The sequence below is a fragment of the Bos indicus genome, chromosome 17 (genome assembly GCF_029378745.1).
Source record: "Bos indicus isolate NIAB-ARS_2022 breed Sahiwal x Tharparkar chromosome 17, NIAB-ARS_B.indTharparkar_mat_pri_1.0, whole genome shotgun sequence".
Lineage (NCBI taxonomy): Eukaryota > Metazoa > Chordata > Mammalia > Artiodactyla > Bovidae > Bos > Bos indicus.
The window spans coordinates 60,298,738-60,370,305 of NC_091776.1; the positions used below are offsets into that span (position 1 = coordinate 60,298,738).

The 71,568-nt window shown below is 48.1% G+C and overlaps 1 protein-coding gene across 1 annotated transcript; it reads left to right on the forward strand.

Annotated features, from left to right (window-relative positions):
• Nucleotides 1-11,464: 11,464 nt before the first annotated feature.
• Nucleotides 11,465-59,669, forward strand: TBX5 (T-box transcription factor 5). The gene is made up of 8 exons (XM_019977130.2): nucleotides 11,465-11,832; nucleotides 13,515-13,609; nucleotides 15,732-15,851; nucleotides 16,706-16,853; nucleotides 20,825-20,977; nucleotides 29,447-29,538; nucleotides 47,842-48,068; nucleotides 58,965-59,669. Exons 1-8 carry the CDS (start codon nucleotides 11,686-11,688, stop codon nucleotides 59,540-59,542), a joined length of 1,560 nt encoding a protein of 519 aa, XP_019832689.2. The 5' UTR covers nucleotides 11,465-11,685; the 3' UTR covers nucleotides 59,543-59,669.
• Nucleotides 59,670-71,568: the final 11,899 nt, after the last annotated feature.

A 71,568-nucleotide genomic window follows, 5' to 3' on the forward strand; every position in this document is an offset into this window, starting at 1 on the left:
ATATAGACTCCAGTGGCCTGGGCTGCCTGTACACGAACCCTTTGGCCTCCCGGCTGAACGGCCGAGTTGTGACTGCCTTCCAGGAGGCCCAGGCTCACAGACCTCCGCTTGGAGCCGTTGGTAAAAATAATAATCATAAAAGTGGCCCATAAAAAAAGGAGGGTAGCTGAACACTCGGTTATGAGCCCAGGACACCAGTTGCCCCATGATGATGTTTGGGTGGTGACTGCCCTGCAGGCTATACACACACACACACACACACACACAGGGCATTCCACAAGGACACACAGACTCACACCAGCCTGCGCCACACACACTCAGGATCCCAATGCTGGATAGGCGAAAGTGGTTTCACATAAGGAGGTGCACAAAAATATATGTGTGTGTGTGTTTTCAGTGCTCTCTCCAGGAAGGCCACACAACGACACACACACATAGACTAAAACAACAGCAGAGAGGCACACATAGTCCCTCCTCACGAGACACACTGCCATTTAGAGAGATTTAAGGTACTGTCTTCTTCAGCCACACGCAAGTAGACAGACAGCCCACCTCTCCAGGTGGGGAGTAGCAACTCTAGCTTTGTTACAAGATGGAAACTGGGGAGGAAGTTGGGGGATGAGCTAGGACCAGCCCTTGCCTGTGCACAGATTCGGGTGTTGTGGGGTCAGGCACCCACTCCTGGGTCCTGGGCACTCCCTCAGAGGCACCAGGAGCTGGTAACTCTCCTCCTTGGGGCAGCTGTTGTTGGAGAAGAACTGGCATGGGAGAGGTCTGGGAGAAAATGCAAACAACCCAGCTGGTGTCTGGTCCACCACGGTCCTGGAAGTGGGGGTGCATGGGAGTTATCGGGGACCCTGGAGACAGGGCAACCCAACAGAATGAGCATTTTGCATGGAGGTGGGAGGCATCGGCCATGGCGGCCAGGCATGGCGGCTGGCAGCTCCAGAGAGGAATCTGGAAACTGAAGACCACTTGTGCCTCCCTGGGGTACTGTCGTGGGGCTTGGCTCTCATTGGATCTCAGAGTTGCCCCATTTCTGGAGAAGTCCTTCCCTTCCTAACTTGGATTCGTGGCAGCCAGCGCTGCGCCCAGAGCCAGCTTGGGAGAGGTATGCTCTTGGGCAAACAGGCGGCAGGAAGAAGGGTCTAGAAGTGGGAAGGTGAGGCAGGCACGACTGGGGAGGCTGTAGGACCGATGCCAGGCACAGGCTCCTCTGGATCCCAAGTCCGGGGCCCCTAAGAGGTCCAGGACTTCCCTGAGACCCACCACTGGCACACTCCCTCCGTGGAGCGTTTGGGAGACCCCAGGCTGGCTCTACCTTCAGCCGTCTGAGCCTGTACTTCCAAGTACCACCTCGCTGTTCCCTGGAGAAGCGGCTGAGGTCCCTTCTCGGGCTGTACCTAAACGTAGGAAGCCTAGGGATGAGCAGGGAGGGGGCGAATTTCCAGCACAGGCTGTGTGACTCTCCCTACCCTCTCGGAGCTTCATTATGTGTTTCCAAAAACGGAGCCAGGCACGTCTCCTCTCCCCCTCCATCTTAGCCACCCTGTTTCTCTCCTTCCAGGAGACAGAGTGTCCTGGCATGAAACTGTGAGGAATATGGGCCAGGAACAGGACGCTGAGGTTTGCAGAGGCTGCGGCAGTGGAGTCCCATCTTCCTCCCCCAGCTCCCCTCATCCTGCGAAATGCTTGGGGACCTGGGGCTGTGTGCCCAGTCTCTTCTGAGTCCCTCTGCCTCCTCCCTGAGAGTGGGGGAGAGGAGACAGTGACACAAAAGGAGATCTAAGCCTTTCTCCCACACGTCAGGGAGCAACTGCCTTACTCTGCCTTTAGATGCTTACAAAGTGCTCTTTGCACCCCACCTCCCACCATCCGAGAGACCTTTTCCTGTTCCCTCCCTTTCCCTGGCTTGTCGCAAAAGAGGAGCTCCTGGCTTCTGGAGTCTGAGTGCTTGGGTTCAGGTCCCCACAGGAGTGCCACTGGTCAGGAGCCACCGTCTCATGGAGCTATTTAGAAGGAGCTGAACTAGTGAGACCATGTTACAAGAGCCCCTGGCCTGCCATGAACGTTAGCTCTGATGGCACCTCTGGTACTAATGACTTGAATGGCTATTTGAGCCTCTCTCCTGGTGACTGTGTGGACGCAAGCAGGACTCTTCTGAAAATACGAATGGAAAATTCTGGGGAGGAAAGAAGATGGGGTTTCAGGTGTGCTAAGGGAACCCTTGCAGGCTGTATTCCAGACTCAGATGGGGGAAAAGTGGGTATGGACCCTGCAAGGCCAGCCAAGACCTTTTGGGGACAATCTCTGCCCCTCTGGAAATGGAGAGAAGTTTTGGCTTTCCTGAACAGCTAGGAGATGAATGAGGTCCACAGCAGAGAGTGAAACAAGGGAGGGCGAGATGGACCCGGAGCAGAACTGATCTCCTCCAGAGGCCAACCCTTTTCTGGCTCCCTCCATCCCGCCAAGCCCGCTGTCCAAGCTGGTCAGCACCTCAGTTCTTTCTGAGAGCTTGCTGCCTCGGAAAGGAGAACAGAAAAGCCGCCCTGTTATTGTCCATCCGCCACTCCACCAAGAAGGAGGAGCATTTCCCTTGCTAGCAGTTTTGAGAAAGCACTGACTGAAACTTCCAAATATTATTAATGCTCTTCATAGCACATGCTCTTTATAGCACAATAGAATATTTTTCTCTTTTAAAAAGGAGTGTAGTTTATTTATTTTTTTTCTTAAGATCTTGCAAACATTAATTTCCCCACGTCTCTCCTCCTTCTTAGGAGATCTTATTCCAGGCAGGAGAAAGGGTTACCTGGAAAGAACGTGGGGAACCTCGGGTGCTGATGGGGGTGACCAGTGAATGTTAAGAGACCCCGATTCCTCAAAGCCCATCCCCCCTCCCCCGCTGAGATGTTCTGGATGCGGGCTTGGATGGATATATCCAACTCGCTGCGTGGGCGCGCGTCTCGGAAGTCATCTCTCTCAGTTCAAAAGTGGGAGCTTTTGCTGGACACCCCCTCGAACCGACCCTGCAGAGATTCTACGAAATCCTAGATTTTCTCCCTCGTTTAAAAAAGAAGAGGAGTTTTTCAATCCCTGCCGTGTTGAATCCACAGAAGAGCCTCCGGAAAGCCCAGACCAAAGGGCGGAAGCGCCTTGCAGGCCTCAGAGCGCGCGGCCAAAGTGCGCGGCAATTGTCCTCCGGGCGCCCGGTGGTCGAGAGCGTACAAGGGGGGACTCCGGGGTTGCCATGGTGACCAGGAAACCCAGGGCCCTTGCGGAAACAATTGCCGGGAACTTTTCCACTAAGAACCTGTCAGTCGCACCCCACGGCCAGCCTCTGTCGGTTTCACCCCAGTGTTTTCCGGATGTGATTGTGGCTGTGATGGGGGAGTGAGGTGTTCAGGGTCCCTACTTCCGGACCCTTCTGTCGGGGCTGCCCCCAGAAGCCAGAAACCCAGCACCAGGAGGCCAGAGGAGACCCGCAGCGGCCCGAGCTGAAAGGGAAGAAAAATTAGAGGTCTCGACCAAGCAATCCTTTCGGTGACGGATCCTTCCAGTTTGGGGTTTGGCCGCCCTCGTCATCCGCACCCCCCCCCACCCCGCCCCGCCGCCTCCCTTCACCTCCTCAAGGTCATTACTAGAGTTTTCACTCGCAGCTCCAGGCGGGGTGGCCTCCTCCATCCTCCACCCCCTTCTACCCCTGCACAGCTCGTTTTCCGGAAGTTTCTCCCCAAAGAGAAGAGGAGGCTTAAGCTCCGCAAATGAACTTGGCTATTCCCAGTGCATAAAACAGCCTTTAAGTTTCTCTTAAAACAGGTAAGCCCAAGGCTTGATAAGAATTTAGGGATCTCCCATATCACTGGCCTGCCTCACTTTGGCCATAGGGTGACGGTGACCTGAATCACTGGGTTGACTGGGAGATGGCAAGCTGGGCTTTCTTAAAGGAGTTAATTATTCTCACAACAGGCCATCTCTCTTTTTTCTGCTACGTGTTCTGCCTCTATGCAGGTAGACACAGAGAAACCATGTCCCTTCCCCCTTAAATAAAATGCTTTATGAAACATAGGATCGAATTCTCTCTGGTGGGGACGCTGGGCTCCAGGAGGCCGGGGCTGGCTGGAAAGAGGCCCTTCGGGCTGCCAGCACTGGAGGACTCCAGAGTTTTGTCTCTGGTTTTGAATTTGGCCCTTTGAGCAAGCTTAACACGTGTGGATTTAATTTCCCTTTCTTTCTTGCTTTCTTTTCTGCCCCCTCCCTCCTTGTGAGGAAACAAGAAAAATAGTCTGCCTTGTCGACAGCGCGACACCGTTCCTTTTGCCAAAGAAAATTTGTCTTTCCAGAGCCCCGGAGAGCAGAGAGCTCCCAAGTTTCCATTGCACCCTCCAGTTGAGGGAGGGGGGTATCCAGACAGCCCCCCTACCCCACTGCCTGCATCCCAGACCTGGAGGTATTACCCTAAATCTCTATCTTTACAGAGCCAGAGCCCTGGAATGTAGTCTGTTCCCCCCACCACCACTTCTGGGGGCTGTGGGGACATTCTGACTACAGACCTGGTGGCTAAATGCAGAGGCCTTTCTGCACATTCTGGGCTGCAGATACAGTTGAAGTTTTCAGGCTCAGAGCAGCCTACAGAATGGGGCTGGGGAGGGGGGTTGTTCTAGGCTTTCTCAGCTCAAGACCCTGACCCTTCTCTTCCACTGTGGACTTGCCAAATCAGAAGGGGCAAGATCAGGGGCTCCTTTGCATCCTAAGTGTAATACTGCTTTCTCCGATCCCTGGGAGCTTGGGAATCTCCAGCACTGATAGCTCCGCTGAGTCTCTAGAACGATGTTCCCACAGCCATTTCTTATTTCATTAACCTGAAGCGGGTGGTGGTGGTCGTAGGGAGGGGTCTCATCCCCCCAAATTTGAGGGAGTGGGGACAACATCAACATGCCTAATTGATAAAGTAAGTATCAGTGCTAATTCTTGGTGGAAATATTGGAGAATACTGGATATTCTGAAATAAAAAGCGCTAGTGTTCCCGAATACTTCCGGTCAAAAAGCAGGAAACCGAGAAGCGAAGACATTGGGGAGGACGACACTAAAGTCCTAGAAAAAACATAATAAAGCCAGATTTAAGTAGGCAGCAGGCGAAGTGACCCCCTGAGAAAGGAGAGATTTTCCCACCCTCAGTCTGACTTTTTTTTTTTTTTGCAAAACGAGTTGGTCAAAGTTAACTTTTGCCATCATTTCCATTGTTGTTACAATTCTTACTAATTTTCCCAGCCCTATCCGCACTTCTACCTACTTTCTGCCTTCCACAGAGATCCGAGTCAGGCGGGGACACGTCGGGGGAGAAACGGAAACAGTGAATTCTTAAGCGAGTTCTCTTCGGGGAGGAAAGAAATATGGTGGTTTGGGATGCGGCTTTCTTAAAAGTAGAAGGCAAGAGTGAAGGAAAAAGATTCACAGCGGACGCCCTGGTTTTCTTGTTTTCGACTTTTAAACTGGGTAGCTCTGTTCTCCTAGGCATGGCAATATTAAAATCTGGGCAGGAATTTTGCAAAATGAGGAAAACACATTTCGGGAGAAAACCGAGCTGGGGGCGGTTCGGGAAAAGCCTCAGTCCTCCGAAAGAAGGGAGGAAGGTTGTATCATCAAGTCTCTCTTTCCAGTTAACTGTCCAGTGATTGGGGAAAGAATGGAATTTCTCAACTCTAGTTGAGGTCTTCGGTTTATTCTATCCGTGGTGCGGCCTCCGGCCCCTCTGGGACAGCGGGTTTGGAGGGTGAGTCTGCGGAATCTTTCGTGAGTCGGTCCGGGTGATTGCGGGGCCCGCGCTGGGGATGCGAGAGGAAGGAACTAAAAGGAAAAGAGCTGGCTCCGCTCGGAGTTTCGCTTTCCCCTTTGGGGCCCAGGCCTCGGTTTCCGGCTCACCTCGGCCCAGAGGTCAAATGGGAACCCGTTTCCAGGTTTTGGGCGAAGGATTTCGGGTTGCGCTCTTGAGCATCCACAGGCGCAAAGGCTGCACCCAAAGGGCCTTGCATTGGGTAAAAAATAATTATTAATAATTTGGGAAATGAAAGCGATGCTCGGTAAAGTTCTTGAGGCCTGACGGAGAAAAGGCACGCGGGTTCTATTTGCTGGAAGCAGCAGAGCCTGCGGCCAAATTGGCCGGGGCGCCCGCGTCCGGCGCTGGAAACCACTGGTCGCTTTCCCCACGGGCCTGACCTTAGCTTCTGAGGCTGCTCGGTCGACTGCCTTCCTGCACATTTTGCGCCGCTCCAGCCCCAGATGGACGGGGCCTGGAGCCAGGCCATGCTTCGGAAAGCCCTGGGGGCTGGCCGCGCGCGGAAACCCAGTCTCGAACTCCGAAGCCGGGGGGAGAGCCCAGATTCCAAAGTTCGGGCTCCCTGGGAGCCCCTCGGCGGGGAACTTACCCTTTCCGGAAGGTCGGACGCTCGATCGCTCGGAGTCGGGTAGGCCTACCTCTCCTCTCGGCGCTGCCAGGGACGTCTATGGGGTACGTTTCGCCCCTGAACCCCGTGCATTTCCAGCTGCGCGCAAAGGCTTATGCGCATCCACCACGGGGCTGCTTAGAAGTTATGCCCACTGATGAGACCAATAATAATGATGATCGTTATTACAAAACAAAATAGAGCGCCTCGTCCTTCTACAGGATCCGGCACTGCAATTTTTCTCTACAGAAATCACCCTTCTCCACCCCCCTCCTCCACCACCCAATCGCACCCCACCCCCGCCGGGCCACCCTGGGACTAGCTTCATCCCCAGACCCAGCTAAAGGAAGATTTGCAGAATGCGGCTTTTTCTCAGCCAGAAACACTGGGGACGACTCTTCGTCCTAACGTCTCTGTCTCTTTTCCTCTCTGCGATAACCCAGTAATTGCTTCTATGCACGTCTGCAAGAGGGCACTAAGTTATCGCGTCCCAAACTTAACCAGTTATAGAGGCGCCTCAAACGCCAATGCTGAGAGCTCCTGAGAAAATTAGGAAAAAAAAAAATTCTCTTAACCTCCTTCAGGAGACCTCGATTCCTGCCTCCCTTCCCCCCAACCCGATTTCTTTCTAACCTTTGGGCTGAGGTGGGATTCTCACCTCCCTTCGCCCAAAGCTCCCCTCCTCCCTCCCTAAGAAAATCGATCTTGGTTCTATTTGGGGATGCTGTCCGCCACCCCCACGTCCCCAGAGAGAGTTGGATTTGTTTATTTCTTTATTTTTCCCCTGGCCCAGGCGTCTGGGACTTGTGGTTGCGCAGACCCCTGGAGGGAGTTGTAGGGGAAGTCGGGGATTCGAGAAATCAACATCCCGCCACTGCCCCCCAATCGAGCGTGACAGCGCGCGGGCCGGTTGCGTGACTCGTGACGTCTCCACGTCCTATAGGTGCAGCGGCTGGTGAGATAGTCCGTATCGCCTGGTCGCCTCTTTATTTTATTGGGGTATGCCTGGTAATAAACAGTAATATTTAATTTGTCGAGGACCACAAACCAACTTCGAGCTGGGAGGTACCTTACTACCCTTGACAGACGCTGGAAGAAGGCTTGGCCTAAAAGGGGTCTCTCTTGGGGGGGGGGTGTCCTTTCCAAACTCTCCACCTGAACACACCCTTCCCAGCGAGGCGTCACTCCCCGCTTCTGCGCTGGAAAGAAGAGGCAGGATTTTTGGAGGTGAGTTTTGCTCTGGGGGTGGGGGGTATAGGATTGCCTTAGCACTGGCCTGCCTACCTTCCCCTGGGTTTACCGCCCCAGCTTGACCCCGCAGCATGCCTCCTCTCCCAGCCTCCCGATTTTTCGCTATCTAGATAAGAATGCACTCATTTTGCTCCCAGTGTCACCGGGCACGAACAGATTCTCTCTTGAGATCTCAAAATCCCAATTTCGCTCGGTGGCCCTCAGGATCTGCACTTCACAAACTAAGCAAGTCTGGCCAGGCAATTACTCGGGAGAGTACAGATTGTCCCTCTCGGGAGGGGCCTGCAGATTATTTATGGGAATTTCTTTTATCCTCAAATCTCTAAGAATTTAAAGGGATTGGAGAGCTCTTTCTGGATTTCCCCTTCGTTTCTGTCAGACATGCTTAGATGCCGGTTCCTCCTAAAACCATGTTTGTTTTCCATCTTTGGCCGAGGGTCGCCCCCTGAGCAAGCCCAAAGTACTCTGAGCTGACGTTTTGGAAGGGTGAGGGTGTTTTCACAAATAAATAAACTGTCTCGGGGAAAGGCTGTTTGAAAGCAAACCTGGAAGGTGGAGTGAGAACTCTAGAGACTGCTGGGCTTGGTTTGCTTGTTGGTTGCCCCGATTTTAGGGTTGCACAGTCCTCCACTCTGGAATTCTGCAGCGATGCGTCAGGCCTGCCCTGGGATTGTAGTTCCCAGGAGCCACAGAAGATCACACTTCTGTGGTCTTCTGAGGTGGCCTCCGATCTCCAGGGTGGTTCTCTTGCCTCCACCCTTCTCCCCAGACCTTGGCCTGCAGGCCTGAATCTCTAGACCAAGCCTGAGTAAAAATCAGGGTGATGGAGATACGAAGGAGAAATAAAAACAGGAACCCTGACATGTGTTCCAAGCACTAATTCTTGATTTTCCAAGCTGGGTCTGCTCAGGCTAAGACCTACTGACTGTGTTTACGCTTCTATTGACCTCTTCAACTCGACCCTCCAAATAATACATTTCAGACAAGGGGAGGGCAGAGAGAGGAGCCGAGTGGAGATGAAACCCCAGCCAGCCCCCAGTGACTGTTTGATTATTTTAATAAAACTGGGCACTTGCCTATGTACACCTCCAGCCAGGGAGGTCTGGTGGCTCTGGGGGTGGGGGGGGGGGTGGGGTGGGGGGGCGGGTGGGAGCCCAGGGTAATTTCTGGGCATCTTTGATCTCGGCCCCCATCCCAACGCACCTTCACCCTGCCTTCACCCCGGAGTCGCCTAGAGTCGGGGTGATGAGTGGGGAGGGGGGAGATGTCAGGGCGGCTAGCGGCGGCAGGCTGGGCCAGGCGAGGTCAGGCAGCTCTCCTGTCTTGAGGTCAGCGGCAGAGAGAGAACGCGGGCCAGGCTGCAGAGGAGGCTCTCGGCGGGTGTGTGCACGCTTGGTGCGTTCAGACTCCCGTTCTCCGCACCGCCCGCGACACCGAGATTATTTACCCCGGCAGAAGGCGAGCGGGTTTGCGATGATTTGTGCAGGATTTTTTGCAGCCACCGAGCCGCGCTCACAGAAGCCGAGATGGATGGAGGTTGGGAAGGGGGTGGGAAGGAGGGGGGTGCTCTCGAGGTCTGGGTTTGAGACTCGTGTTGTGATTTGAGTGTTCGAGAAATCTAATGGAAAAGGTGGTTGGGGGAGGGAGTGGGATGGGAGAGGGAGGGGGGAGGAAGAGAGGGAGGGAGGAAGAGACAGACAGAGGCAGGCAGCGTGCAGTGGGAGCGAGTTGGATAGGCAATTTCAGTACTCTGCAAGCATCAAGGCAGCCCAACGTCACTGAGCTCAGCTGAGTCGGCTTGTATTTCTGAGAGGGGGAGAGGGGGAGAGAGAGAGATAGACTCTTACCTCGGATTCCGGAACTTTAACCCTGAAAGCCGCGCTCAGCAAGGACTTCAGCCATTCCCAGGCTCCCTCTTGTCTCCCAGCTTTCCCTCCCTGGGGGTGCAAGGGAGAACCGGGCACCGAGATTGGGGGTGCTCCGGGAGGCTGCTGTTTTGGCGTTCTTGAGAGCCCTGCTGGCGCCTGACAACTTGGAAGCCTGTAGGGAGAGTGAGCGCACGGCGCAGGAGGTGTGTGTTGGATTGTGGGCAGTCGCTGCGGCGAGGCTCCCGCGGTGGGTGCTCCCTTTGTAGGCAGCGGTTGCCGCCGGTCCGGGGAAGCAGTCTCCCCCGTAGACCCCGGAGCCACCATGCCCGCGCCCCCGCCTCGCCGCCGGCTTCCCTGCTAGGAGTCAGAAGGAATGTGGTGAATGCACCGGCTTCACCGAGCGAGGTAACCGTTCCGCCGATGGCCCGGGAGGCTGGGGAGGGAGCCCGCTTGCCGAGGCGGCTCGGGGAGGCGCGCAAGGCGGCTCTCGAGCCTGGCCCGGGGATTCTGCAGGGCCTGGCTCGCCAGCGATTTTCCGCGGCCCGGAGCTGCCCGGCGCGTGGAGCCGAGGCTGGGGGAGAGGCGTGGAGGTTTGCAGGACGCGCGGCCTGCTTCTGTCAAACCGCATCTCGTTCGGGCCCGCCAGCCCCCCAGCTCTCCGGAACCTCGGCCAGGGCTCGGGTTGGGATTGTCCCCGCGGCCGGCGGGTGCAGGGGAGCGCACGTGGGGACGCCAGCACCGCTTTCTTTTGTTGTGAGCCGGCTTCGGGGCTCCCATCACCGCCTCCCCCGAACCTCAAGGGCGTGGTGAAGGAGGCGGCTTGGAAATCGTGCTTAGTAGCCGATCGCCTCCGTACCATTTCTGGGTCTCCGGCCACGGCAGATCGGGGGAGTGGGATCCAGCCTTTCGCTGGAGCGGCTGCTAAAATTGGGGGCGGCATTTCTTGCGCCTCCTTCCCAGCGTTCCCGGGTTTTGAGGGAGGAAATCCCTACTTGGGAACGTAGAAGAGATTGGAAGACGATCAGAGTATGGGGCAGGCTCCTCAGGGCTTGAACCCTTCTGCAGCTGCTATTTTGCGTGTTCCGACCTCACATGCCTGTAAAACCTGGGCCATTAGGCGCCTCGCGTCGGATCTCAGTGGCGGGTTCAACGCCGGAAGCTCAGGACTTATCCGGGAACCGCTTTGGCCGTCGCCAGCCCCAAGCTTAGGCCTGCAGTTCCAGCGAACCAGGCCCGGCTGAAGCTCGGAGAAGCTCCCCTCAGTCAGGCCGCTCGACAAAACGCCCGGCTGGGGCTGGAGAGCCGAGAAAAACGTGCTCCGGAGGCCGGCGGCCCCGTGCTGGCTTCGGGCACCCGGGCGCGCCTCCTTACGAACCGCAGCGCGACCGCTTTCTCGACCTTTCTGTTTGACTCCTTTTTTATTTTTCACGTTGCTTACGACTGGGGGGAAAGGGAGGACTCTTAATGTTAAAGGACTTCTAAGTTTAAGGCCCGGAACTGATGAACGTGAATTTTCAGGACCTGGCCTCTTCTGTGGATCTTTCCTCTCCTGTTTTTGATCTTTTGCAAGAGGCGGGTTATTTCAGGCATTTTGGCTACTGCAGGGAATACTCCTGTTGCCAGTTTTCATCAACAGGGCTCTGCTGGCCTCCTGTAATTTGACGAAGAGAAAAAATTCTCAGGGCAGTAGGTTTGTGTTTTGTTTTGTTTTGGGTTAGTACCCAATGGCTTCCAAAAATACCCAGGCCTTATCTTTATTGGCTCTTCCAGAAGTCCAGACAAATTTGACGGGCAGCTCGCTTATCGCGGGGGAGCCTGCGCAGCGGAGATGCGGGCCTCGCCTCCTCCCGCTGTGACGCGGGGCTTTCGCAAGAGGATGTGCGTGGTCATAAAGTAATAGTAATGCTAAGAATAACGGGACCTTCTGCAGCCTCCTTCAGCGGGGGAAGGAGGTGCTGCGAGCTGGAAACCGCGAGTGGCAGCCTAGTAACTGCCCCCTCCTGTCACCAGAACTGTGCTTCCAACCTTCTCTTTTTCTCTCTCTGCGCCCCCCTCTCATCTGTCTGTCGCTGGCCTTCCCGTCCTCAGAGCAGGACCCCGAGCGGTCGCAGGGCCCAGGGATCACCATGGCCGACGCAGACGAGGGCTTTGGCCTGGCTCACACACCCCTGGAACCAGACGCCAAGGATCTACCCTGTGACTCCAAACCCGAGAGCGCGCTAGGGGCCCCCAGCAAGTCCCCGTCGTCCCCGCAGGCGGCTTTCACCCAGCAGGTAAGAAGGGCCTCGGGGCCCTTTGCAGAAGCCAAAGCCCCTCTTTTCAGGGGTTGAGGCGGAGGAGGACGCGGGGGCAATGCCCATAATTACCCTTTTTCTTTTTATCCCCATTCAATTCCACCCTTCTCTGCCATGCCTCCCCAAATGCCAGTGTATTTCTATCCGCTGTATTGTGACGACTATTTTTATGGCCATAGGATTTTTGAATCAGTGGAAGTGGTTAGGAGAGTCATAAAGATCCGGCTCTTTGGAGCCAGCGAACAAGGGTCCAGATCCTTCCTTTCCTGCTGCACGAGGTGTAAACTCGGTCTGAACGCCTCATTAAGGGCCGGGTCAGCGGCCGCTTCAGGCCGGCATGAGCGATGGCTTGACCCCTCTTCAGATCTGCCTTAGCCTTCGCCTCCGCCTGCCTCCTCCGCGTCGCCGCCCCAGCCCCGCGCGCCGCATCGTTTGTCTGGCGTCCGGGGCCTGGAGAACTGGCGAGGCCCGGGCCGGCAGGCGGGGAGCGCGAAGGGCTGGGAGGGGAGGGCGCGGGGAGCCGCGGGCTCGCCTGGCTGAAAGCTGGGCCCCAGCCGAGCGTGAAGCCTCGCCTCTCGCTCTGCGCCCTTCACCCGGGCGCCCTGGGCGCTCAAGGCGTCCTCTGTAGACCTTGATGATTTTTAAATAGGGTGTCAGAGGGCTGGAAGTGGTTGTCTTGACCTGGAGAGATACTTGCACGTAGCTGAAACCCTTCTTTGGGATTTCGATGGCGTTCTTGGCTTTTCCATCGCCTCTCTCCTCTGCCCTTCCCATCTCAGGAATATGCCCCTATATTTGTAGCGTCGCAGAGGGCACGCATTTTCAGAAACTTAAGAGGTTTTCTTCCAGGAAAAAACAAATCTACCTATTAGACGTTTCCAAGTTATTGCAAAATGAAGACATATGTATGTATATATATATGCATCAGTTTTGTAAAACTTGTAGTTGATACCAGGGATGTTAAATCGCTGTGCCCAGAATCAACACAGTTTGAAGTGAATGAAGCTGGATGGGAGGAGAGCCTAGGAGGCATATTCATAGAGATATTTGAGATTTGATAATTAAGTTTTGTTTGGGACTGTGGCAACCTATTATAATATATAAACATTAAAAAATTTAAATTTCACCTATGTCTATATATGCACCACCATAGGGAGATTAAACACACACATATACAGTATTCTCACATCTGTGTTTTTGTGTGGACATCTGGGTGCCTACATTGGAATATCCTGAGTGAGTTTTTCGAGATTGAGGCTTTTTTTTTTCCTTTTCCTTTTTCTTTTAAAGGAAGCCTCTTGGCTAAAATGTAATTGGTTCTTTTTTTTTTCCCCTCAGCCCCATCCTCCCCATGCACATTCTGGAATGCCCTGATGGTTGGGGTTTTCTTTTTCCTCTAGCCTTATGTTGGTGGCATTAGAATGAGACAGATCTGCACCATGGGGTTAAGACCTTCCTGGACAGAGCACACACACACAAATTCCTGGGCAGGGGCTGCTCCAGAGCCCAGACAGTGCTGGGGACTGGGGGCAGTGGTTCAGCCTATAAGCCCACTGGCTTGAAGGGGAAGGAGGAGAAAACTCTGTGTTTTCAGGGTGTGTGGGGAGGGAAGGCTCATTGTCTCCAGGTCTTCTCTGTGTGACTTTTCTCTCCTCCTATAGGGCATGGAAGGGATCAAGGTGTTTCTTCATGAAAGAGAACTGTGGCTGAAATTCCACGAAGTGGGCACAGAAATGATCATAACCAAGGCTGGCAGGTGAGATGGTCTCCTCTGTGGAGGAGGTGGAGGGAGCTTGTGGTAGAGATGAAGAAAGATGTGGGAGATCAGAAAAAGGAGGGAATAGAAACAAAGAGAGGAGAGAGACAGAGATGGAATATGAATATATTTTGTTTGACTCTATTGTGGTTAAAGAGGCATAGCGAATTCCCCCAGAGATCGCCATCAGTGTAAGAGAAATAAAGTACCTAAAAGATTTGATTCTTGAAACTGGGCATTTCTTCCACCTCCTATATAAGAAGACCCAGAGCTTGGGAGGCCATGCTCTCTGGATGGATCAGTAATGAGAGAAAGAAGAGATGAGATGGGAGAGCCCACGGGAAAACAGAAAGGTGCCGAGACACACAAAGATGAGAGGGGGGCTTTGGGTTTCATGGGATCTCAGACTTGATTCCTCGCCCAGACCCTCCTTCCCATTCTCCCTGACCTTGGAGCGGTTCCAGGGTCGCACCCGATCGCCAAACCTCGGAATCGTTGAGTGTGTTCGCTACCTCTTTCATTGTTTATAGAAAGAGGCGAAGCCTTTGAAACTGAACCGGGGCTCGGCCGGGCTCTATATACAGACACCGATAAACACGGCAGTTTCGTCAAGACACTCACCCCCAGAGTTCCTCTTAAAAGCTCGCAGAGTTTTAGCTAGAAATGCGAGACTTCTGGGGGAGGGGGTAGGAGGGTCGTGCTGCTCGGTGTCCCAGCGTCTGGGTGCGCGCGGGCGTGCGTCCCGGCGCTGGGAGCACCCCCGCGGCCCTAGCAATGCTGGACTGGCCCTCCTCGTCCTTAAGGGGCAGAAAGCCCCGGCCTGCGTGTGAAGCCGAGGAGCCGGTAGGCCCGAGCCACCGAGTGTGTGAAGGGGGCGGATGGAGCCGCCTCTCCAGACGCCCACCGCTTCTCCAGCCCAAGCCCCCCGCAATAAACTGACAACAGTGACATTTATTATTATTTGAAATTAAACAATGTCTGCTCCCCTGCTCGGCCCCAGTGAACTAGGAGGCGCGTTCTGTTTATACCAAAGAACTCAAGTCCTCTTCCCATTCCGCCGCCGAGGAAGGAAAGAGTGGCCGGGGCCTCCTTTCCCCCTCCCCAGCCTGAGCCGACGGGATTTAACTATAAAAGGCCTGCGAAGCCTTCTGCGCCTCCGCCTCCAGGCTCGCTCCCTCGGGCAGATAAACACTGTGAGGCGAGGCTCTAAGGCCCGAGGGAGAGGGCTCCCTCACCCATTCCCGCCATCCCTTGGCGAGCCAGGTTCCAGCCACTGGTTCTTGAATCCCGATCGGCCTTGGGAAGGCTTTCGGGGCGGCCTCCATCGGAGGCGGGATGGAGACCCGGGAGTGCGCCTGGACGCGGAGAGGGAGCGGCCACGGCGCATTCGGGGCTGCGGAACCTCCTTCCAAGCACCCGATCTCGCGCAGGGATCAGCTTCTTCCAAAACCAAATTTCTTCGCGGAGGGGCAAAACGTTTAGACTCTCCATGTTAGAGTTCCAGCGCCTTGGAGAAGCGGTGAAACATTTATGAATGAATTCCTGGTCGAGATTCGTGTCAGAGGTCACGCGCTGAGCCATACCCTGGGGGCAGAGGACTGGGGCCAGGATGCACCTTGTGTGGGCACCCACGCGCCGGCAGTCCCAGGGCGCACCCACCTGGGTGCTCACGTGACGGGCAGCTCTGCGCAGAAGGGCCAAAGCACCTGGCAGGGCGAAGCTGGCCACTTTTTTCCGCCCTTAAACCTAATAAGCATTTCCCTGCCCCCGAATAAGAAAATAGGTGTCTGGCTCTGAAAGGAGCATTTAGCAAGAATCGAAATGCGGGGTCCCTTTCTGGCCCTGTTTGAAACTAGTCTCTAGAAGCTCTCTCCTCCTGGTTTCTATTTCCTCCGGTAGATAGGTGTAGTCCCAGCTTGCTTGCTCAGCTCCGGACCTTTCTCCTCCGCATAACTTGGAGGGAAACCTGGGCTGGATCTTGGCAAGTGCGGAGCAGGGGCCACCGTATCTCCTCCGTTTCTTAAAAGATACGTCGATTCTTTGCATAAAAATTTGTGGATGCGATCTTCAGAATATTTGGATTAATTCCCTGTCTCTGTCTCTCCGCCTCCGCCCCTTCTAGGCGGATGTTTCCCAGTTACAAAGTGAAGGTGACCGGCCTGAATCCCAAAACGAAGTACATTCTTCTCATGGACATCGTTCCCGCGGACGACCACAGATACAAGTTCGCAGATAATAAATGGTAGGCAACACAGTAGCAGGGTGGGAAGGGTGGGGTGGACCGTGCAAACCCAACTTCCCTCTCCCCACCGAACCAATAAACGTTGTTTTGAGCTCCTACTGTGTGCTAGAGGTTTTTGCTGCCCACGGCTCTGCATCCTCCTGACCTCACCCTGAAAAAAAGAAAGAGCAGCCAGTAGCTCCCATTTTATAGATGGGAAAACTGAGGCTCAGAGGAAGTAAAGTGCCGCTGTCTGTTGCTGGACTGGAGGGTTTGTGGATCTTTACACAGGGTATTGTTCCCAAGCGTTGGAGCTATTTCTAGGGGGCATAAACCATTAACAGTTTTTTTTTTTTTTTTTATGAGTTACCTGCTTTGAACATGCCTGTTTTATGAAATTGCAAAATCCATCCGGGGTATTTGAGTTAAACAGGCAGGAGAGGAGAGGTTCATTCTTTGGGTACTTTGCTCTCCCAGCTGCCAAGAGTGCAGAGGCTTGAAGACTAAGCCCCTTTGGAAAGCCCGCAAGGATTTTTTTTTTTCCCCGAGACTTTTGTGCACATCCAAGCTTTCCAGAATGCGCCAGTTGTTCGTGGGCAGAGAGATGCTGCGAGATGGAGCCCTTGGTGCTGGGGAAGGAATTAGGTGGAAGGCGAAGGAGCCAGTCAGTTGGTCGAGTGTGGGGCGGGGGGAACGCTCACTTGGACACCGGCTCTAGGCTTTCTGGGCATCTGGCATTGTAGGTTCCCGAGCAAGACCTGAGGGTCAGGCCGTTTCCAGATCTGTCTCGTATTCAGCAGCCGTCGCCCGGCTCGCGAAGCAGCCGGCACCGCGGTGCGCTAAGTCTAGGCGGGTGGCGCCTCTCCTTGGTCTAGGTCTGTGACGGGCAAAGCGGAACCCGCCATGCCGGGCCGCCTCTACGTGCACCCGGACTCGCCGGCCACGGGGGCGCATTGGATGCGGCAGCTCGTCTCCTTCCAGAAACTCAAGCTCACCAACAACCACCTGGACCCATTTGGGCATGTGAGTACCTCCCGCGGTCCTTTCTTGTATCAGCAGGTCCACACCTCTCTTTCTCACCTTCCCCCTCCTCTCCCTCTTTTCCAGAACTTTCTCTCTCTTCCTGGCTCCTTGTGCCCACCCATGCTTCTTTCTTTGCTCCATCTCAACGCCTTGGCCTCTTTCTCCCTCTACCTTTTTGACCTGGCCTTCTTTCTTTTCCCTTTCCTTGCCTCTTTTTCATCTCTCTTTCCTTTTCTCTTATTTCTCACACCTTCTAATTCTTCCTGGCTTTCTCCCCCTCTCTCCTGCTCAGGCATCTGCCCCTGGCAATCCTTCCTGTTGTCCATTAATCCACACTCTGGAGTGTGTCTTTCCCGGCTGGCTGGTGATTGAGTCCCTTGGTTCTCCTGGCTTGGGGCTCACCCTGCATCTCTGATGCCAGCATCCAGCCAACCTGCTTTTGCTGAGGGACAGGGGTTGTGGGTGACTAAAGCTGTTCATTCCGGGCCTGGAATTCCTGTTCGTTCAGCCCCATCTGTGATTAGGGACTGGTTGCAGTCCTGCAGAAAACATGGGCCCTCTAGCTCGGTGGGTACTTACTCGGCACAGATCACAAAGGCTGGACCACAGTGGGAGCCTTATACCTTACCTTTTGTTGTTGTTGTTCAGACGCTAAGTTGTATTCAGCCCTTTGCGAACCCACAGACCGTAGCCCGACAGGCTCCTCTAGCCATGGGATTTCCCAGGCAAGAATACTGGAATGGATTGCCATTTCCTTCTCCAGGAGATATTCCCAGCCTAGGGATGGAACCAACATCTCCTGAATTGGCTAGTGGATTCTTTACCACTGAGCCACCAGGGAAGCCGATGCCTTACCTACCTCCTTCCAAACCCTCTTATCATTGGGATGATCTAGATGAAAGGGAGACCCTAGGCCCTCTGCTTCCTGTTTTATAGATGGGGAGACCAACCCCCCCAGAGGCGAACTCTGGTACCCAAGCCCCTTTGAGCTTGACACTCTTGGGTTTATCTGTTTGTTCCAGTTTCCAGCTTTTCCCTCTCCTCCCACCATGCCCAGAGTGGGCAAGCCCAGATCAGGCTCTTACACCTGGAATCTGGATTGACCCTAAGAGACAGGGGCCGGGGGAACCCCCTGAAACTGCAAGATATTGCGGGTGTAGTCTCCTGCCTTTCAAGAGAATATGTAGCTCCTAGAGATCCAGTGTTCTTGCCTGGAGAATCCCAGGGACCGGGGAGCCTGGTGGGCTGCCGTCTATGGGGTCACACAGAGTCGGACACGACTGAAGTGACTTAGCAGTAGCAGCAGCAGATTCTCTATAGGATATCATTCTCTGTTCCCCAAAGAAAAACCAACAGAACATGGATTTGGGGGGAAACGTCCCTAAATCTCTTCATTGGACATGATTACCAGGACAGAACACAATCTTTGAATTCAGAGTTCAGAAACTTTAGTTTGCTGATTCCACCAAACGAGTCGGGGGTGGACCCACCCTGAGGTAGTCCCATCTCAGGGCATTTGACCCTCAGAGCAGCTTAGAGAAGAGGATGGAAATAAAGCATTTATAACTGGGAGCTCGCGGGAGGGGAGATGACCTGCCTAAGGTCACACAGCTTGTATTGGGGAAGGAGGATGTGAGGCTAGGTCTAATTCCAGAAGCGATCCAGGTCCTGCCACTCTGTTTAGAGAGAAGATCAACAAACACATGATCCCAGTTTGGGGACCTGAGGGGCCTGGGTGCAGATGCATTTGGTCAGGAGGGAGGAAGGTTTGTGAAGGTTCAAATGAAAAATCAGGTTCCTGAGGCCTTAGGGCTAATACCCTGAGCCGACAGGGTCCAGTGGTGGAAGGGGACCACAGGTTCTTCACTGATGCTTTCAGTTCCGCTGTACACGGAGTTGGTGTGAGACCCGACTGGCCACTCTGGCAGAGCAGAGAGAAGGAAGAAGATTCATTCCCTTTCTACGCTGTAGGAAGAGATTGCAAAGGGGCAGAGTGGGTATTTTCTGGGCAAAATACTGGGGCCTCCTTTGCGTTTAAACCGGGTATTTTGCCGGCAGGGTCCAGCTAGTGGTGCATCCAAGCCAGGTGTACTCTCCAGCTTGCGTGGGGGTTGGCGCCAGGGCTGTTAGGTTTGGGAAAGCATGCTGAAGCTAGGCTTTACGTTAAACAACAGAGAGAGGACCATTTTGTAAAGGACCTGCCTGCATCTTCCCGGGACCGCATCCTTCTGGAGGCTAGGAGCCGTTGGTGGGGGGCCTCCGTGAATCCTTGGTCTGGGCTCCTTAGCTTTCCCTCTGGGGACTTGGGTGTGCCTTTGGGGTCGCGCTGGGGTAGACCCCTAGGGAAGGCGCGCGCACAGCCCCGCGCCCGGCGCCCATGTGAGTTGCAGGTCTTTCTGCGCCCGAGGAGGAGCGGCTCGGGACTCCCCAGCGGCCACGCATTCCCACCCTAAACTCCGGACTCGGAATCCAAAGCCGCCCTAATGAAATTAAGGGCCATTAGATCGCCCTCGCGCTGATGTCTCCACACTGTCCCCGGCCGTCAAAGCAATTTGGCTAAGCCGGGACGATGGCCGCGCCGGCCGGGGGCTGCGGCGGCCCGCGGGGCCCCGCTGCGTCTCTCTGTCGCCACGCCGCCCGGCCCGGCGTCGCTATCGGCCGGGGAGGCGGCCGGGCCGCGGCGGCCGGAGATTAGAGCCTCGCGGCCCGGGGGTCGGGAAGCCGCGGGGTCCCGAGCTTTTTGCGCCCCTCCCCCGGCCGGGTCGGGCCGCGCTCCCCTCCCGCTCCTCCAGGCCGATCTCAAGGGTTGGCCCAAGCACCCTGCCCCAGGGTCATCCATGCAAATAATCAAAGACACTGAGACTCCCTCTGCCGCTCAGTGTCGCGATCCTGGGGAAAAACCAGGCCAGATTTTTCAGCTCAGGAAACGCGGCGGTTAGCACATTCGGTGGGTATAGCTCTAGAACGTTTTGACAAACATTAGCGTTACCAGCCTCCCGGCGGCTGCAAACTGCAAGGCGTCAACCAGATAACACATTCGGTTTTATTCGTGAGGATGCTCGTCTTCTCTGGTTGGTCCTGCTCCAGAGAGAGAGAGTGGTGCCTGCAGACCCCTCTTGGTCTTTACTGTGGTGGTTGTAATCATAGTACAGCGGCAACAGGGAGACCCCACTGGTCCCCGAGACCCCCTCCCCAAACATGGAGAAGGTAGAAAGGAAGGAGAAAAATATTGCCCACCAAGTAGGATGCCCCAGTTCTGTTTAGGGCCAAGTCTGGAGATAATTCCAGTGGTGGATCCTGAAATGTAAAATTGGAGGAAGGGACTCTTGAGGCCACCCAGGCCCCTGTTTGGTGTTAGGCGGGGCTGTTTCTCCCCCCACCTCACACCCTCCCCCACCACTTTCCTCTCGTCTTCATTGACTCCCCTTTGCACATTATCCAAACAAAGGACCAAGCCGGTGATTTTTCCTCCAGTTCTGCAAATGCTTGGTCTCTTCTTCTGCATCTCTTTGAACTTTTTTTTGGGGGGGGGGGGGGCAGAGAAGAGGTGGTTATTTGTATGTATGTTTATTTGTTTCTGCACTCCTTTCATTCAAAAATTACTGCCCAGACTTCCTTGGGGGCACCAATTCCCCAAACTTGCTTCACTCGCATGGAGGGGGCGGGAAGTGCCCTATGTAGAGAGTTAATTTATTAAGCAAACTTTATTAAGAATTCTGATTTACTACCCCGTGTGCTTTCGGTAGATTCCTGGAATATTACTCTGGCTTTTTCAGATGGAAATTGTCATTTTTGAAATGTTTCTTTTTAATGAAATCACTGGCTTCTTTTCAAAAACAGGAGTGAAAAAAAATCAGACCTTTTTTTGAGAGTCTATATAAGGAATGTAACTTTGGGGTGGAGAGTGGGGTTTTAGGGAAACAAAGGGGGTTTGATTTTTCTTACCATCTCATTTTCTTTATTATTTTTAGATTATTCTAAATTCCATGCACAAATACCAGCCAAGATTACACATCGTGAAAGCAGATGAAAATAATGGATTTGGCTCAAAAAACACCGCGTTCTGTACTCATGTCTTTCCTGAGACGGCGTTTATTGCGGTGACTTCCTACCAGAACCACAAGGTAAGCCCAGGACCCAGGAACCAGCAGGCCTGGGGTCACCTGCTTGTTTGCATGAATCCGCAGGGGGCTTCTGCTAAAACCTTAAGCCTTCTGGACACCTTTATTCCACCCTACAGTGGGCACCAACTTCTGTCCAGGGGGCTGAGGCAGGAACAGAGCTGCAGCCTAAGGATCGCAGCTGTTTGTACTGTATTCACAGGCTTGGCATGAAAACCATACTCCCACACACTAAATGGAAATTGTCAAACCATAGCTGACCACCTGGTATCAACACTTATCCTCAAATGCAACAAGAAGTCATCCGCCTGCAGTGGTGGAAAGATCAGTGAAAAGAAAGGTCCCCTCACTGACGGGCTCGGTGCCCTTGGGTGGGGAACCTGGTGCCACCCTGCCTGGGGCCACCTTTTCTGTGGGGGGGCGGTGTCGGTGTCCTTTCCTCCTCTACTCTTGCCTTTTGGATGCATTTCAGCTCCCATCGGGGGAGGTGGCTGAGTTGCTGGAAACCTTGAGCTTGGACCTTCCCAGATGCTTTCTTACTTGTTTCGGTAATGACTGACCCCAAAGTACATACTCAAGCAAGACTAGCATTGCTAAAAGAAAAGCAAAAACTGAGAAACTTGTGTCACCAGCTGCCTGAATTGAAGTTCTGGGGACTTAAATAAGATCCTGCCAGGACACAGCCTGGTGTGGGGAGATGTGCACAAGGCCAGCTCATTGTTTCTGGTGGCTGCAGTGTTGTGTAGAGGTGGGATGTTGCAGATGGCTTGTGTCACCGTCAGAACCCCACGCTGTTTGAAATTCAGGCCCCAGTTTGGTCCTTCAAAGCTTGACAGTGATGCTAGAATAAGATGCCTCCCTAACTGCAGGTCAGGGGGTAGAGATCTTGCTTGGGAGAAAGGGCTCATCTTGACTTGTCGTGGTTCATGTCTGTTCTTTAGAAACCCAAGTGCCCATAGTGATAGTGATAGTGAAGTCACTCGGTCGTGTCCGACTCTTTGCGACCCCATGGAAAGTAGCCAACCAAGCTCCTCAGTCCATGGGATTTTCCAGGCAAGAATACTGGAGTGGGTTGCCATTTCCTTCTCCAGGGGATCTTCCCGACCCAGGGATCAAACTCGGGTCTCCCGCACTGCAGGCAGACGCTTTACCGTCTGAGCCACCAGTGCCCATGGATTCATCTTATTGGCCTGGATATTATTGGCATGGGGAGGGCAGGACTGAATGATTCCTAAACCTCGATATGGAAAGATCTGGAAGCGGGAAAGGCAAAATATAGGGGCTGGGGAGGCATCGCTGCCCCGCTCCAGGGTGGTAGACTCTTAGGAATATTGTGAAGTGATTTGGGGTTAAGGGCTATGGGAGGGGAAAGTGGTGAGGGGGTCCACATGAGATCAGTGAGGGCGGGTCATGTGGATGATTTACGGAGGTGGACAGGGAGCTAGGGTGCCCTCCCCCTCTACAGCGCCCACCCCTTCCCCATCTGCAAGAGAAAAGTGGGGTGGGGGGAGGCTGCAGAGGCTGTGGAGCCAGGCTGGAGAGGCCAGGTTACAGTGAGAGATGGGCTTAGCACCCTAAAGCCTCCAGTCACCCCTTGAAGGTCATTTCATGCAGGCTGTGTGTCGGCTAATCCCCACCCCCAAGGAAGCCAGGGCAGTTACGAAATGCTGTGGGTAATCTCCAAATTCAGATTGTCAGTGACCAAGCCAAGCTGTGATGGATGGTCCCTTGCAGGCCACACGGCCTGTTTGGGATCCCAGGCCTTGGCAAGCTTCCTTTCAGCAGAAAACGCACTCCCTCCTATCCGCTAAATGTGATTACTTTTTAAAGGAAAAGAAGAACTTTTTATGTTATTATTTAAAAAAAATTTCTACCCACTTTAACCAATAAGAGAAAAAAAACGGTAGGGTCAAGTGCCCTGAAAGTTGCTATGCTGTTTCAGGCTAATTTGAGTCTGGCTGCTAGAAACCTGTTTCCTCTATGGCTGCTGTAAACCTATGTTTAACTTTGTGGTGATGGCTACAGGGGAAAAAAATGAAAAAAATAGCAACCAGAACGCTCAGTTCCCCATATGTGTGTGTGTGTGTGTGTGTATATGTGTGTGTATGTGTGTGTGTGTGTGTGTGTGTGCGTGCTTAGAGCTTCCTAGTCTTGACACAGGGCCCAAAAATATGTTGAATCTTTTTTTTTCCTGCCAGGAAAACCCAGGTTCATCCAGAGAGAGGGGACAGGAAGTGATAGACATATGAAAGCGGCCTGGTAAAGAAACACATGAGTGTTCAGGTCCTTTGGGAGAAATCCCCAAGCTTTATATATTAATAGCAAAGATCTTAGGGATTCCTCAGGAATGGGTAGATTTGGGGGACCACACAATCTTTCTCTGTTTATAGCTTTGTTGACGCGTAACTGTCATATGATAAACCACACTATTTGAAGTATTCAATTAGCTATTTGGCATATGTGTATGTCCATGAAACTGTCACTGTAGTTACTTGTGAACACACTCAACACCCTTTAGATTTTATTTATTTAAAGGTCTTCTTCAATGCACATATTTGCTCATCTATGTGTGTGGAGTGCCTGTCCAATGGGGTGTGTACATGTAAGTTTTGAACACAATCTAGGAGATTGTGCATCTAAATGCTCATGGGTCCCAAAACGTGAGTTCCCAAAGATGCATTTGAATATATGTGTGTTGGTTTTTTTTTTTTTTCCGCTGGTTTTTTCTTCCAGTTTTATTGGGATATAATTGACACATGTACTGTATGAGTTTCAGGTGTACAGCATCACACTTTGACTTAATGTCATGAAATAAGGACCGTGATCAGCTGAGTGATGAATATAGGTGTATTTGAGGATCACACAGGAATTACTGATTTTCTTCATTGGTTGAGCCAAGAAGCCAGGCTGAGCTGTACATACAGGGTTTTTTTTTTGTTTGTTTTTGTTTTTTTGAGCCAGCCTGGCATCCATAAGAAGGATTTCAAGCGCTCAAGGAGATGACTTTCAAGCACTCTCTCCTGCATGAGGTTTTCCCCACTTTTGAGTTATCAAGTACCAATAACACCTATTTTCTTTGTCAGGAGGAAGTCTAAAGCAGTGTATTTTTCCAGTTGCATTCAGGCCCCTGCAGACATGCCCCACGTGGATATATGATGTGTGACTTAAATAAGTGGGGCAGTTGGGTTGACTGTGATTTGTGGGCTCTGTTTTGTCACTTTATTGTCCCACCTGGATAGGGTGTTGAGACTCTTGGCTTTGTGGGTAAAAGCCACCTGGGCTGTTCCTCATCCTCGTGTGTTAGTGTCACAATCTGGCGGTAGATGCTTGGGTTCAAATCTATCTGACTTGGGCAAATTATTTAACTCAGTTTTCCCCATCTGTAAAATGGGAATAAGAAGAGTTTTTTTTTTTTTTTTTGGTTATTATCATGGTGGGGATTAAAATAAGCTAATCCATGAAACGTGTAATCATGCAGAGCCCGGGTAAAGAGTCAGCACAGGTTGTTAGTGATGAGTCATGATCGACTTCATAACTGATCAGTTAACAGTAACAGGGCAACTCCATCCAAAACACAGGTTCTGGAAATCTCTTTGCCTATCCTATTTTAGAATCTGAAAAGCTGAGATTTTTAAATAAGCTCTTATTACTGTGGTTGAAACACAACTACAACTACTTTGTGGTCTAATTGGTTCATTTCCTGATTGTTCTGTCAGTCCAAGGACAGTTTGCCTGGCATTATGCTTTGGAAAGAAAAGCAGTCTATGTGATTGAATTGCCAGGACAGTTTGGAATAATGTGGTTGTTCAATGGCAAAGTCCTGTCCGACTCTTTGCAACCCCATGGACTGCAGCATGCCAGGCTCCTCTGTCCTTCACTAGCCCCTGGAGTTTGCTCAAATGCATGTCCATTGAGTCAGTTGGAAAAATGCGAGCCACCAAGTTTTGTCCCAAAGGGCTTAGTGCCTCCAGACTGCTCTTTGCATGCAGGTACCAGGTGGAGGCAGGTATGTGGCAGGCTTCATTTGTTACACTGCCATCACACACCTGTATACCATGGGTTCCTAATGACACGGCATATTTCCTGAGCCCAGCTGTGATCCCAAGCTGGATTTGGGGGTTATTTCCCCAGATGGTTGACAGCTTGAAAAAGATATTTAAACACTCGAATCTTCCCCAGCGACGCTCACTCTGTGAAACAGGTTTTTGTAAGGTTTGTGCCGCAGTTGTCAGCAGCTCCCAGGGCAATCCCTAGAAATATTTAGGTGTTAAAAAAAAGGTCACATGGGCATTTCATTTCCCCGCTTAGGCAACAATGGCTTTGTATGCAAGCGTGTCTCTCCCTTCAATATTAACTTACTTTGCCATTAAAAGGCATTTTCCTCCTGTTTAAATCATTGTGTACGGAGCCTGTATTTATGAGGTATGAGCTCTCTGGTCAGGACCAGGAAATGAACCCCTAATAGAGAGACATAATTAAGATTTTTGGCCCTCGCGAGGGTTTTTTTTTTATTTTTTTTTCCCCCAAAGCGAGAATTCACAACAATTATTCTCATTAATTTTTACAACCTCTGTCTCAGTGGTTGGACCTGGCATTTATATTTGTTTTTCTCCCCATCGGGCCCCTCCCCCGGATATCCGGTTTTATGCTGATTTTGGAGGGAGTACGTTTGTATGACGCATGGAAATCAGTTTCAGTGGAGCCTTTGGGTAGAACTCAGACATCCAGGTGTATTTGTGCCTGTGAGTGACTAGCTCCACGTTAGGAAGGGAATTGCATAGACAGAGTTATGGTAAATGAGGGGACTAGTATGAACTAAGATAGACATTTTCACCGGCCCCTAAGCTTACATGTTAAGATTTCTCAGGGGTAATTCTTGCAACCATAGCCATCTATCCTCAAATCTACAGAGCAAGGTAGATAGGTAAGATCCACACATCTCCGTGGATGTCCCACCAATTGTGCTCATCTCTGACAGCATATTTTTGGGAGGTATGGTATAAGAACAAGAATTCTTTTTCTGTTTGAATTCTGTTTGAGGTGCAAGGGATTTCATAGACAGGGTTATGGTAAATGAGAGGACTAGTATGAAATAAGATAGGCATTTTCACCTGCACCTAAGCTTACTTCGAGCAGAAGTTTTTTTTGAGCAAAAGATTTTGCTGATAAAATACCAAAACCCACCCTTTTCTTTTTTTTGCTCTGAGTAATTTTTTTGTGTGGAATAGCGATGTCATGGAATAGGCATTAATTCAGCCCAGTTGCCCCACCCCTATTGTCTTATTGTTCTCAGTATTTTCAGGAGCTGGCTTCTGTCTCCGATGGGTGGGTGAGGGGCATAAAAATCGGGATAAGGGTTCCCTCCACCCTTTTTAAAAATGATCTAATTTTTACTCAACATTTTGAGAATCTCTCCCTCCTACCCCTCACCATTAAAAATGCTTTATGTTTTTATGGTTGCATTTTGCTGTCATAAAACTGGTGTGAGAAAGAAAGCCCCGCTAGGTGATGGGGCTGAGTTGAGGAGTGCACATGTTCAAGATTGTTATCCAACAAGACTTTGTATTTAAAAAAAATTTTTTTTTATTGAGATAAAGTTGATTTACAGTGTTGTGCCAGTCTCTTCTGTTTTCCAGAGAGGTTTTACAGATGTTTCTATATACTCTGAAGAGTTGATTCGAAGTCAGAAAGTTGCAGGAATGGGTTACCATGTTAAAAAAAAAAGGAAGGAGAAGGGAACGTGTATACATAGACATCCCCACGCGTAGTTTAAAAGTTTTAAAGTTGATTTTATTTTTTTGGAACAGTTTCAGGTTCATAGTAAAGCTGAGTGGGAAGCAGAGCCTTGTATAACCTCTGTCTGCTTCCCCCAACCATGTACAACCTCCCCTACTAACAGCACCCCCCACCCCCAACCTCAGAGTGGGACACATGATACCACTGATGAACCTGCATGGACGCATCATCACCCAGGGTCTGTAGTTTGCCTTCGAGCTCACTCTTGGTGTTATAGATTGTGGGTTTTTTTTTTTCGGTTGTGCCATGCAACTCATGGGACCTTACTTCCCTGACCAGGGATCACACCTGTGTCCCCTGCAGTGGAAGCTCCAAGTCCTAACCCCTGGACCACCAGGGAATTCTCTAGATTCTGTGGGTTTAGACAAATGTGTAATGACACGTCTTCACCGTGATGTATCCCACAGAAATCATTTCATTGCCCTAAAAATCCTCTATGCGTCTCTTGTTCATTTTCCCCTTCCTCCTAACCCCTGGCAACTGCTACTCTTTTTGCTGTTTCCCTAGTTTTGCCTTTTCCAAAATGTCATAGTTGGAATCACATAACATTTAAAAAATGTTAAGTTTATATATATTTTTATTGTGAGCACACAGACTCATATATAGTAATTTTATATTCATGACAGAGTCCTGGGGTTAGAAGGAAATGCTGTAAGACCGTGTCTAGCAGAAAACAGAATGTTCTTGCCCCCAAATGGACAAATCTGTACATTCATTAATTATGCCTAGTTTCTCAAAGCAACTTCTTGGTTTCTCGAAGTCTGTAAAGATGCTACTGGGGGGTAGAAAAGATGGCTCTGTGCGGATCTGTAGATGATGGAACCATAGGAAAAAAATCTGTTCTTGTTCTAACTATCTTTCTATTCATCTACTACAGAAAGGGAGACTTACCTCGGTACTGGTTTATGTTAAATACTTCCGTAAAAGTGTCAGATTTTCCTTTGCAACAAAGGGAAGGCTGGCCTTCAGTGTGGAACTTACTAGGGGTACCAGTAGAGAGAATTTGATACACTTGTTATCTTTGTATTGACTTGCAAGTGTTTCCACTTTGACATATAGAAAAGTGATATAGTATATTTATAAAATAGATTTACATAAAAAGTGTTTGATTTTGGACACGTCCACAGTGGTCTATTTAAATGGATAACCAACAGGGACCTACTGTATAGCACAGGGAGCTCTGCTCAATGTTACATGGCAGCCTGGATGGAAGGGGAGCCTGGGGGAGAATGGACACATGTATATTTTATGGCTGAGTGCCTTCTCTGGTCACCTGAAATGACCACAACACTGTTAATTGGCGATATTCAAATACAAAATAAAAAGTTTTAAAAGAAAAGGATCATTAAGAAGCCAGTAGAGGAAGAACAATGAAATAATACAAATATAAATAATCAATCCAAGTAAGACCAAAACTATGAAAGAATAAATAAAAAATAGTAAAAACAGAACATAATTATGACTACCTTAAATTTTAATCAGTAATTATAATTCAGTAGTTAAATTGAAAATAAACAGAATACTGGGCTTCCCTGGTGGCTCAGTGGTAAAGAATCCATCTGTCAATGCAAGAGATGTGGGTTTGATCCCTGGAGAAAGAAATGACAACCCACTCTAGTATTCTTGTCTGAGAAAATCCCATGGGTAGAGGAGCCTGGTGGGCTACAGTCCTTGGGGTTGCAAAAGAGTCGGACACGACTTAGTGACTAAACAACAACAAACAAAATACTAAGAAGTAAAAAAAGTGGTTTGATTTAATAAAAATATTAAGCAGATTAGTAGACCAAGACTATATAGGTATAATAATGATGAAGTGATTTTTGAATGACCTCTGATGAACACTGCCTTGGTGTCTGTAAAGTGATCTGATATATAAAAATTCAATTCACACACAGTTTTTGGGACATACTTCTGGCAAACTTCATAGGGATGTACTCTTTTACCTAGATCTGCTACTATACATTCATGCTAACAGAATATGTTGATGATTTCAAGAATATGTGTGATGGACCTTGAACCAAAAGACCCCGTTCTATCACTGAGTTTTAGACATGGCAACAAAAATTTCCCAGAAGAGGATTCTTTCTTCCTTATATAATTAAAGAGGTTTGGAGCTGTTAGGTAGCTCTTGTATATATTATAATTCTATATGTTGGTCTTTATTTAATTAGACACCCTCCTTTTCACTGGAACTAGCAAACTCTGTGAAAACTATGAAATGAATGTGAAATGAGGCATAATAGGATTTTGAGAGCAATAATCAAGTCCTTCCCAATGGAGATTGCCACGCTGCAGGAAACTGACATCGTGTCAACATGGTACAATTTTCCAAGGGGGTGGAGGACCAAGTGTTGAGGTCTGCATTGTGTTTGAAACACAAAATGCTATGATTGAGACAAAAATGCCAATCTGGCTGGAATGATGCAGAGTATGACTCCAATTAGTGGGCAAACTGAAACCAGGTTTTTGTCCCCCCTTTTATAGACAGTCTGATCTAGGACATTTTTCAGAGTCTCATTTTGAATGCAGTGATGGGTCCTGTTGACATGACGGGCTTGATTTGCTTCTTTGGGTTGCCAGAGACTGTGTTTCCATGACACTTATCATTAGCTGGGTCACCAGGCGGTTTTATAGCAACCAAGTGAACACGGAACTCTCTCTCTCTGCTTCCTACAGATCACCCAGTTAAAGATTGAGAATAATCCCTTCGCCAAAGGATTCCGGGGCAGCGATGACATGGAGCTACACAGAATGTCGAGAATGCAAAGGTAAGAAAGTGGGATCCTTGGCTCCTCGCTCTCTGCATCCCTTGCCCTTCAATAGCCCAGGTGAGCCAGCAGCCCCGGAAGACCAGGCACAGAGAAATGGGGCCTTGTTGCCATCGAGAGAAATGAGAATGAGCCTCTGGAATCCCACTTTCTGATAAGCCTTTCACTGTCGCCCACCAGGCTTCTCTGTCCATGGGACTCTCCAGGCAAGCATACTGGCGTGGGTTGCTGTGCCCTCCTCCAAGGGATCTTCCTGACCCAGGGGTTGAACCTGTGTCTCCTGCAGCTTCTGTGTTGTAGGCGGGATTTTTATGGCGTAAACCAAACCCTCCATGTGGTCTCCTCTATCAGACGCTCTGGAGCGTGTAGATTTGGGGAAGACTGTGTATGAGGGGACTTGACCATTTGCATCTGCCCACGGAGCAAAAGCTACAATTTTCTCCTCTTTCTCTGCTGTCTTCCTCTCTAGTGAAGTCCTCTCTCTCTTTCTTCCCATAAGTCACCGCCGATGAATGATTTTCTTTTGGCAACAGCTCTTGGTAAATGAAAGGGGAGTTAATGGCTTGATTTCCGTGGGGTGATATACAGACTTGACATCACGCGGCCTCCCAGGCATGGGGCGGGGATGGTGGATTAGAAGCTGGTGATAAAAATGGTTTGGTCTTTTTACATATCCTGTGGTCTTGGTCGCTGATATGATGAATAGGAGGGGCTGTGGCAAATGGACATAGTGGGAATTCGGTCTGATTTGAAACGATTGTACAAGCATTGCCAATTTTGTCGAATATTCTCTTGGTAGAGTTCCAAAATAACTTACCATATGGCAAGAGAATTCAAGATGCATTTTGTTCCTTTTGACCAAGAAATGTTGTTTTTTTCTTTCCATTTTGGTGGGTTTAGCATTTCAAAATAAAATGAGGTCATTTAGGAAGCTTAGCCTTATCCTTTCTGGAAAACCCGAAAAGGGAGAGTTGGGCAGATGGACACATGTACTCATTCAAAGGAGGACAAGAGACCCAAGAAGAAGAGGGAGAGAAAGGTCCCAGAGCTTTGTGGTTTAAACGATGGGTTTGGAAATAACATGCTGTAGAAATCTTTTTCAGATAGTGGGCTTAGCAGATCTAATTTTGCATGCTTTTAAAAAATAAGTATGTCATTATCTTCAGGTCGAACAGGTACACCAGACTCATATGAATTCCTGTATTAATAACTGATTTCCTTCATGATGGTGGACTTGTAAGATGCTTTATGTGGTGAAAATAACGAAGTCCTTAAATTATTATTTAGAAACATTTTTAGCTTTACGTGTCTTCACTTGGAAGTTGGAGTTGAATTTAGCCTGTGGTCGGTGGAAAAGTTGATAACAAATGAAGGTGAAAGAGGTCAAACTATTTTCAGCTGTCGGCTCAGGGACCCACGTGTTGTTTATATGGTGTCTAAACCCCATCCTGTCCTGATGGTCATCTTGTCATCATGGCAGCTTAGCCACTGATGGACAGTCTCATCTTGGTCATCCTGCAGGTAGCGGTCCAGGCTGTGCAGCTGGGGACTGAAGGGCTTTTTCCATCCCCTACTTCTTCCCCCCTTTCCATCAGGTCCAGGGCAGGTGGGATTATGGGTTTAAGGTATTGCAAGTAGCCCCCTCAATTTTACCCGGTCATCTGGTCTCAGAGGTGCTACCTTCTTATCATGTCTCACAGTTCACCTCCTTTCTCCATCTAGGCTGCCTTTCCACCAGCAACCTCACCTGCCACAGCCTCTAACCTCTTTAGGCCTGACACCAGCTCTGTTCCCCTCCCAGACATGTTCCAGGCAGCTGCCAAAGACATCTTGTCCCTGTGCTTGGTCGCTCAGTCGTGTCCAACTCTTTGTGACCCCATGGACTCTAGCCCACCAGGCTCCTCTGTCCATGGAATTTTCCAGGCAAGAACACTGGAGTGGGTTGCCATTTCCTTCTCCAAGGGATCTTCCCGACCCAGGAATGGAACCGGGGTCTCCTGCATTGCAGGGGATTCTTTACCAGCTGAGCTACCCAGGGAAGCCCAAAGACATCTTTGTACAGCACAAATAAGACACATTTCTTCACAGCCTCAAACACTCCTATTGCCCTCCGTGTCAGGTCCAGACGCCTTGGTGTGTTTGACCACGCCCTTCCCATCGGGCCTGGCCACGCCCTTCCCATCGGGCCTGGCCACGCCCTTCCCATCGGGCCTGGCCACGCCCTTCCCATCGGGCCTGGCCACGCCCTTCCCATCGGGCCTGGCCACGCCCTTCCCATCGGGCCTGGCCACGCCCCCTAGCTCTGTTCCTCCCGGTGTCCCCTCTCCCTTTCAATCAGGCTGAAGGAGTGGCTCCAAATCTGTCTTCTATCTATTGTTTTTGGCCCCGTGAACACCAAGGCTGGTTAACTAAGCTCCATCTTTCCCCCCTCCCCTTCCATCTCCTGTCCATCACTAAAGCCTCCCTGTAACTATTTCTCCTTGTAGCTGTGCCTTCCTCCAGGGAGCTGCTTCTGGCCACAGACTGCCTGGTGCGGGTGTGTCTATTCCTAGGAGCCCTCACTGGTTTTCTCTGTCAGGCTGGGCGCCACACTTTGGAAGTTGGTTGGACAGATGATGGGCATGGAAGCAGAGACAGTGGGGGACGGACAGGTGTTTGAGAGTTCGCATGTCAGCAATCCTGGAGTCTCTTCCTACAGCTCTGAACCACGAGCCTGGTGAGCTATTTAGGCACAGGACTCTGCTTAGGTCTGAACTCTGCCCTAACTACTCCTTAGGGTTATTGCACATTGGCTGTGGGCTTCTTCCCACCTAGGCACCTGGAGTTGGAAGGAAGGAAAGGTAATTGGTCCTCAGTAAGAGGTCAGGGATTGACATGTTGGATTGAAACTCTCAGCCTCACAGACACGTGTGTCTTTGTGGCTGTGTGAGGAGTTGCATTGTGAAACAAAGAGAGTTGGACTGACCACTCTCCAGGCTGGGAGAGTGGACAGGGTCATCCACCCAGTTCTCTGGACCTGTCCCCTGGCGGGGAGAAGGAGCAAAGCAGAGAGGCTCCAGTAAGGTTTGGAGTCGGACAAACCTGGGTTCAGTCCTTGCTCTGTGTGTATCAGCCCGTGACCTCGGGCAAGTAATGTTACTGCAGGGGGCCTCAGTATCCTCATCTGTAAAATGGGCATAAATAAAGATAGCTTCCCCTTTCGGGAGTTCTTGTAAGATCTATATGAGAGAGTGCCTGAAGGGTGCTTGGTTCCTAGTCCATGCTCTAAAATATGATCCGAGTCAGGGAGAACTCCTCATTACTCCTAGTTTTGCCCTTGTTCAGAATTGAGTCTGGGCTGTGGTCCCAACTCCCAGGTCACAGTTGGTAGTGACAAGTGGGGAAGATGGCTCTCCGGAGACGGCTCTGATAACAGCCTGGCTGGAACGGCGGGCTCACTGTTGATCTTGTAATCCTGTTTCCTGTCCCCCACACACCCGGTGACAGCTGGCTCAGGCAGCAAAGCGGGAGGAATGAAATTTCCTCTAATACCAACAATCGGAACGGAGGGAGGGAGAGGGGTGGGGTGATGGAGGGCTGAACCTTAACTCTGCCGTGATCCCACGTAAATAACTTTTGGATTAGCTTGGCAAGTGTCTGGGCACGTACCCTCCTCCCCTCTCTTCACCCAGCAATCTGTGTTTGGAACATGCGGAGAGTATCTTAGTTATTTTCCAACGTTTATGTATGGTTTCTAGTTACAGAAGCGATAACTACTTATTCTGAAAATGGGAGAGTGAAGGGAAAGCAGAAAGAAGAAAATAAAATCATTTTGCAAATCCTGTCTCTAGCCGACTGATTAAAATATGTGCCAAGGTTATTTGGAAAGGTTAATCTGTGGCTTAAAAACATCTTATCCTAAAAAACCAATATTTCCCAATTTGCAGGGCCCCCTCCTCTGGTGACAAATGAGATGACTTTAGAGCGTGCCCACAGATACCAGGCACATCAGGCTGATTTCATAGACAATATTGTTTAGAATAAGACTAAGTTCTCTTTTATTGACTTATTTCTTTGGCTGTGCTGCACTGCATTTGGGATCTTGGTTTTGTGACCAGGGGTTGAACTCATGCCCACAAAACACAGAATCTTAACCCCTGGACCGCCTGGGAAGTCCTCAAGACTAAGTTTGAAGGAAGGAAGGGAAGAAGGAAAAGAAAGAAGGAGGGAGGGAGAAGGGAAGGCAAGCTAAGGCTGGTTGTTTAGAGAAAATATTCTTTGTGACCCCATGGACTGTAGCCTGCCAGGCTCCTCTGCCCATGGAATTTTCCAGGCAAGAATACTGGTGTGGATTGCCATTTCCTTCTCCAGGGGATCTTCCCATGAACTAAATAGCAGAAGAGGTGGTATGAAGATTTGGCCAACGTTGTCAAGGTGATATGCAAATCACAGAAATTCGGGAGATGCACCTAAATGCTCACCCTAGTGAGAAAGCGTGGGCACTTCACTGTCAAAGCTGAATGAGAACTTCCTGGGAGTCAAAGGTCCCGGTGGGGCCAAGGACAGGGGCCACTGAGTGCAGGGAGGTGCTTTTATCGAGAGGATGGGAGTCAGGTTTTGTGGGATGAATGGGATTTTTTCTTTTTGCTAGCTCTTGTTTTTTAATTTTTTAAACTCTATTTTATTTTCAGCTATGACAGGTCTTAGTTGCTGCACATAGGATCTTCACTGCGGTAGGCAGGCTTCCCTCTGGTTGAGGTGCTCAGGCTTAGTTGCTCCGAGACATGTGGGGATCTTAGTTCCCCTCCCAGGAATCGAACCCACGTCTCCTGCATTGGAAGGTGGATTCTTAACCACTGGACCACCAGGGAACTCCCTAGGGTTTTTTTGTTTTGTTTTGGCTGAGCTGAGTGGCTTGTGGGATCTTAGTTCGCCTACCAGGGGTTGAACCCACATCTCCTGCATTGGAAGGTGGATTCTTAACCACTGGATCACCAGGGAAGTCCTGGTGAATGGGATTTGAATCTGTTGAGAGGAAGGGCTTTCTGGGTTGGATCAGAGGAGTGTGCAGGGATCTACCCATCTGGGGCTCTGGAGGAGGCATCAGACTCTAAAGATCTCTGAAAGTCAGCTGCCGTGGCACTGTGACAGGGAACAGTGTCCCTAGAAGCGTGGGATTCTAGCGGTAGAAGGGACCCTGGGAGGCAGCGTCTGGTTTAACCTTCCTGCTTTTGCAAAAAAGAAAACTGCAGCCTGGAGACTCATTTGTTTTTATTTTTTTTAATTAATTTATTTTAATTGGAGGCTAATTACAATATTGTAGTGGTTTTTGCCATACATTGACGTGAATCAGCCATGCGTGTACATATGTCTCCCATCCTGAACCCCCCTCCCAGAGACTCATTTATTTATTCAGTTTTGGATCTGTTGCTTTCTTCTTCAGCGGACACCCATTCTTTCAGGGCTTACTCTGTGCCAGGTCCTGAGGATGCAAAGGTGAATCCATGCACCGAGGGGCAGGGTTCACTGATGCTAAAGCAGGCTCTCGAGCTGGGGTCCTGGCTAGCACACTGATGAGCCCTGGGGCTCCCCTAGCTCTATCTCCTCATCTGTAAAAGGAAGATAATTATAGCACCTACCTCCGGGGCTGTTGCATGGATGAGGTGAGGTAATATGGGTGTCCTAATTACTATTGCTATGCAATGAATGATTCCATTCCTAAATTTCCCATCTACTAGCTGCGAAACCCTGGGCTCTGAGCTGGCTCATTATCGCTGCATGAGACTCTGAATCCAGGACAGCCAGAGCTCCAGCACTTCGCTCCCAACACCTCTGCGCCCACGCAAGGGGGAGGACGTACAAGCAGCCTCGGTCCTCCCATGAGGAGCTCAGAGACCATCACAGTGCTCCAGATTTTGTCCACTTAACAACCTACTCCCGCTCAGGAATGCTCCCTAAATGCTGCTTAGGGCGGAAAAGCCAGGCATCGCTCGTTGTCACTGTGCCCAAAGAGAAGCCGGAAATCCCCAGGGAGGCACTTGGGTTTAGCTCAAGGTTTGGGGGTTGGGAAGGATGCCTCTGGACAGGTGTGATTGCTGTCAGGTTTTGGTGGGGACGGCTGCAGGTATCTGACGGCCAGACAAGGCTGGGTGTTCAAGATGGCACACCCCCATGACTGCAGTTAACGCTGGCTTTTGGCTGGGAGCCCATCTGGGTGGTCCCCTGGAGTGTGTGCATGTGGCCCATCCAGCATGGACTCCCTCCATGGTGGCGAACTGTCCTTGGACAATCTTGAGAGGGCCTTTGCTCACTACACCTTGGGAGCCTGTTGCATCTCTTCTGCTACTTGCTGTTGGTTGAACAAGACTCACTAATGGGCTCAGATTCCAGGAGAGCCAGGGATCCTCCCTCTAGACAGAAGGAAGTCAGAGAGTGTGCCTGGGTGATTTAACACTGCCCCAGCTTGCCTAGGAACGCCTGACACTATCCCTGGGCTGGAGTGACCCTGGATCATGTCAGGAGGAGATGGGATCCATTCCCTCTTGAAGTCTGAGGCCAGGTTGACACCCAGTAAAGGTGCAGATACCTGGCAGTGAGCATCTTCACGATAGAAGGAATCACCTGTCTGCCCCGGCAGGCTACACCTGGTCTTTCTGTAAAGACAAACCTCAGAATAGGAACAGGCAGCAGCAAAGTGCTTCCTTGGGCATTGCTTGCTTTAATTCACACAGTGTGGCTGTGACTCATGCCTGGCCTTTCTGGCATACAAGCATTTGTGGAGCATGATGGGGAGAATGGCAGCGCCCAGCGGTGGCAGCTTCAGAGCTCTTCATGGGAGAATTGAGGTTGTCTCTTCCTCAGTCTTCTCGTGGACTGCCGATGCCTTGGCAGGAAGTAATCTCCAGAGCCGGGGTCCCTGGAGTCTCTGGTTAGCCTGTAAAGACTGATACCAAAGTTCCAATATTTTGGCCACCTGATGTGAAGAGCCGACTCATTGGAAAAGACCCTTATGCTGGGAAAGATTGAGGGCAGGAGGAGAAGGGGGCGACAGAGGATGAGATGCTTGGATAGCATCATCGACTCAATGGACATGAGTTTGAGCAAACTCTGGGAGATAGTGAAGGACAGGGAAGCCTGGTGTGCCGCAGTCCATGGGGTCACAAAGAGTTGGACACGACTGAGCGACTGGAAAAGAACAGCAACCAGAGAGCAGATAGGAGAGCCAGGAGTCCAGGTTGTCCCAGGTAGAGCAAATAGGTTTTGTCAGCCCCAGGCTGGGGGCATCTCTGTCCACCCACTTAAGAAACAGACCATTGTCCCCTGACTCTGCAGGGTAGGTCACCTCCTCCTCATCCACCTTATCTAAGACCCCTTTGGAAAATCCAATTAAAGCAAGAACTCTGAAAAACTCACAATATATAAATAGAAGAAAAAATGTCAAGCAATTTTGAGGAATTTATAGGGTCTGGGATCCTTAAAAGCTTAAAATCCAGGACGTTCCCTGGTGGTCCAGGGGCTGAGATCCTGTGATCCCAGTGCAGGGGGCCAGAGTTTGATCCCTGGTTGGGAAACTAGATCCCGAGTACTGCAACTAAGACCCGGCACAGCCAAATAAATAAATATTAAAAAAAATTTTTTTTAAACCTTTTTAAAAAAGGTTAAAATCCTTGCACTGGAGCCATCCCTTCTTTTCCAGCAACCACCCCCCGCCCCCACCCCTGCCTTCCTAATTTTAAATGACTATTCAGCTCCTAACTTCAAATGGTTATTTTTCAAAAAGAAGGCTCAGCGCTCTTGTATTCTCATGCTTGTGGTTAAAGCTGATGTGCTTAGTCACTCAGTCGTGTCTGACTCTTTGCGACCCCATGGACTGTAGCCTGCCAGGCTCCTCTGTCCATGGGGATTCTCTAGGCAGGAATACTGGAATGGGTTGCCATGCCCTCCTCCAGGGGATCTTTCCAACTCAGGGATCGAACTTGGGTCTCTGATGTCTCCTGCATTGGCAGGCAGGTTCTTTACTGTCTGAGCCACCAGGGAAACCCATGGGGATGTCCAGTTAATGAGATGTGATCCCCAGGACAGCGAACGTTCTGGAGGTGACATTAACTCCTCACTCCTTGCTGTACTTTTGGCTATGCCTGTGGCTTCTCCCAGGAAAGTGTGAATTTATGTAAAACAAGAAGGCTCTTTATGTTTGGGAGGCCAGGCCAGCCTAAGTTGTAAGTGGAGGTTTGTTCCGAGAGGTCTCACCTTGGTCCTGGTTGTCCGTCATTCATCTGCAGCCCCACACCCAGCTCTCTGCTCCCCCAGTGAACCTGCTCTTCAGGGACAGTGTCTGAGGGCAAATCGCCCGTAAGCGTTGTTTCTCAAACTTTTGGCAGACATCACAATTAGCTGGGGGTGGGGAGGCTGGTGAAAAAAGCAGGTTTCTGGGTCTCACCCTTAGAGGTTCTGAATCAGGTACAAAACTGTCCTTTATCAAGTTATTTGATGGAGGGGTCCCCTGGTCAGACCTGGATAATTTCTTGGCCCTACAAAATGAGCAAAGACATGCAGAAAATAATGTGTGACCTTACCTTCTGGAAACGGAGCTCATGGGCTGGGCTATTTTATAAAAAGGAACCCGTTTCTCTACTTGGTGGCCAACTTTGGCTGAACATTGGAAGTCCCGAGAGTGTGTCCAATGTTGTATTATGAAAAATGTAAGACATATAGAAAACATGGAAGAACTGCATGGAGACCACCCATATACCCACTGATTTGGTTCTGTAATTAATATTTTGCTATATATTTGCTCTATCACACATCTGTCCACTGATGTATCTCTCCATCCACCAATCCATCTATTTATCTTTTCATCCATCAATGCATACATACATTTATCCATCCACCAATCTACCTTTTCACCAATCCATCCATCCATCCATCTACCATCTTACTTTTTTAAATTTCTATCTTATTTTTTTTCTCAATAATAGAACTATTTTATTAAACATGTGAACACACTTATTTTGTACAACACGCATTTCTTTCTTTCCTCTGCTGCAGGAAGCCAGGCTCTAGAACCCCATGTTTATAAAAACACACTTTGGCAGCTACTATGGCAAGGTGAAAAAAGTGCAGTTCCGAAAGTAACAACACAACCAAAGTGGGGAACAGAAAAGGCAGAGCTGAGTGGGCCCAGCGCTGCTCATCTTCTCTCAAGAGGCAACAATTTAAGAACAGAAACTCTTGAGCATTATTTAAGCAGTACTGCCCAACTCTCTTGGTAGCATCTCTCTTTCAATTCCATTTATCTTGATGTTGTAACTAACTAATCTGTTACTTCTTTAAGAAATTCTGCCCTGGTTTATATCCTTTTCAGTGGCCCATATCCCTTTGAGCTTCAAAAACACACAAGTCGCTCAGTCGTGTCCGACTCTTTGCGACCCCACGGATTGTAGCCCACCAGGCTCCTCCGTCCGTGGGATTTTCCAGGCATGAATACTAGAGTGGGTTTCCGTTTCCTTCTCCATAAATTTACTTTTTAATTTGGAATAAAACTGCTTTACGTTGTTTGTGTTGGTTTCTGCCATACAGCAATGCAAACTGGCCATAATTATACATATATCACCTCCTTCTTGAGCATCCCTCCCCTTCCCCATTTTTTTGGATGTATTTCACACTCAGTTGCATTTGTGAGTACCTTTCATCCTTGTATACTTCAGTAGACATGCCATTAACATGGATTCAATTTTTGTTCATGATTCTGTTTCAGGTAAAGTCTACATACCGTGAAATGCACAGATCTTAAGTACACCATTCACTTCTTGACAAATGCATATACCTGTGAAACCCAAGTCCTTATCATCATATAAAACATTCCTTCACCCAGAGAGTTCCCTCATGCCCCTTCCCAGTTATTCCTCTTCTGCCTCCCCACCAGAAACAATTAATATTGTGATTTTTTAAAAAACTGTCAGGTTTGTCTGTTATAGAATTTTATATAAAGGAAACCATATACTATTTACCCTTTGCATAAGGCTTTTTTCTCCTGGGGAGAACTAGAGATCCTGGGACCCCTTTTGAGTAGCAGATGCAAGTATGGACTTATCCTTAGAAAAACTGACAAGCTCTAATGCTCTGGTATTTGGGATGGCATGGGGAGTGGAATTCATAAATCAGGTGAAGCCTTTGCAAGGTAAGAATGTTTGCTTCAAAATATAATCACGTGGTGTATAAGCTGGGGTTTATGGAGCAATGTGTCTCCAATATATGCTAAGCCTTTCCAAGCATTGTATCGTTTGACCACCCAAGAAGGGGATGATTCTGACTATTCCCATTTTATAGACAAGAGACTGAGGCTCAGAGAAGGGAAGAACTTAGCCAGCCCCGCAGTGGCCAAATTGGTGGCTGTGTACCATCAAAGGCAGGCACATCTGTACAACCTGACTTCAGAGTCACAACTCAAAATGAGCACCCTAATATGAAGTTATGCAGAGATTTACTATGGGAACCCCAAGGTCGCCCACCAAAGTCGTCATGATGCTGGGTGCTCTTGGCCAGCGAGGGTGTTGTCTTTGAGTTTCTTTCTTTTTTCTTGGTCACGCCGTATGGCATGCGGGATCTTAGTTCCCTGACCGGGGATTGAACCCATGCCCCTTGAAATGGAAGCTCAGAGTCTTAATCACTGGACCGCCAGGGAAGTCCCAACCTTTGAGATTCTTGGTGCTGCTCACATCAGACAGCCCTGTTAGAATCAATGGTGGGAATTCATGTCACTTCTTCGTGTCCCCCTAGTCTGCCCAGTGAGATGGAGCAGCTAGAATTCACAGTGCTTTTCTCCACCTCCCTGGTGGGGTGAGACCTGAGTCATAAAATGGGCGCGAAGCACTTTGTAGATGAGAATGATGGGAGTGATTATTATTTGCTGAGCTAAAATCCCGCTTGGGGTGAACTGCCCCCATCCCTTGAGGGTCCACACACGTTAGATCGGAATCATTTCCCCAAGCGTATCAGAAAGTTAATAAATCGGGAAGGCTCTTGTGGGATGTGGGGGGTGTCCTCTTTTCATTCTGATCGCAGATTAAAGTGCTCGTGAGAGGAGGAATTTGCTTGCAAGAACAGATTTTACAGTCTCCAGCCTTGCCCTTGTGCACTGCTTTAGTGGTTGGAGAAAGGCTGCCAGAAACTGAGTAAGCATCGCCAGGGGAAAACAACAACAGAAACTCACCCCCTCCTCAGCACCCCAGCACCCCTGCCACCTGCTCCCGTGAAAAGGCCAATTCAGTCGGCTGCAGTGGAAAACATTCTCGGGGCCTTTCGTTAGCTGGCGGCCGGCTGCGATGCCGTTTGGCTGTGGATTTCAATATTCCCTTGTAACGTTTTACAACCCAGAGCCGGCGACAATGGCGTCATTCATTGCATCCGCTCACGTGGAACAGAATGTGAGAGAGTGGTGGAGCCGGGAGAAGCTGGTTGGTGGCCCTGGTATCCAGGGTAAACTGGGGTTGTCGGGTCCCTGTGTCCAGGCTGGGCAGATCGTGTCTGTGTCAGCCAGTGCAGTGGGATTTGACTTTTGGTAAAGCAGGAATGATGGACAGTTGGATCGGTAGAGGTTGATGTTACCTGATAAAACCAATACCTAACTCTAGTACCCTCAAAGATGCTCTGTGTGACAGAAGTGTCGTGTTGCCCTAGCAGTGATGGGAAGGCAACGATTGCCTATTATCAAGTGTAAGTTGGGAAAAGTTTTGGAATAGCACTGACCCCGGGTGCAGCTCAGCTTTACCTCTTCTTAGCTAGGTGTTCTGGGACCTCTCTGAGTCTCATTTCTTTTCTTTGTCTCTAAAGTAAATGTCATCATACGGATGAAATGGGATTCTTGCCAGGATCAAATGAGGGAAAGCATATAAGTCAACCACTGCAGTGGCTGGAGAGCTGCCCCCATGACTCAGTGGTAAAGAATCCGCCTGCAATGCAGGAGACCTGTGTTTGATCCCTGGGTTGGGAAGAGCCCCTGGAGAAGGGAATGGCAAACCACCCCAGTATTCTTGCCTGGAGAATCCCCATGGACAGAGGAGCCTGGTGGATTACAGTCCATAGGGTTGCAAGAGAGTCAGACGTGACTGAGTGATTAAAAAACAACAGCCGTGGCTGGAACAGTAGGATGCACAAAAAAACAATGTAAATGATAAGGAGGAAGATGAGGATGAGGAAGGTAGTGGTGATGGTGAGAATGGTCATGCTGATAATGATGATGTTGGTGAAAACAATAGCCCCCAGTTGCTATTCTCTTCCCAGACCCATGAGGGCTTTTCAGCTGTCCTTTTAATTCTCTGCTGCCTGTATTCTTGAATGATGCTGCCTGTACACTTGAATGATGTAGAGGAAAATAGGTCATCTTCTCCTCATGGGGACTTTAGAGGCTTTTGCTGTGTTGCTACTCACGAGTTCCTTTGATTCGTGCATTGATGAGCCCAGGAAAAATGATCCTGGGAATTTCCTGGTGGTCCAGTGGTTAGGACTCTGTGCTTTCACTGTTGAGGACCCGGGTTCAATCCCTGGTTGGGGAACTAAGATCCCACAAGCCACGTGGCATGGTCAGAAAAAGAGAAATGATCCCAAATGGTGTTTATTGGGACCCTTTTCTTCTCTTTGTCTCTGTTACTCTATCCTGACTGAGAAGTCACTCCACTCTTCTATGCCTCGATTTTGACACCTGCCAGGTGGATTTGGGGATGTTGTATTGCAGACACCAGGGGAGACATGCGTGGTTGATGGTGGGGCTGATGTTTCAAGCTCCTGAGAGAGAAACATACTGAGAGGGACAAGTGGTTATTGAGATAATATGCCTTTCCCACTTCTGTGAGTATTAGTAATCAAAAGCAGGATTTGGCTTTTCCAGAGGGTAATTTTGCAATCTGGCAGTGCCGGAAGGGAGAATTCCACGGAGTCCATTGATACATTCTCTTGTAAATTCCCTCAGCCAACATTTTTTAAGAGTTATTTTCTTTAATTAAAAAAAAAAACAAACCATCCCCATTAAGAATATCAAACTAAAAAGAGACTTCTCCTTCCCTATTGGATCTCTGACAGCCTAGTACTCAAACTAAGCAAGATTTAAATTGAATTGCTAGCAAGATTTGCAACTTTTTTGTTTTATTATTATAATGATTTTTCTTCTTCTTCTTTTTTTTTTTCCATTACGTAGCTTCAGCTGCCAAGCGAGAACTATAAAGCTAATTTCATTCCTTTCAGCCTCCTGGCCCCAGGGGGAGAGTCTGAGCAGTGGAGCGGCTCAGTATGGCTCCAGCTTTGGTTCTGAAATGACACAGTCCACAGGAAGGCTGGGCTAGGAAACCCCAGGGTGTCATGAGTGTGTCTGTAACCTCACGGAAACTTGGCAGACACTCTGTTGTCCCGTCTGGTCACTCTGACGTGGTTTGTGATGACAAACAAAGGCAGGGGCCCAGAGTGGGAGATTGTCACACCCCTGAGAGGTGGGTGAAATGAGAGAGGAGTCTTAGGCTCCAAACCCCTGCACCCCTAAAAGCATATTATGTTTTAAAAATGGAAAGAGGTCAGTAGGAAATTGTCTAGAAGTAACTTGGAGACAGTTGGGTTAGAATTCTGGTGGTGTCTCTTTCTAGCTCTGGGACCCTGGGCAAGTTATTTCATCTCCCTGGGCCTCGGTTTTCTAATCTGTAAAATGGGGATAAGAGCAGTCCCCACTTCAGAGGGTCACAGAGAGGATGAAGGGGGTGAATGCAGCATCCTTCAAAATGTGCTAAGCGTTGTGCTCTTTGTACGTGGTATAATTTCAGGTGTACTTTTAAACATTTCAAATAGGTAAGTGTTTTTATTTTAATTGCATTAGAGGACCTTGCACCACAAACCCTTTAATGTCATGGCTGTTATTACTCGGAGTAAGGCAAAGCTCATTTAGGCAAATAATTCATTTAAAAATGGAGTAAGGTGAAGAATGGTTGGTTCACAGCAAACATCATAGCTAAGTTCAGGATTTCCTGATTCGTATATCTTCTACAGAGGGATTCTTATCCTGGTTGGGGCCCTGGGCTCCTCTGGCAGTCTGGGGAAGCTCAGGGATCCCATCTCAGAAGAATCTGATTAAATGTGTAAAATAAGATGCATTGATTGCCAAGGAAGCCCATTATATTAACACAGAGTGATCAAACTCTTTTCTAAATGGCGACATAGTAACATATGCACTTCATAAATGTCTTAAGTAATGGGGACCTAGTAGCAGATTGAAAATAACTGTAATTTTGAAGTCATCATGAGCGTAAGTGGTATCTGGAGACCTGTACAGCTGCAGCAAGATGGGAAGTTATTTTGTTTCTGTTGATGACAGTCGCTAGGGCTGCTAACTCAACTGTGGCTTGATGCCGACACCCGTTACAGAAAGAGATACTGAATTCCAATTCAGGATTACTGAAAATAAAGACATCATCTTGAAAATCCAAGTTTACACCCATGAGTTTTTCCCCAAAGTTGAGACCTCCATGTTCAGGAGACAGGCTTATGGCACGGCTCCCTCCCGAGAAATTTTATGAGCTGGAAGCGCGAGTCATCTTGTAACGGCGGTCATGACAGCTTCTACTATGTGCCAGACATTTTCTAGAGTATGTTATTGGATAATTTCAACGATCTTGAGAGATAACTGATGCTCAGAGAGATGGTCTGTCTTGTCTAAGATCACACAGCTGTTAAGATGGTAGGTCTGATACAGAATGCACTTTTGCCTGAATCTAATATCTTTTTTCTTCCCACTATACCCTGATTCTTAGATACTCAAATAAAAACCAGAGTTCAGTGAGTGGGTTATCAGGGAAGGGAAGGTGTCTGGGGGACTCAGGGCTGGCTGCTGTGGTTTCTTCAGATCATCTCTTTATTTCCCCATTTTGCAGGTGACGCTTAGCTAGGTGACCTGCTTTATCCTAGCTCACTGAGTTGGCAAGGATATTGGACCAGGAGTGCTACAGGCTCAGTGGGGTGGAGGACCCAACGGAAGGTATTGCGTGAAGAATGGACATTTCAGGACTTTCCTGGTGGTCCAGTGGTTAAGATCCTGTGCTCCCATTGCAGGGGGCAAAACTTCGATCCCTGGTTGGGGAACTAAGATCCCACATGCTGCGGGGCCAAAAAAAAAAAAGGACAAGGAAGCACTTTTTTTAAATGTTGAAAAAAAATTAGAAGGGACATTTCCCCAGAAGTAGCAGCTTTTCTGGATCCACAGATGACAAGATCAGATTCAAATCCTTTTCTGTCCTCCTCACTCCCAGGGACCTCTCTTGGGAGAAATGTGGGGGAAGCTTTGAATATCTTCTACTTCATTTTCATTTTGCTTTCCAACCAAGGAAGATCTTCCCCTGTGAATTTCACCTCTGTTTCCATTGCCTTTTGTTGCCCGAGGTGGTGTGGAGGGTGGGGGACGTGGGAGGATGAATGGAGAACCTGGAGGGTCACATGTTGTCGTCCAGGAGGCTGCAAGCACTTCTTTTATCTTGTGTGTATCCCTCCTAGACTAGTCCTCCTGCTCTGCTGTAATTAAAATTATATTAATAGTTTATATAGTATTCTATTAACAATTAGTAATAATTATTATTTTCAACACGGAAATATTCATCTAAACTTCATAAATGGTGGTGATGGTTTAGTCACTAAGTCATGTCTGACTCTTGTGACCCCATGGACTGTAGCTTGCCAGGCTCCTCGTCCATGGGATTCTCCAGGCAACAATACTGGAGTGGGTTGCCATTTCTTTCTCCAGAAACCTCATAAATGCTCACTGTAAAAAGAATCAAACAATGCAGATGTGCAAAAATAACGTTTAGTAGCTCAGTCGTGTCCAACTCTTTTACAACGCTGTGGACTGTAGCCCGCCAGGCTTCTCTGTCCAGGGATTTCCTAGGCAAGAATACTGGAATGGGTTGCCATTTCCTTCTCCAGGGAGTCTTCCCGACCCAGGGATGGAACCCGAGTCTCCTGCATTGGCAGGTGGGTTCTTTACCACTGAGCCACGAGGAAAGCCTGCATAAAAGTAATAAGTTGATCTAAAAGTTCTCCCATAACCCCAGCTTCTGGAGGGACCATGTTATATCCTGCCTCTTTGACTTCGTTTATCTTGCACAGATTTATGAATTTATTCATAAACAGACTTCTCATTATTTTCAAAGGTTGCATGAATATTCCACCATCTAGCTCTGTCAGAGTTGACTCAGCCATTAATGAGGACATTTAGACTGTTTCCAGTTTCTTCCCTTTGTTCTAGAGAAGGAAATGGCAACCCACTCCAGTCTTCTTGCCCAGAGAATACAGTGGGCAGAGGAGCCTAGACAGGCTGCAGTCCACGGGGTCGCAAAGAGTCAGACGTGACCAAGCAAGTGAATACTTGCACTTTCATAGACCATGCAGTGGAGAAAAATCCTCATACTTACCTTCTTAGGAAAATCCATAGTAATGGGATTGCTCGGTCCACCTTATTAAAAATTTCAAAAATGAACGCCATCAGGAATTCCCTGGTGATCAGATGGTTAGAACTCAGTGATTTCACTCCCATGGCCCTGGGTTGACTCCCTGGTCTGGGAACTAAGATCCTGCAAGTTGCGTGGTATGGCCAAAAAAATAAAAAATAAAAAACCAAAGAGTGATATCATATTGCTTTCCAGAAAAGATGGGCTGATCACCTTATCCACGCTGTACTAGTTACTGTCCTGAGCAAGATATCCTTTCTGATCCCAAACACTGGCAGCCCTCTTCCCTTAGTGGATGTGAGAACGTTATGGGTTGGACTATTCTCTTCTTTAACACCCTGGACATTTCTGTCAGTTATTCCTTTTACCTTTGAGCTTCTCTGCAAATTCTCACTCAGTCCCTCTTTCACTCACCTGGTTTCCTTTGGGGCTCTTGGTGATACTCAGCTCCACTTTCCTCCTTTCCAGGTCAGGTTTCTGTTGAATTGCCTGAGCTCTTATGAAGACAAAATAGGAATACCTGAAAGCTAAAGGGAAGGGAATGTGGGGGGACCTATCATAAAAGTGTGAGGGACCAGGAATTTCCCTGGTGGTCCAGTGGTGAAGAATCCACCTGCCAATGCAGGAGACACGGGTTTGATCCCTGGTCTGGGAGAATCCGACATGCCGTGGAGCAGCTAAGCCCATGTGCCACAACTACTGAAGCCCACGCACCTGGAGCCCATCCTCTGCAGCCAGAGAAGCCACTGTGATGAGAAGCCCGTGCACCGTAACCAAAGAGTAGTCCCCGCTCGCTGCAGCTAGGGAAAGCTGATGCAGCAACGAAGACCCGGCACAGCCGGTAGATGAATAAATAAAAATAATGAAAAAGAGAGTATGAGGGACCAGATTTTGAGCGCCTTGGTAGAGGCTGTCCATATGGCATTGTATGCTGAGGTTTAGAAAGGCTGTGGTCCATATGGCATTGTACATTGAGGTTTAGAAAGGCTGTGGTCCAGTGGTGGAGATGAGACCCGACTCTGGACCTGCCTCTCCTTAGATCCCAGGCTCTGTTCTCTATCTTCTCTGTCCTCTTTCTTTTCCTCTTCCTGCCCCCCTCCCCCACACTGTGTCTCCAAAACTGTGACAGTCCTGCTGACGGCTGTCATTTGTTGTGACAAACGCCACTGTAAGGCTTTCACATGTATTAACTCATTTCTTCTCTCAACAATCCTTTGAACCTAGATTTTGTTTATTATCCCTTTTTTACAGGTGGGGAACCAAGGGACAGAGAGGTGAAGTATTTTCAGAGGCAACAAGTACAGCAACTCAAAAGGAAATTCTAAGGCACAGGCAGCAAACTCTTCAGATTGGGGTGACCTGGATTTTTCTGTGACTACCCTAGATGGTCAGCTGCCATTCTTGATTAATGTTAGGGAAAGACCACAGCCCCATTTTAAAGATGGAGACCAAGAAGTTAAGTCTTAGTGACTTCTCAGCTCTTTAGCATTTGAATTAGGGCATGCAAAGACATCTAGAATAGGGTGAATATTTCAACTGACATGTCTTTGTTGATTTTTAGGAGGAATTCTGAACTGGGGGTGCTCATTTACCTTTTGGCATATGTATAGAGCTGTTCGTGAACCAACTTGCCTAATGTGTAAGACATGAAAAGATGGTGACCAAACGTATATGTCCATGACATAGGATGCACTTGAGCATAACCGTATCTCTCCATTCATCAAAGATCCCTTTGTTTCTTATTCTGTGATTATTTTCCCCAGTGGATTCTTTGACCCTGTGGTTCAGACAATGAAAAGGTCTCTATCATGCCACTGATCGATGTCATTTTGTATCTTCTCTCTTTCAGTAAAGAATATCCTGTGGTTCCCAGGAGCACAGTGAGACAGAAAGTGGCCTCCAACCACAGTCCTTTCAGTAGTGAGCCTCGAGCTCTGTCCACCTCATCCAACTTGGGGTCCCAGTACCAGTGTGAGAATGGCGTGTCTGGCCCCTCCCAGGACCTCCTGCCCCCACCCAACCCGTACCCGCTGCCCCAGGAGCACAGCCAAATTTACCATTGCACCAAGAGGAAAGGTGAGTGCGACCGTGCTGCCCACCTGGCCACTTTCTTTTCTTCTTCTTTCCCTTGAAAAAAGGAAATCCACCTAACTACATGTATATTTATTTTTAAAATGTAAGCAGTGCACTGAGAGACTGAGAGAATGTAAAAGAGTCAAACCATTCTGGTACAGCAAAAGATTCCTTTGACACATCTCTGCCAAGTTCTAGCCCCTTCCTTGGGGAAAGCTTATTTGAAATGTTCAGACGCATTTATTTATTTACACTTGCACGTACACACAAATACAGAGTTTTGCTTTTACTTTTAATTCTTGATATCATACTGTACCTATTTTGCAACTTGTATTTCTTAAAATTTTAGAATATATTGTATTTTTTTAACTTTTTATTTTATATAGGAATATAGTTAATGAAAGGGCTTCCCTGGTAGCTCAGCTGGTAAAGAATCCACCTGCAGTGCGGGAGACCAGGCTTCAATTCCTGGGTCGAGAAGATCTGCTGGAGAAGGGATAGGCTACCCACTCCAGCATTCTTGGGCTTCCCTGGTGACTCAGCTGGTAAAGAATCTGCCTGCAGTGTGAGAGACCTGGGTTCAGTTCCTCGTTTGGGAAGATCCCCTGGAGGAGGGAAAGGCTACACACTCCAATATTCTGGCCTGGAGAATTCCATGGACTGTATAGTCCATGGGATCGCAGAGTCGGACACAACTGAACGATTTTCACTTTCATAGTTAATGAACAATGTTGTGTTGGTTTAAGGTGTACAGTAGAGTGAATCAGTCATACATATACATGTTTTGATTCTTTTTTAAATTCTTTTCCTATTTAGGTTGTTACATAATATTGTGTAGAGCTCCCTGTGCTCTATAGTAGCATACACTGTAGATGTCTTTTCATGACCCTAGAACAGCCTCATTCTTTTTAGCTGCTGAAAAGGAAATATTACCCCAAAAGGATAAAGCCAAGTTTATGTTTTCAAGGGTAGTCAGGGAGTATGCTTTCAGAGTCTTGGTTGTATTATAAGCCTATAACTTACACTCCAGGGAACCTCCTTGGAATTTGATGTGCTATTTAGTCCTTGGGCAAGGTTTTTCCCAAGTGAATTCTGAGCTCTTCTTTCTTTTCCAGATCAATACCAAAAAAAAAAGACAGAGAGGGAGAAAAGAAAATCATGATAGATTTTGCCTCCTGTGCATCCCCTCTTTAAATCTCCTAGGCTGTTGTCTGAGACATCTCATCATTTCCTTTGCCTAATGAGAAATGGATGACTTCTTCCTAAGCTATCTGAGTCCAGAGGGGAAGTTAAGGCAGGAAATTTCGGGTGGCACATTTTCCAAGGCAGAATCGAAGGTGTGGATGTGGGCAGTGGGGCCAGGGAAACAGATTTGAGTCTCAACTCTGCCACCAACTTCCTGGATGACCTCAGGCAGGTGTCCTAGCCTCTCTGGGCATCAGTTTCTCACTTTGTAAATGGTGCTAAGTTCCTGAAAGCAGTTGGTGCTTGGTGAGCACCCCATGGGTGGCAACGAAGTGAATCCCAGGAGGAAGTAAAGAGACGGCTGCTCATTTAGGTGAAGGTTTGGGAAGACAGACATAAGGGGAGGGGACTGTGCAACCTCCTGCCTACACCTGTGATTTTCAGAGTCAGACTAGTGAGATAAATCTGACCTTTGCCATTTTCACATGTTTATGATTAGGGGAAAGTTACTTAGTCAGTGCCTCTAATCCTCACAACAGACCTCTGTAGATTGCAGCCCACAATTGGACCTGTCTCCTTGGCTTGGTGTGAGGAGGCTTTGAAATCAGCGCTAGGTTGACTTAATAAACCAGCTCTGTTTTGCTCCAGACGGTCCATGGTCCCATCATCAGAGTGCTCCCTGTTGGATCTCAAAGCCCCATCAGCCAACACGACGCCTTTCAAAGTCCAGTGGTGCCTGGACCTTCTTTTTTGACCTGAGAAAAGGAACACAGTTTGGCTATTTGACATTTACCAAAGTCACGTTTTGAAAGAGGGAAGAGCTGTCATGGGTCCAAACATGGGGCTGGGGAGCTGACCCGGTGAGACCAGGCTTTCCAGACTTACCTGAAGCCCATCCAGACTCTTGGATCTGGAAGGCCTGAGCAGCATCAGCCCATCAGACCCCCTGGCCCGACTCCCAGCACGCCCGCTGCTGGATGGGCTGGAGCCCAGATGCCTGCAATATGCCTCTTCAGGCACAACCAGGGGTTAAGAATGTCCTGTAGAGCATAGATCCCGGTGCAGAGATGCTGTTTCATATTATATTTCAGGGAGCCCTGCCGAGGTTCCAGGCTACAACCTTTTCAGGAACATTATTAAGTAGGCACTGTTATATAAACCCATTTTACAAATAGGGAACCCGAGGGAAAATTGTGAGCTGATAGTTTTTTTTTTCTTTTAATTAATTAATTTATTTTAATTGGAGGCTAATTACTTTACAATATTGTAGTGGTTTTTGCCATACATTGACATGAATCAGCCATGGGTGTACATGTGTCCCCATCCTGAACCCCCCACCCACCTCCCTCCCCACCCCATCCCTCAGGGTTGTCCCAGTGCACTGGCTTTGAGCTCCCTGTTTCATGCATCGAGCTTGGACTGGTGATCTGTTTCACATATGGTAATATACATGTTTCAATGCTATTCTCTCAAATCATCCCACCCTTGCTTTCTCCCACAGAGTCCAAAAGTCTGTTCTTTATATCTGTGTTTCTTTTGTGGTCTAGCATATAGGGTGATGGTTACCATCTTTCTAAATTCCATATATATGCGTTAATATACTGTATTAGTGTTTTTCTTTCTGACTTACTTCATTGATGTTCTTTTTTTTAAAGCTACTTTTAAAAATATTTTATTTATTTTTATTTACTTATTTATTTTGGCTGCATTGGGTCTTCGTTGCTGCGTGTGGGCTGCTCTCTAGCTGCGGCGCTTGGGCTTCTCATTGCAGTGGCTTCTCGTGTTGGGGAGCACAGGCTCTAGGGAGCATGGGTTTCCGTATATGCAGCATGTGGGCTCAGTGGTTGTGGCTCCCAGGCTCTAGAGCACAGGCTCAGTTGCCCTGCGGCATGTGGAATCTTCCCAGACCAGGGATTGAACCTGTGACCCCTGCATTGGCAGGCAGACTCTCAACCTCTGGACCACCAGGGAAGTCCGAACTGATGGTTCTTAAAGGCAGAGTTTGAACCCACGCCTGGCCTGCAGACTCTGCCTGGACTGTGAACCATCACCGTACCTGTCTCCATTACCTTTGCTTATGAGCTGCAGTCTCCAAATTTCATCGTCCCACTAGAGATCTGCTCTTGAGATTGGGTCCTATTTGCTGATGAAGAGCTCACAGGTTTGAATTAAAGAGTTCTTTCAATTAAATTGATGCCAGACCTAGTTACAAAGAATCAGGGTGCTGTTTTAGGTTCGATATTGATAGCAGCATCCTTGGAAGTGCACTCCTGGAGGATACAGGAGGAAGGCTTTGAATGCAAGGCTGTGAACCTCTTTGGGTGATGGGAGTGGTTGTCCTGCACGTGGTGCTTTGCTGGGATCCTTGCTTGAGCTTGGAATCGACTTGAGGTGGCCCCCAGGAAAGCTGGAGTTGGTGGCTGGTCCACTGCGGTCTCCCCCAGCAGCTGATACTTCCCAGCAGCATGATGGTGGGTAACTTGCTTCAGCTTTCTGAGCCTCAGCCAGCTTTTCTGCAGAACAGGGGAGGACAGTAGCGCTTACGCTGCAGGGTTGTCATGAGATGAAATGAGATAATCCCGGTGATGCACTTGAGAACCTGGTACCTATAAGTCCTCTACTGAAGGTGAGCTCACAGCTGCCCTGACTTTGGGAAACGCACACCGTTTCAAGCGGTTCAGACATTACTATGACTTGTTACTGACTTGTTTGATGGCAGTGGAAATCCAATGCTATGGAGATACACAAAGTGCTAACAGAAAGCAAAGTGGGGGACATCCCTGGTGGCCCAGTGGTTGAGAATCCACACTTCCAATGCAGGGGACGTGAGTTCAATCCCTGGTTGGGAAACTGAGATCCTGTATGCCACGGGGCAGCCGAATCTGGGCATCATGCTGTAACAAAGATCAGACACAGCCAAATAAATAAGTGTTTTTAAAAAGTTATTAAAGAAAAAACAGCCAAGTGGATTATTGGACTAGAGTGGGGTGTCAGGGAAGAATTTCAGCTGAGGTCTATGGAGAGTGGGTGTCATATATGAGATTGGGGAGCCAAGCAGGTGTCTAGGCATAGAGAAGAGCAGACCCTTGGAAAATGGGGAGGCCCCTCTCACTGGGGGAGTGGACATAAGGCCAGCATGGTTTGAAGACAGAACAGGGAAGAGTGATGGGAGAGAAGGCTGCTGAGGAAGGCAGGACCAGCACAATGCTAGCCCTTGTGAGCCACTTTGAAGGCTTCGGATTTTATCTTAACACTGATGGGTGGCCTTTGCAGGGGCTTGAATCCATGAGGGATGTGATTTTGGTTTTGTTTTGAGCCAGTCCCTTTGCTGTGATTGAACTGATGCCAGGGATGGTTCATAGGCTCCAAGGTGTGTGAGATGGTGATGGCTCAGACCAAGGAGTGTGGAGAAGAGCTGGAGATGTCAGAGGAGTCAGGACGTTGCGACTGGTTGCAGATAACAAGGTGAAGGATTGCCCCCTCTTTGACAGATGTTGACCCTGAGGCTCAGAGAGATGGAATAACTGGCACAGAGTCACCCAGCGAGTAAGCAGCTCCGGCCCCTGATTCATTCTGAGGTCTGTGCACTTGGGGTGCAGGGCTCATTTTACCTTTGCAGAAACCTCTGCCCCTCTTGCCTCCCTCCACCCAGAAAAGACAGCTCCTAGGGACAGAGAACATTCCAGCCAAGCTCCATCTGTCCTGCCTGCCTGCCTCGGAGACGACAAAAAGCAATTCATCATCAGCCTCCATTGTAAAGCGATAAGGAATCAGCCAAGGTTTCCTTCCAGTTTGGGACTCCCGTTAAGTGATAACTCCATGGGTGGCTTCTCTCCCACCCGGGCCCCTGCCTGCCCCACTATCTGACTTCCCCTCATTGTCTGTCTCCTTTCCAACCGGCCCAGGAGGCAGCCCCAGTGAAATGTCAAAGGACCAGGCCAGCCGGGGGGCCCCTTGTGTTTGGACCCAGCTGTCTCCAAACTATCTCTCCTGATGGGAGGAGCTAAAAAAGCTGGGAAAGTGTTTTATCAACGCCACTCAATCACATCCAGTTCACCCGGGCCTGGGAGACCACTTGTCTGTCTTTCTGTCTCCTTCCCACCCTGACAGCCCTCCCCAAGCACTGGAAACCAGAGGCGACCCAAATAAAGGTTTTAGCAAAGCCAGTTACTGCACTGGATACTGAGAAGGAAAGGGGAGTGAAATTGGGTACCGTTAAGGGCTTTGCATTTCCTCAGCCTCCTTGGTTTTTAGAGCAACCCCACACCCTTTCCTTCACTGGAGTCTCCCTGTAGTCTTTGAGTCACAGGAGATGCCTTCCACCCCTGTGGCAAATAGGAGGCAAATAGAGGAATAAGAGCTTGGGATAGATTCCCAAGGTTATATGGCTGATGAGTGGCCAATCCAGGCTGCAGTCATCAAATAAATATTAATGGCACACTTTATACCGGGCGCTGTGCTGTATGCTGAAGATAAGGGGAGAGAGATGGCAAAGGTCTCTATTCCCAGGAAGCTTGTATTCTCACTGGGGGAGACTGATAGCAAGCAAGTCAGTACATCCCATGGCTTTGGATAGTGACTCACTGAGATTTGAACTGGAGTCTTTGATTCCCAGTCTTCCCACAGTACCATCCAAGTTCTTTTTACTTTAAGGTTAAGAGCTAACAACATGGGGACAAACACATACATACCAATCCATCCATCCATCCAACTATCTATCCATCTGTCTGTCCATCCATACATCTGTTCATCCACCTACCCATCCATTCATCCATCTGTCCTTCCATCTATCTATCTGTCCATCCATCTATCCATCCATCTGTCCATCCATCTATCCATCCATCCATCCATTCATTCATCCATCCAAAGAATCAAGGTTACCACCTGTTCATAGTCTCTGAACACAGTGGGTTTCTTGAAGGCTGAAAGGCTGGGGCCATCTATCAGAAAGAGCACTGTTCAGAGTCATAAGGCCTGAATTAGAGTTCTACTTCTGACTTGGCAAAGGTCACTCAGCTAAGGAGTGGCATTTTATCTCTCTGCCTCCAGTGTCTTTATCTGTGAAGACTCCCCCACAATCTTTCATCTGAATGAACTCCATCAGCAAGGGAAGTGACCTGTTTGGCAGTGGTGAAAATCTTAGCTCAATGGGATCAGAGATTTGAAATTAGCTTTATGAGTTTCCTAGCTCTGGAGTTCACCCAAATACCTTCCAGTATTGGACGACCTTCACAGAGCCGTCTATCCAGTCTTCCAAGAGGGGAAAGAGAGTAGAATTGTATTACTTGGACAGATAAGATTGGAATACTTAGTTTAAATACAAGGAAAATAGAAACTAGACTGCACTATTATTATCTCAATTCCTACATGAAATTTATCTATCATCTTCATGTGTAATGGGTTTCCCTGACTGTTCAGTGGTAAAGAATCTGCCTTTGATACAGGAGCCACAGGAGACTCAGATTTGATCCCTGGGTTGGGAAGATCCCCTGGAGAAGGGAATGGCACCCCACTTCAGTATTCTTGCCTAGAGAATCCCACGGACAGAGGAGCCTGGTGGGCTACAGTCCATGAGGTCTCAAAGAGTTGGACACGACTGAAGTGACTTAGCACATTAGCACCCTGTGTATAATACAAACAAGATCTGAGATTTGAATGGTCTAGGGGTTTGCCCAAGGTTATGTATCCAGTGAGTCAAGAGACATAACTCAGTGCCCTAAAATCTGTATCCTGGCTTCATCATTAAAGCCATTTTATCCAGAATCAACAACATCCGGAAACATGCCAGGCACTAGGGTTTTTCACGATGTGGTGTGGTGATCGGTGGTAAGAATCAGGAAGAGCTTTACTGTTATCCAAGGGACTCAGCTGGGTTTTGGACATTTGAAGTGTAATTGACCACCCATATACAGCTTTCTGAAAGCAAGCTGTGGACTCATCTCATCAAGGACTTGACCTTTGACTGCAGCCCATTCCCCCAACTGTGGAAGATAAGCAGGACTCGGCTGGGACAGATGTATTTGCTGTTGATCAGTTATCAGGCTTCCAATAAAAAGATAGAAACCAAGCCATCACGAAAATAAACACAGAGATTACATCCCAAGCATTTATCGTGACCAGCGTGAAGTTTTGATCCTGGCTTTGGAATTTCGTTAGAGTATGATGAGGATCAAGAGAAACTGGAGAATGCTTACGTCCTGTTTCCGTCAATAACCCAGCATCAAGTTTTTCTTAGGACTCTGCATCAGATCTTTGGAGTATTAAGCCTTGGAATGTGTAATTTTACGATTTTCAAAAATGTGGCTCTGGCCTTTTTCATATTATCCTTCCTTGTTTTACTTGTAACCAGTCTGGAAGGGGATCAGAAACTTGGGACTGGTTAGTTTGCCTTTTTTTTTCTCTTGCCAAGGGTACCCTGCAGCTGTACTTTCTATTATTGAAAAGGGGAACGCCCTGGTTAAATGGAAAACCCAAAGGTTATTATTCCAGCAACAATGGAAACATTCAGATTTATGGATCTGAGGGGTGGAGGGAAGGAAGAATGGAGGGAAGGAATTGAAGGAGGAGGTGGCCAGGACAAAAATAAATAAATAAATGGTGTGTAGCAGTGTCCTTAAGATGCCCCCAAAATGCTGGGTTGAAAAGTGAAAAATATGGACCCTTGCTCATCTGGATGTCTTCAAACATCTGGATGGTTGGCATCATGTAGCTAGAACACCTGGAGGAAAGATGATTGCATTTTTCAATTTTTGGGGACCAGTGTTTGAGTATCCTATGGGTCCCAGATGTGTCCCAGAAAGTTTAGCTGAAAATAAGTGCTTGCTATTAGATGGGTACAACCTAGATGTGAAGATACACGTTTGGGGGGAGATTTCGGAGGTACCTGGGGGTATCACCTGGAGAATGATGAGAGTGGAGGTGTTGGGTGGAACCCACATCCAAGCTACCCTAGTTGGCATGGGCTCTTGGCTTATAGTCCAGTGCTAAGCCGTGGGACTTACTGGAGGGAGAAGACTGACTTGAAGATTTACCCCTAAGGACTACCTGCTCATCACAGTGTCAGCCTCCTGCTCTTGTAGGTCCTGCCCTCATTCCCTTGCCCCTGGATGGGGGAGGATGGAGAGGAGCCAAGGATGTGCTCTGAGCAGGACCGCAGCAGTTGACCAGCGCCTGGTAGGGGCTTGGTGAGGGCTCAGTCAGTATTTGTTGGGAGGCTGAAGGAGTGGCATTGGATAGGAGAAATCTAGAGAGCTGGAGGCAAGGTGCGGTCGGCAAAGTGAATTAGTCGTGTCTTTGATTCCAGCCTCCACTCCTTCCCAGCTGCATGGCCTTGAGCAGGTCACTTCTCTGAGCTTTGGTTTCTGCCTCTTAGAGCCGAGAATGAGAACAGCCACCTCGAGGAATGACGGTGAGATTGGAGTTAGGTCACTTAGTAGGTGTTCAATAAATTCTAGCTCTTATTTCCTTCCTTATTTAGTCCTATGTCCTGCCATCAACCATCATTGTGCTCACAGGTGTGGGAGTGTCCCAGGGTTTCACTTTTCTTCACACCCCAAACATGGCATATTTCCTTTTTTTTATATAGACTTTTTTTTTTTTAAGAGGCAAGTATGTTCTTTTATTGTAAAGTTTAGGCATGAAAGATAGAGTGGCTTACCCAGACCGTATCACCATTTGACAGCACAGCTGGGAAAAGACTCTGTTTTCTAAGTCTAGTTCTCAGTTATTATCGGCATATTTCTTGGTGTTGTTCATTAGAAAGAGATCGGAAGTGAGGAAAGAAAAATCTCCAGCTTGGGGAGTAAAATCCCAGCCAAGGAATGAATCCGTGTGAGGTTTATGCCTCAGTAGAAACTCCCTAGGACTGCTTCCCCTGAAGGAAACACCTGGAGGTGTGTTATTACGGATGGGGTCTGCCAGGACACAGGTGGTGTTACCCTGGCAACACGAGCTGCCCTGGGTGATGGATACAGGAGATTTCCATGCTCGATACTATTAGGCCTGAGTTGCGCAGTGAGGTAAGTATTGCTGACTCTGATTCGAAGATGGTAAAAAGGAGTCCCAGAGATGGTAGATACCTTGGTAGTATCCCACCGATATTAAGTAAAAGGGCCAGAGTCAGGCTCATGCATGTCTAGGTTTTTTAACTGAGGTCTGCATCTTAGGGAGTCTTTGAGCCCCTTGAAGTTGTATGCATTGCTTTTGTCTATGCCTACAGTTCTCAAAATGTTGTCCTTCAGTGTTTTTTTCCTAGGAGAGAGCCCAACACTTTTGTTAGAACCCAAGGGGGTCGGTGACCCCAAAGTAGTTAAGGGAGACCCTCTTTCAGAGACAGAACTCTCTATCCATTGCTCTCTCTTAGGGATTAATTAGTGCCCACAGGAGGGAAGTGACTTGCTTGGCGAGGAAACGGTGACACAGTAATTGTACTGTACCAATTACCGTGTCCATTACCAACTCCACCGATCCTAACTAGGCCCTTGTTCACATGAGATGTCAGGAAGGGGTTTGGGGATTCATTCCAGTTTCCATCCATGAATCCGTCTGTCCACTCACTGTTCCATCCATTCCAAAAGTATTTGCTGCATGTCTTAATGTCTAGCATGGATTGAAGAGCAGGGATTTTATCATCAGATTCCTAGGATGCTAATCCCAACTCCGCTGTTTATCAGCCATAGAGGACCATGGGCAAGATTTTTTTATTATTGTTGTCGTTCAGTCACTCAGTCATGTCTGACTCTTTGCGACTCCATGGACTGAGCACACCAGGCTCCCCTGTCCTTCGCTATCTCCCGGAGTTGGCTCAGATTCATGTCCATCGAATCGGTGATGCCATCTCATCTCCTGTCATCCCCTTCTCCTTACAGTCACTTTACAACGCCATGCTACTTTCTCCTGTACAGCAAAACGAATCGGCCTCACATATGCATGTATCCCCTCCTTTTTGGACTTCCTATGCAGGTCACCATGGTGCATCAGGCAGGTTTCTCAACCTCTGTGTGTCTCCTTTCTCTCGTCTGTAAGATGAGGATACTAGGAGAACCCACCTCATGGGGTTGTTGAGATTAAATGGGTGACCTCATGAAGAGTACTCAAAACGGTGACAGACAGTAAGCCCTGTAGTGTTTTTATTGTTATGGTTGATGCTGTTGTTATTGTTATTAGGTATAAGCCCCAGGTTCTGGGAAGATAGTGGTGGGTGTTCCAGACCATATGTTGCCTTCCTGAAATTTACATGCTGGGGAGGAAGAGAATAATAATAATTGTCATTTATTGAACGTTTCCTTGTACCAAGCTCTGGACTAAGTACTTAAGCTATATTTTCCTATTTCATTAGAGCTTCCCTTTCTAGTGCCGTTATGACTCTTTCCATTTTATAGGTGAAGAAGCTGAGCTCAATCTCCCCAGCTTACTAGAAACTATACAAAGCATCTTCTATAACAATTGCATTAATGTTCTACTGAGGGAATACACTGAAATTTATTTTTTAAAAAAGAAACTGGGCTCGGAAAGGTCAAACTGTTTGCTTAGGGCTCCGTAGCCCAAAGTCTTAGCCGTGACAGGCCATCCCCTTAATGATCAGAACGGAGGTTGGAGCTAATCATCTTCCAGACTTAATCCTTCCATCCTTGGGCCAAATGGCTGTCTCAGCCTTGAGCTGTGGGGTGGCTGGTCCCTGGCCTCATGGGTGTCTGTCGTCCTGTCTTCCCACAGATGAAGAATGTTCCAGCACAGACCATCCCTATAAGAAGCCCTACATGGAGACATCACCTAGCGAGGAGGACCCCTTCTACCGTTCTGGCTACCCCCAGCAGCAGGGCCTGGGTGCCTCCTACCGGACAGAGTCAGCCCAGCGGCAGGCCTGCATGTACGCCAGCTCCGCGCCCCCCAGCGAGCCCGTGCCCAGCCTGGAGGACATTAGCTGCAACGCCTGGCCCAGTATGTCCTCATACAGCAGCTGCACGGTCACCACCGTGCAGCCCATGGACAGGCTACCCTATCAGCACTTCTCCGCCCACTTCACCTCGGGGCCCCTGGTCCCCCGGCTGGCCAGCATGGCCAACCACGGCTCCCCGCAGCTCGGAGAGGGAATGTTCCAGCACCAGACCTCCGTGGCCCACCAGCCTGTGGTCAGGCAGTGCGGGCCTCAGACTGGCCTCCAGTCCCCAGGCAGCCTTCAGGCGTCGGAGTTTCTGTACTCTCACGGTGTACCAAGGACCCTGTCCCCGCATCAGTACCACTCCGCCGTGCACGGAGTCGGCATGGTTCCAGAGTGGAATGACAACAGCTAAGGCCAGGCCTGCTCCTCTGCTGCCATTTCCAGAGGGAGGGGAGAGAGAGGGAGAGAGAGACAGCCACAGGGAGAACCCCACGGAAGAGATGTCTCATTTCACCCTGCATTCACGTCTGCACTTGAGAACTGCCCCTGCCCCCACACCCCCCACCCCGACACTGATGTAATCAGTCGCTTGAAACCACAATTCAAAAAATGTGACTTTGTTTTGTCTCAAAACTAAAAAACGACAAGAAGAGATGAGTCCCCGCCCTCCCCCGCCCCCCTCCACGACCACCACCCTCCTCGACCGGCCACAATCACACCACCTCCAGGACGCCCTCCCTGATTTCTTCTTTTGGACTCCAGAAAGTCCTGCCTCCTGGAGTGTTTGATCCTCATGCGTAGTTGGAGTCCTTCCCTGTCTTGGTGTTAATGTTGACTTGTTATATAATAAATAATAATATATTTTTTTTCTTTCAATTTTCTTAATGGGACCCAGTCCCTTATTTGGGGGAGGTCTGAGGCAAGTATGTTTCAAGATATGTACTTGTGGGGTTCCCCTCAAATACTCCTCCAACCCCCCAAACCTAAATTGGCCACCCTCCCTCTTGACTAAGAAATTACCTACCTCTGCCAGGGATGTTTCTGCGAAGCTTCCCTGCGCCCCAGCTTCTCTCTGATCTTGGCCTCCCTTCCCCATCCTCACGGAGCCCAGGTTTGCCTCCTGCCCACCAGTGGGGTCAGGATAACGCCCGACTCCATCTGGCGTCCTATCTCACTCGGCCCTCCCGTCTCCGCGTCCTTCCCGCCCGCTGAAACGTGGCCTATACCTTCCCAACCGGAAATCTCGCTTTGAAAAACTTAAAAAGCCCCGGTTTACATGCGGGCAGAACTGTGATAAGGAAGGCGCAAGCTCTGTGCTGACAAGCGTTGTGAAAAAGCCAAAATAAATATTCGTCCTGATAACCAAAAAAAAAAAAAAAAAAACCAACAACAAAGCCAGCCCCCAGCTTCCAAACCTCCATCACCGCCGCCGATGACCCAAACTGGATACAAAAGCACCACCACCATCCCTAAAGAAGAAGCCAGACTTATTCACTGAGGCGCGTTCTCCAAAGACATCACACCAGCAGCAAATGCAGACCCTAAACTGTGGTTACTGAAAGCAGAAAATGGTATTAAAAGAAAGTGTGTAAGTAAAACGTTATTGCAGGGTTCTTCAGATGTAATATTTTACTGGTACTATTTATTTATAAATAGGAGTTCTAATTAAGTAATAACCTGAAACGGAATCCAGCATGGGAGCTGGCCAAAAGCTTTTAATTTTATTGATACTCAAAACCAAGTTTGCATTTTTCCTTCCCTTTCAAATGTGCTTTGCTTTCATGATTAAAAAAAGTTATTGTGTTTTTTTTTTTAAACTGACCCTAATAAAGAGAACAGGGTAATATGTGAGACTGCGTATGTTCAAGTACGTAAGAGTGTGTGAGTCTGTTTGTCATGTCAGTGTCTTTCTGCGATTATGTCTTTTTATGTTGCTAAGGGCGGGGTGGGATGAGAATTAAGTACTCGTTTCGTATATTTGTGTGCCAGTTAATGCCTAATAAATACCATGTGCTTTAAAAAGTACAAGGGACTTGAACACCCATTTTTTCCCCCTGTGTTCTTTCAATGGACTGAATTGAGAGGAGATTCAGTGGAGGAAACAGAAGTTGTCTGGCAGGTGAATTTTTCGCCCCATCTGCTTTCTCCAGCTGTTCTCAGGGGTGTTTGGAATCCTGTATTCAAGCGTGATGGAGCTGAATGTGTTTATCCACTGACTTAGACTTCTGGAATGGAGATATTTGTTTTAACTGAATTTGAGTCGGCACTGGAAAAGAAAAATCAGGAATCCTAACTGGTAAAAAAAAATGATATTGGCCATACCTAATAATCTTGGTTTTCTGAAAGATTTCTTTCTTTGAGTTAATTTATTGCAATGACTTGTTTCAGAGGTCCCCAGTTCAGGTAACTTTCTGAACCTTCTGTGGATATTTACTCAAAGCCCACAGATTTAGGATGTATGAGTTTGTCCTGACACTTAGAGGGCAAAACAGAGCAGCAAACCTGTAACGAGTTTAGTGCTGCCATTTTTTTTTTCTATTTTTATAATTTTGGTGCCCATACCTTTCAAATGATCTAGAATCATCAAATGTGTCACATTGCCTTAAAACAAAAACAACTGGCTTGTTGATTCCAAATTATTCATTTAATCGGGTCCCCCTGGACCTTTCCTAGCAGAGAACTCCCAGGAAGTGTGAATTAATTATAAAGAGATGACAATTCAGCTTCTCTCAAGTACGATGGAGAAACTAGGTCAATGGCCTTCCTGTCCCCACAGAGAATGAATGAGTTAAGTTTTACTGGAGAAGTTCTGACTGTACTCTAGATATTTACTCTCATGAGTTAATAAAGGGGATTTGAAAAACTTACCTTCCCAACTAATTAACCAACTACACAAGATAAGCAGTCTTAGTCTTTCTCAAGAGCATCACAAGAATACTGAGTTAACACTCCTATCTCCAGCACTCAAACAGTCGCTTCTTTGGAGAGTCATTAAAAATATGTCCAAGCTTCATAAATCAAAAAGGGGACACTGTCCTTCATAACAGAAGCTAACTGACCTCTTCTGGTTCCAAACAGTGGTAATAAAGGACCTTTATACTAAATTGGTAGGTTTAAGGATGTCATATCCAAAGATTCATGTAGTCTTATCATTGTTTAGATGTCAAAAGACACAACACTGGGGACTTCCCTGGTGATCCAGGGGTTAAGACTTTGCCTTCCAAGGCAGGGGATGTGGGTTTGATCCTTGGTCGAGGAGCTAAGATCCCACATGCCTCATGGCCAAAAAACCAAAGCATAAAACAGAAGCATACTGTAACAAATTAAAGAAAGACTTTTAAAATGGTCCACATTAAAAAAAATATTTAAAAATTTAAAAAGACACAACACAAATGACTATATTTCTGTAATATCTTTCGTGGATGCTTGCTCTGGACTGGACAAGGGGTAAGCATGGAGGACACAGTGATGAACAAGGTCATAGAGGTTGTGTCAGCCTGGAGTTTATGGCTTTACTGAGAGAAGCAGCCCTTAGGTAATTGTCTTCTTAATGAGTAATTGCAAAGGCAGGGAGAACTATGAAAGCAGTGTGCGTAATGTCATAAAGAAATAAAACATGGAGTCCTAACCTGGGTTTTGAGCGCTGAATGATGAGCAGGAATTAGCCACATGAAAAGTTGGGGAGGAAACCTTTCAGGCAGTGGGAACAGCTTGTGCAAAGGTCCTGAGGCAGAAATGGGGGTGGAGGAATGAGCTACAGGTTCATGAATGGATAGTAATCACCGAGTCTACCTTTATTCATTTGTTCAACAAGCATGTGTTGGAGTCCCAACCTGTGTGAAAGATACTCCTATCTGTCGAAGACCTACTGATGGTGTAAGGTCTTTTCCAGTTTCTCACCATAGCTGCAGAGGACAGACAGGATTTGTGAGCTGGTGGGCTTCTTTGTACTTGGGAGAGAAACAGTACAGCGTCCTTCTGGCTTCCTTGTCCAACACTGAGCACTCAAGTGTGGGAATTAAAGTTATGAGGCAGAGGAGCACCAGAGCCATCAGAGACTCTGACCATTAGTATGAGCCCAGAGAGCTTGGGAGCACTCACAACAGTGTGGCAGAGCTCAGCATGGAACCTAAGTCTGTCCAAGCCTTGGCTTCCTTGGTCACGAAAAGGACCTCTTTTACCTGCTTCAAAGGACTTTTGTGAGGTTTGAGATAATTATCTCTGGACATGTCCAGTTAAGTCCCTATCTCAGTACATGCTTAATAAAGAAAGACTTTGATCCATGAAATGCAAGTTACATATAACTTTTTATTCATTGACTTAGCGAATGCACATTTTAATAATAATTATAACAATACAGGAAATTTCCTGGTGGTCCAGTGGTTAGGACATGGAGCTTTCACTGCTGAGGGCCTGTGTTCAATCCCTGGTCAGGGAACTAAGATCCCACAAACCACCTGCCATAGCCAAATAATAATAATAATGATGATGATGCTAATGAGAAAATAGGAAATTTCATAGACTCCTGGCTGGAATGAAGATAGATAAACCGTTTGGGAGGAGAGTTTAGCAAAATAGTCAAAAGCCTTAAAAATGTGCTAATCATTTAACTGGAAAACTCTGTTTTAAGGAATTGGTCCAAAGGTCATAATCTGGGGTGTGCTCAAATATTTATTTTCTGGGATGTTCATTCAGTTCAGTTCAGTTCCACTCAGTCGTGTCCGACTCTTTGCGACCCCATGAATCGCAGCACGCCAGGCCTCCTTGTCCATCACCAACTCCGGAGTTCACCCAAACTCACATCCATCGAGTCGGTGATGCCATCCAGCCATCTCATTATGATTTCTTTAATCATACAAAACTGGAGACAACTGGAGTTGGGGTAAATAAATTAATGTCCAAGCAGACAGTGCAATACTGCTTTTCCATTAAGAAACACATTTATGAAGACAACTTGAAGGAGATGCTCAATACCCATTGTGACTGAAAGAATGGGTCACAAGTAGCATGCCCACCAGCACCTCAGTTTTATTAACTACATCTGCATTCATTCGTGCTCAGAGGAGAAAAACCAGGATGTAGAACGCAATAATAACAGTGATGAGAATTGTTGGTGCTGATGAGAATTGTGGGTGTTTAAAGTTTCTCTGTGTATTTGGATAGTTTCTATTTTTTGAGATGAAGATGAATTGTCTTTATAATTAGGAATAGAATTAGTGAAACAAAATCACATTTATTTTCTGGCCATTGACCAAATGGAATTTGTGAGGAAGGTGAGTTACCAGTATCTGCTTTGAGGATAAAGAGATGGAGATTCTGTAAGGGGTGACAGTGGGCAGTGACAGAGCTGGGTACCAGTCCAAGACGGCTGCCTGCTGAGTGTGGGATGTTCTCCTTGGCAGAAACAAGGAGGCATCTGGATATTTCTCTGGCTCCATTTTTTGGGGTTGAATTTTGGAGGCTTGGTGCTCTTATTGGGTCAAACTATTGTCCTGAGAGAACTGGTCTCTTGTTAATGAATACACACAAGCACGCACACACACAGACACAAGCACACATGTGCACACACACACACATGAACACACAGATATACACATATACAAGGACACAAGCATGCACACAAAAGACAAAAACACATATACACACATATACATACATATACACACATACATACACACATGTGCACACACACATGAACACACAGATATACACATATACAAGGACACAAGCACGCACACAAAAGACAAAACACATATACACATATATACACACATATACACATACATACACACGTGCACACACACACACATGAACACACAGATATACACATATACAAGGACACAAGCACGCACACAAAAGACAAAACACATATACACATATATACACACATATACACATACATACATACACACATGTGCACACACACACATGAACACACAGTTATACACATATACAAGGACACAAGCACGCACACAAAAGACAAAAACACATATACACACATATACATACATATACACATACATATGTACACACGTGCACACACACATGAACACACAGATATACACATATACAAAGACACAAGCATGCACACAAGCATGCACACATATACAAAGACACAAGCATGCACACAAAAGACAAAAACACATATACATACATATACACATACATATGTACACACGTGTGCACACACACACATGAACACACAGATATACACATATACAAAGACACAAGCATGCACACAAAAGACAAAAACACATATACCCATATATACACACATATACACATACATACGTACACACATGTGCACACACACACATGAACACACAGTTATACACATATACAAGGACACAAGCACGCACACAAAAGACAAAAACACATATACACACATATACATACATATACACATACATATGTACACACGTGCACACACACATGAACACACAGATATACACATATACAAAGACACAAGCATGCACACAAGCATGCACACATATACAAAGACACAAGCATGCACACAAAAGACAAAAACACATATACATACATATACACATACATATGTACACACGTGTGCACACACACACATGAACACACAGATATACACATATACAAAGACACAAGCATGCACACAAAAGAAAAACACATATACATACATATACACATACATATGTACACACGTGTGCACACACACACATGAACACACAGATATACACATATACAAAGACACAAGCATGCACACAAAAGACAAAAACACATATACCCATATATACACACATATACACATACGTACGTACACACACGTGCACACACATACACACAAGCGCACAAACTAGACCACTAAAGAAGTCCCTTATCTATGTATTTTTAATTGAATTTGATTTACAATGTTGTGCTGTTTCAGGTGTATACCAACGTGATTCAGTTTATATATATTTATTCTTTCAGATTCTTTTCCAGGAAGCCCCATTTCTAATCCTGAGGTTTAGGTCCCCGGAAATGTCAGATGTTCATACTCTGCTGATCTTTAGAGAAGAGGAAACGAAGGTCTGAGTGTCTCCAGGGTGGAGGCAGTGACTTGCCCAAGGCCAAGAGGCTACTTAATGGCAGAGATGGGGCCAACACCCAGACAAACTGCATTTGTTCTAGATTCCTTGTGTGATGGGTATTTGGTATTTTGTGACCTCCCTGCATCTGTTCTTCCTTCTTTTGGAGATTGCACCCTGAATCTTTGGGAGGGTTTATATCATTCGCATTGTGTGTAGTCTTGGTGGGCACAGCAAATGGCTGGGTCAGTGCCCAGCTCTGTCTCCTGGGTCCATCCTCTGGGTCACTTGCAGATTGGGTGGATGGTCTAGCTTTCTGTATCTGAGTCTCTCTGTTTTTGACATCTTTCTCTAGCCTTAGGCATGTGCTTGGCCAGGGAAAAGTAATGAAGGACCAGAGTACTACCTTGTAAATATCTCAGCTTTCTGTCCCTTTGATGGGACCACTTTGGGTTTGTTTTACAGTCTCTTATGGGATCCCTAGGGGGACTGAGTCCCACTTGCTCACAAAGGTGACCTGCTGTTGTTTAGTCGCTCAGCCGTGTCTGACTATTTGTGACCCCATAGACTGTGGCCCACCAGGCTCTTCTGTCCATGGGATTTTCCAGGCAAGAATACTGGAGTGAGTTGCCATTTCCTTCTGCAGGTGATCTTCTTGACCTGAGGATCAAGTCCAGGTCTCCTGCATCTCTTGCAGGAGAATTCTAGCAGGCGAATTCTTTACCACTGCACCCCCTGGGAAGCTCGACCTGCTTGTTACCACACCCCTAACTGGTTTCTTTCCCTTCCTTATCTCGAATCTCACTCCATTCAAGTAGACCACTGCACCCAAATCCTTGTTTTAGGGTCTTCTTGGAGGAAACCTGCACTAGGAGAGTAACACTGTTAATTTAGAGCTTTCCTCTTCTTAGACGAGGGTGGGAGCACGTGACCCAGAAAGGCCTATTGCACCTCTTTCTTCCCTCTCCAAGAGAGAATCTTGAGTGGAGAAATAAACAGACCAAGAGCACTAGTGCACATTCAGTTTAGTCCCTTATAAAACCCTTTTTGAGTTCCTTCCACCTACATCCCCCAGATTGTCCCTTTATTATAATTACGACTCTCCAGGCTTCCCTTCGGTAATGTGAATTCCTTTTGAAAGCTGCCACCCCCACTTATAGAGACTGAGCAGAGCCCAGCCCTCATAGCAGGTCATTCACATTGATAGTCTGGCCAAATGGGGCCCACTTGAAGTAGTGCAGTGCACAGCCTGCCCAACTGTCCATGGCGGCCCTGTACCACTGATGTTTTCAACACTTTTTTTAAAGATTGTACCATAGTGGATAAAAACCTTGGTATAGAAATAGCCTTCTGCCGTCAGGTAAGTGAATGTTTAAACCATGAGCATGAGATAGTTGAAACACAATTCAGGTATTCTTAAGGTTGAAGTTTGTCCCTAAAACAGGAGTCCAGAGGAGAAAAAAAAAAAAAAAAAACAACGAAAAACAGGTACAGAAGGGAAACTTGGGGCACAAGATTTGACTTTGCTTTCTTAATACCAGTTGTATTCAGGGAGTTAGCCTCATTTCTGTTACTTTCATGCAATTGAAATAGCTAGCCAAAAGCTTAGCTATTGCCAGTGGCGTTTCCCAAATCTATCCGGTATCTGCCTTCTTTTCCTGGGGGGAAAAAAAAAACATTTGCAGAAAAAGAAGGGGAGAGAGAGAAAGAGGCAGAGAGATACATAAAGGAACCTAAGAAAAGCTTTTACATTGCTCTAGTTTCTGAAACATAAAAGCTATTCTTTTTGAGTAAATCCATTTTTTTCCCCTGTGGCATTAAGGATAGAGAAATTCCTAGGAAAATAATTTGTCAAGTCCCGACTGATCAAAGATATGTATGAAAAGACCTCACTTTTTTTTTTTTTTTGCTTCCCGAGGAAAAAACCAGCCCCCATCTCCGTTCAGAATGAATTGGCAATTCATTTACTGACTGTCAGATGAAGTAGCACGATCCCCATCACATCTTTAACTGGGACAGGACCAGAAGGAAGCAATTCTGTGCCCACCGAATGTACAAGCTGGGGGTATGTTAGTGATTAAGGGCTCCAGGCCTGGGGGAGGCAGGGAGATATGACTCAGATTCGAAAATGCACCATAAATCTCCCTCTTTTATTCAAAATGTGTGTTTTATAGTCGTTTCCTGGCCAATTGCTGCCTTGAATAAATATATAACATATCTGGACTGAGCTTTTAGGCCCAGAGCTGGGGTTTGTCTTGAGGGCCAAGTATTCTTGATATTTCCAAGAACTTAGCAAAGGGCAAATAACGAAAGCTCTCCTTTCTTCCTGACTCACCAGCCACATCCTACATGGAAAAATCAAAATAAGCGATCAAGGCTAAGTGGGCAGAGAGAGGTAAAGCAACAGCTACTCAGTTGAGCTAATTGCTTGTGTCCTTCAAACAGGCTTCCACTTTAACCTCTCCTCTGATACCCTCAACCAGATACACCCCAATGAAGTTGCCAGCTCCAAGCCATGGACAGCATTTTGTTCAGTCAATGTAGACTAACTCCGACATGTGGCCCAAAACTTTGGTTTGGTGGATTAAGAGTTTATAAAGAGTTTTAGGTTTCCATTTGTTTTTTAAACATCAGGCCATCTCCCCAGCTTTGCCTGCCCCCCACCCCACCTCACCAACTTTCATTGCATTATATCGAGGCTGTCACTTCCAGAGGTGGGAAAGAGAGGAGGCTCATTTCACCCAGTCTCTTTTTCCCTCTCCTTATCAACTTCAGTTAAGCTTGGAGTTTAGGCTCCAGAGTGCTTCACAGCTCTGATTATTGAGGATTTATTACATGCTAAGCACTCTGGTGGCTCAAATGGTAAAGAACCTGCCTGCAATGTGGGATACCCGTGTTCGATCCCTGGGTTGGGAAGATCCCCTGGAGAAGGGAATGGCTACCCACTCCAGTATTCTTGCCTGGAGAATCCCATGGACTGAGAAGCCTGGGGTCTCAAAGAGTTGGACGCAGCTGAGCGACTAACGCTTTCACTTTTTTTCAAGCATTTTATGTGATTATTATGCCTAGGCTCCACACTTGCTATTGAGTATTTTTTGTTTTTGTTTTTTAATTTCTTTACATTTTGGCTGTATCGTGCATGCAGCGTTCAAGACCTTAGTTCCCTGACCAGGGATCGAACCTGCACCCCCTTCATTGGAAGAGCCAAAGAGTCTTAAACCACTGGACCACCGGGGAAGTCCCTACTGTTGAGTGTTTTAGAAGTCAAGGCTAAAAGGGAGATCTACAAAAGATCCCCAAAATGGACCTGGGAAGTGTGCAGGGATCATTTTGGTCCCCATTTTACAGGTGAGCAAATAGAGACTCAGAGGATCTGTCACTCGCCCAGGTTTTCATAGCTGAAATAGACAAACACTTCTACTTCCTCCATCCGCAATGTTGGACACTTATACTCACTGCAAAGCCAAAATAGCATAGTCCCCGCCCTCCAGTGGATCTCAGTCCAGTGTGACATTACATGTCCGTCCTGTGCCTGTGTTCCTGAGGGTTAGCTCAGGGCCTGGCAAGAAGTGGGTGCTCAGAAACTTCCTGTCAAATCCCCCAGTTCGCAACAGGCTGGCTGATCTAACTTGGAGAGAATGTTAATCTTGATATATACATGAAAGTCAATGAAACTTTTTTACTTCTTAGAGAAAGTTGCACTTAAGAACACCTTGGGGGGTACTTCCCAGGGGTCTAGTGGTTAAGACTCCGCACTCCCAATGCAGGGGCTTGGGTTTGACCCCTGCTCAGGGAACTAGATGGGCTTCCCAGATGGCACTAGTGGTAAAGAACCCGCCTGCCAATGCAGGAGACATAAAAGCCTTGGGTTTGATCTCTGGGTGGGGAAGATCCCCCAGAGGAGGGCATGGCAACCCACTCCAGTATTCTTGTCTGGAGAGTTCCATGGACAGAGGAGCCCGGGGGTGCTACAGACCAGAGGGTCGCACAGAGACGGACACGACTGAAGCCACTTAGCACACACGGACACAGAGAACTAGATCCTGAATGCCACATCTATAACCTGGAGCAGTCAAACAAATTAAAAAAAAAAAGACCATGTTTTAAAAAAAGAACACTTGGTGACTTGGTGGTCAGAGGAGACATTTTGGGGAGGAGACAGATGAATTCTGCAGAACCTTCATGTCCCAGTATTATCTCAGGATCTTGCTTGGAATGAGGTTCAAAGCTAAAGAATGGAGGCATGTGGGGTGGGGTGACTACATGAGACCACCGATCAAGCTGCCCAGAAGGGAACCCCACCTCTGGCACTTCTCCACAACGCCAAATCTGGTAAACATCTTCCATTTCCTGTGCTCTGGTTTCTCTACTTGTAAAATATTTTTTAAGATATTTATTTGGCCGCACTGGGTCTTAGTTGCAGCACTCTAGATCTTTCGTGGCCGTGTGGGGGGCCCAGTTACCCCGCGGATTAGTGGGATCCTAGCCTCCCACTCAGGGATCAAACCAGTTTCCCCGCACTGTGCACTGCGAGGCAGACTCCCAACCACTGGACCACCAGGGAAGTCCCTCTGCTTGTGAAATGTTGATAAGAGGATGTTTGTGAATAAAAGCAGCGAAGGCAGAATGAAGGACCTATTTGCATGGCTCTCAGCACGCAACAAATACTCAGAAACTGGCACTGATGACAGACACTGTCTGTCTCCTGCCTGTTTCCATCAAGAATCTTGGACTGGGCTTCCCTGCTGGCTAACGAATCTGCCTGCCAGTGCAAGAGACACCGGTTCAATCCCTGATCCAGGAAGATCCCACATGCCATAGAGCAGCTAAGCCCATGCACCACAATTACTGAGCCTGTGCGCTAGAGCCTGGAAGCCACAACTCCTGAGCCCATGAGCTACAACTACGGAAGCCCATGCACTGAGAGCCTGTGCTCTGCAACAAGAGTAAGCCACCGCAATGAGAATACCACACACTGCAACAAAGCGTGGCCCACGCCTAGAGAAGGCCCACGCAGCAACAAAGACCCAGCACAGCCGGAAGTAAATAAGTAAATAAATAAAATTATATATAAAAAAGCATCTTTGACTGTGTATACATGTGCTCCTTCTATGTTTGGATTTCCTTCTCATTTAGGTCACCACAGAGCATTGGGTAGAGTTTCCCATGTTATGGGGCTTCCCAAGTGGTGGTAGTGGCAAAGAATCTGCCTGCCAATGCAGGAGACATAAGAGGTATGGGTTCGATCACTGGGTCAGGAAGATCCCCTGAAGGAGAAAATAGCAATCGATAAAATAATAAAACCAAGAGCGATCTGCACACATCAGTGAATTCCATTTGGATGTGTGTGGCAAACTGTGTTTTCCAAAGGTGGCCATGGCAATATTTTTTTGTCCCA

Coding starts and splice junctions, on each gene's coding strand:
- TBX5 (XM_019977130.2), top strand. CDS start 11,686: ATGGCCGACGCAGACGAGGGCTTTGGCCTGGCTCACACACCCCTGGAA. Junction 13,610..15,731: donor ATCATAACCAAGGCTGGCAG/GTGAGATGGTCT, acceptor CGCCCCTTCTAG/GCGGATGTTTCCCAGTTACA. Junction 16,854..20,824: donor ACCTGGACCCATTTGGGCAT/GTGAGTACCTCC, acceptor TATTATTTTTAG/ATTATTCTAAATTCCATGCA.